This window comes from Pan paniscus, chromosome 20, assembly GCF_029289425.2.
Source record: "Pan paniscus chromosome 20, NHGRI_mPanPan1-v2.0_pri, whole genome shotgun sequence".
Classification (NCBI taxonomy): domain Eukaryota; kingdom Metazoa; phylum Chordata; class Mammalia; order Primates; family Hominidae; genus Pan; species Pan paniscus.
In genome coordinates, this window is record NC_073269.2 from 60,275,903 (window position 1) to 60,331,180 (window position 55,278).

The 55,278-nt window shown below is 49.2% G+C and overlaps 3 protein-coding genes, 1 non-coding gene and 1 pseudogene across 15 annotated transcripts; 1 reads left to right on the forward strand and 4 right to left on the reverse strand.

The window, feature by feature from the left end:
- Positions 1-2,068: 2,068 nt before the first annotated feature.
- LOC112437939 (U6 spliceosomal RNA) lies at positions 2,069-2,171 on the reverse strand. The gene has a single exon (XR_003026441.1). It is a non-coding gene; the product is annotated as a U6 spliceosomal RNA (small nuclear RNA).
- A 4,087-nt stretch (positions 2,172-6,258) lies between these two features.
- LOC117976941 (ATP-dependent zinc metalloprotease YME1L1-like) lies at positions 6,259-7,156 on the forward strand (annotated as a pseudogene).
- Positions 7,157-12,161: 5,005 nt separating this feature from the next.
- On the reverse strand, positions 12,162-19,793 carry LOC117977086 (leukocyte immunoglobulin-like receptor subfamily B member 1). Of its 8 annotated transcripts, none has more exons than XM_034946385.3 (16): positions 19,631-19,793; positions 19,130-19,211; positions 18,931-18,966; positions 18,458-18,742; positions 18,007-18,309; positions 17,474-17,770; positions 16,914-17,216; positions 16,231-16,281; positions 15,891-15,941; positions 15,509-15,547; positions 15,148-15,270; positions 14,721-14,796; positions 14,604-14,641; positions 14,291-14,343; positions 13,248-13,403; positions 12,162-13,168 (listed from the first exon to the last, which is right to left on the reverse strand). In XM_034946385.3, exons 1-16 carry the CDS (start codon positions 19,631-19,633, stop codon positions 13,022-13,024), a joined length of 2,043 nt encoding a protein of 680 aa, XP_034802276.3. In that variant the 5' UTR covers positions 19,634-19,793; the 3' UTR covers positions 12,162-13,021. The 8 variants fall into 8 exon arrangements, with proteins under 8 accessions (XP_034802276.3, XP_034802275.3, XP_034802281.3 ...); XM_034946384.3 differs by having other exon boundaries at positions 13,248-13,406; XM_034946390.3 differs by lacking the exon at positions 16,231-16,281 and having other exon boundaries at positions 15,891-15,938.
- Positions 19,794-22,159: 2,366 nt separating this feature from the next.
- LOC117974252 (leukocyte immunoglobulin-like receptor subfamily A member 2) lies at positions 22,160-30,933 on the reverse strand. 5 transcript variants are annotated; one of them, XM_034946439.3, is made up of 9 exons: positions 30,771-30,933; positions 30,271-30,352; positions 30,072-30,107; positions 29,599-29,883; positions 29,148-29,450; positions 28,616-28,912; positions 28,065-28,367; positions 25,074-25,124; positions 22,160-24,933 (listed from the first exon to the last, which is right to left on the reverse strand). In XM_034946439.3, the coding sequence occupies exons 1-9, from the start codon at positions 30,771-30,773 to the stop codon at positions 24,788-24,790; spliced, it is 1,506 nt and encodes a 501-aa protein (XP_034802330.3). In that variant the 5' UTR covers positions 30,774-30,933; the 3' UTR covers positions 22,160-24,787. The 5 variants fall into 5 exon arrangements, with proteins under 5 accessions (XP_034802330.3, XP_034802331.3, XP_034802332.3 ...); XM_034946440.3 differs by lacking the exon at positions 30,072-30,107; XM_034946441.3 differs by lacking the exon at positions 25,074-25,124.
- A 14,933-nt stretch (positions 30,934-45,866) lies between these two features.
- LOC100980151 (leukocyte immunoglobulin-like receptor subfamily A member 3) lies at positions 45,867-50,606 on the reverse strand. The gene is made up of 7 exons (XM_008955582.4): positions 50,459-50,606; positions 50,262-50,297; positions 49,785-50,072; positions 49,335-49,637; positions 48,802-49,098; positions 48,247-48,549; positions 45,867-46,342 (listed from the first exon to the last, which is right to left on the reverse strand). Exons 1-7 carry the CDS (start codon positions 50,490-50,492, stop codon positions 46,284-46,286), a joined length of 1,320 nt encoding a protein of 439 aa, XP_008953830.4. The 5' UTR covers positions 50,493-50,606; the 3' UTR covers positions 45,867-46,283.
- Between the last annotated feature and the right edge of the window lie 4,672 nt (positions 50,607-55,278).

Sequence of the window (55,278 nt, forward strand, 5' to 3'; positions counted from 1 at the left end):
GGCTGAGCTGTTGCTCTACACTACCCTGTCGTGCCAAGCTGCCTAGAGCCACTCGATCCACCTTTCCCAGTGGCAGATGCATCCTGACCCTCAGGGACCGAGCTGAAGTGGAAACGGTGCCGTGGGTGTTCACAAGAGTGATGGCCTGTGCCTGTGCTAGTGTGACACGCTGTGTATTAGGGTTCTCTAGAGGGACACAACTAACGGCGTATATATGTGTGTGTGTGTGTGTGTGTGTAAAATCGTATCTGGTGTATATATATACATATCAAAAATATATATGTATATGTGTGTGTATATATATGTGTGTGTATATATGTGTGTCTATATATGTGTGTGTATATATATGTGTGTGTATATATGTGTGTGTATATATATGTGTGTGTATATGTGTGTGTATATATATGTGTGTGTGTATATGTGTGTGTATATATGTTTGTGTGTGTATATATGTGTGTGTATATATGTGTGTATATATGTTTGTGTGTATATATATGTGTGTGTATATATATGTTTGTTTATATATGTGTGTGTATATATATGTGTGTATATATATATAAAATCATATCTGGGGTATATATATGTGTGTATATATACACATATCAAAAAATATATATGTATATATGTGTGTATATATATGTGTATGTATATATGTGTGTGTATATATGTGTGTGTGTATATATGTGTGTGTATATATGTGTGTGTATATATATGTGTGTGTGTATATATGTGTGTGTATATATGTGTGTGTGTATATATATGTGTGTGTATATGTGTGTATATATATGTTTGTGTGTGTATATATGTGTGTGTATATATGTGTGTATATATGTTTGTGTGTATATATATGTGTGTGTATATATATGTTTGTTTATATATGTGTGTGTATATATATGTGTGTATATATATATAAAATCATATCTGGGGTATATATATGTGTGTATATATACACATATCAAAAAATATATATGTATATATGTGTGTATATATATGTGTATGTATATATGTGTGTGTATATATGTGTGTGTGTATATATGTGTGTGTGTATATATGTTTGTGTGTATATATGTGTGTATATATGTGTGTGTGTATATATGTGTGTATATGTTTGTGTGTATATATGTGTGTATATATGTGTGTATATATGTGTATATATATGTGTATATATGTTTCTGTGTATATATATGTGTATATATGTTTGTGTGTATATATATGTGTGTATATATATAATCATATCTGGTGTATATATATATACACATATCAAAAAATATATGTGTGTGTACATATATGTGTGTATATATGTGTGTGTATATATGTGTGTGTATATATGTGTGTGTGTACATATATGTTTGTGTGTATATATATGTGTGTGTATATATGTGTGTATATATATACCCTACATATATATACCATACATATATATGTATATACACCATATCTATACGGGTGTTTATTAAGTATTAACACACTATTATACAAAAATTAGCCTGGTGTGTGTGTGTGTATATACATATATATATAAAATCGTATATGTGTGTATATATATGCATGTGTGTATATATATGTGTGTGTATATATGTGTGTATATATATACCATACATATATATGTATATACACCATATATGTGTGTGTGTGTATATATATATATATATATATACGAGTGTTTATTAAGTATTAACTCACACTATTATACAAAAATTAGCCCAGTGTGGTGGTGCACGCCCGTAGTCCCAGCTACTCAGGAGGCTGAGGCAGGAGAATCAGTTGAACCCGGCAGACGGAGGTTGCAGTGAGCCGAGATTGCGCCACTGCACTCCAGCCTGGTGACGGAGTGAGACTCCATCTCAAAAATTGGACTCTAGCCTGGGCAACAAGAGCAAAACTCTGCCTGTCTCAAAAAAAAAAAAAAAAGACATGATCCAGGCAACATCGATGGGGCATCACCAGGGTCTGTCCTGTCTGTTGCAGTCCACACTTTGCCCTGCTCATAGCCCCATGAACTTCATGTTCATGTCTTTTCACACTATAACTTCTTCCAGGTCTTTGCTGGACACATTAAAAAATATATATATATATATAATGCTTCATGAAATTTTTTAATATCCTTGTGCACCTGCCATGCTGATCTTCTCTGTATCATTCCGATTTTGGTATATGTGCTGCCAAAGCAACAACACGCTGGACACATTTATCTACAAATGAGGCAAACAAAGCATATGGGTGTGAATGGGGAAAAGTACAGTGTTCTCTGTTGTAATTGACCCCGAGGTCATCCTTTATATTTACCAGCTTTGCTGTCTATCACCCTCTCTAGGTTCTGCTTACCTTCTGCCAGAGTTCGCATGAGAAACTCTACTTGTCTCAACTATCGGCCCAATGAAATAAACATAAATTTCAACCTTGAGGCATCTGAGCACCTGATTATTGTGCCTGTTTCAGGCTTTCTTGTGGGAGTTGCCCATTGTGTTAGTTTTGTGGAGGCTGATATAACAAATTATCACAAAGTATTGAATAAAAAGAAGATAAACTTATTCTCTCAGAGTTCTGCAGGCCAGAAATAAAAAATCAAAATGTTCATATAATTTCTTCTTTCTAGAGGCTCTGAAGAAGAAACTTGTGTGCTTTTTCCTTCTTTCTTTCTTTTTTCTTGAAACGGAGTCTTGCTCTGTCCCCCAGGCTGGAGTGCAGCGGCGCGATCTCGGCTCACTGCAAGCTCCGCCTCCCGGGTTCATGCCATTCTCCTGCCTCAGCCTCCCCAGTAGCTGGGACTACAGGTGCCTGCCACCACACCCGGATAATTTTTTTGTATTTTTAGTAGAGACGGGGTTTCACCATGTTAGCCAGGATGGTCTCGATCTCCTGACCTCATGATCTGCCCGCCTCGGCCTCCCAAAGTGCTGGGATTACAGGCATGAGCCACCGCGCCCGGCCACTTTTGTGCCTTTTTCCTAGACTTTGGTCCTTGCTGGCATTTCTTGGCATTCCTTGGTTTACAGACTTCTCATTCTAATCTCTGCCTCCATCTTCACATGGCATCCTATTCTTCTCTGTGTGTCTTCTTCATGTCTTATAAAGATGTGAGCAATATTGGATTTAGATCCTGCCCGAAGCCAGCATGACCACATCTTAACTAGTTATACCTGCAAAGATCCTATTTCCAAATAAGTTCATATTCACAGCTACGGGAGGTTAGGATGTCAACATACCTTTTTGGAGACACAGTGCAAACCCCAACCCCAGTCATGGTTACCTCCAGCTATGGAGAATTCATCACTGCCACAGTGAATTATCTAAGCTGCCCAACCACCCTCTCTTCACCAAATCCTCCTCCTCATCGTTAAAGAAAATTACCCAGGCCAGTATAATATCTTTCTCCTTACCTGCTGATGTACTGTAATGAGGAAACCCAAGGAAAACCAGCTACATCATCATTTTAGGTACAGAGTAATTTTTGTGTTGTTCCCTGGTAGTGGTTTCTTACCAGGCAGATCTTCTAACCCAGGGTCACCTAAAAGTGCAGTCACAGGATGTGCACATCTCCCAAGTGTGTCATCTGTAAAGTTAGTGATAGATGCTGTTCATTAAACTCTCACTTTACTCCCAAGCCCATGCATTCTACCTGTCAAAAGACATACCATGATTTATTGTTTTATTTATTTTTTATTATTTTTTATTTTTTTGACGGAGTTTTGCCCTTGTTGCCCAGGCTGGAGTGCAATGGTGCAATCTCGGCTCACTGCAACCTCCGCCTCCCGGGTTCAGGCGATTCTCCTGCCTCAGCCTCCCAAGTAGCTGGGATTACAGGCGAGCAGCACCACGCCCGGCTAATTTTTGTATTTTTAATAGAGATGGCGTTTCACCATGTTGATCGGGCTGGTCTCGAACTCCTGAACTCAGGTGATCCACCTGCCCTGGCCTCCCAAAATGCTGGGATTACAGGCATGAGCCACCGCACCCGGCCCATTTATTGTCTTTATAGCTATATCTGTATGTATATCATCTACAGCTTTCTGTATGCTTATTTACAGCTACTGTAACAGAACCCCCAAACTGCAGAGTCTCATTCACAAACTGTTCAATACATCCAATTTCAAGAGGCCATTTCAATGTTCTTTCAGTCCCAGTAAAACCAAACCACTGCATGGTACATATCTCAGGTCATTCCCAGAATATCACGTGGCCATGTTCTCATTCCCTCCACGGATTTTGTGGGCATCTGGATTCCCATTCTGAGAATAAGTCATGGGTTATTTCGTTTAAACAAGTCAGACATTCTGAGTGCTCACAGACCCCTGCAAGGAGCTCCGTCAAACCCATTTTCAGCACAAGCATCCTTCAGACTAAGGAAGGTTTTCTGCCCCCTCGTGGGTGGAATGTGTTCCATGGCATCAAGTTACTACCAGGCATCACATCCAGACCTCTCTGCTGGTCACAGGTGAGACTTTCAGCTATAGTGGTGGCTACGTGGTCCTTGGTGAGAGGGAGTCACTGGTGTTGGGTTCATGCATGTCCTCCTTTCTTGCTCCATGGCTATCCCATTCATGGGCCCCTCCTGCTTGCATTGGGCCTGCTGACCCCACAGCTGGATGGACTCCACTGCATCAATTCTGTACTCCACCTGGTGCCTCCCCCAGCTGTGGACTGCTCTTGCTTGCTTCTCAGGGATAGGCTCATGGTGGGGAGTAGAAATTTCTCCTGTCCTCACCCAGCCTCAGTCTTGGACAATTTCTATATGAGTGGGCCTTGAGGGTGGGGCTTGCTCAGTGTTTGTGTCCTCCTTCCCCTTGGCAGCTGGATTGTACTTGGTAGCTTTGGTTGACTTGGGCAGGAATTTCCTGTCCCTTCCCTGACATCTGTATATCTGGGATTATGGTTTCAGGAATTTTCTGCAGTACTCCTAGGGATAGAGGGATTTTTAAATCTACCTTCTTATATCCACAATGGGTTTTTACCTGGGGCCTGAGATTGGCTGGTTTTGCCGAACCTCTCTCAATGACTTAAGTCTTTTTCTACACATGGGAGAAGTATCTGGGCAGGGGGTGAGATTTCAGGCCACACACTGTGGAAGGTAATCATGTCTGATCACAAATTTTGGGTCTCCACCTTACTTCCAATCTATGTTGTGAATGCCCAGTTGAGACCCACGGAAAAGAGCTCATGGGTGAGTGTGAAGTGCTTCTCTGCCTTAAGTTCCCAGAGATCCTTGCCTCTTGGAGGCCAGCAAACACTGACTCTTGAGGAATTCATGACAATATCATCTGATTCCTCCTTCCCAGCTTGTATGGCAGTCTCCCACCCTCATGTGTTCTGCCTTTGTAGAGCCTGTCATGGCATCCTACTCCTCCTTGGAATTCAGGTTACTCAGTTGCTCCCAGAGCTCGGATTTCTGATGGTCTCAGGTGAAATCTACATTATGGAGTTGATCTGAGTTTTACTCTTGGTTAGGATTGCAGAGAAGCTCTTTTTTTGGAGTGGGGGAGGGAGGGGGAGGGATGGAGTTTCGCTTTTGTTGCCCAGGCTGGAGTGCAATGGCGTGTTCTTGGCTCACTACAACCTCTGCCTCCTGGGTTCAAGTGATTCTCCTGCCTCAGCCTCCCCAGTAGCTGGGATTACAGGCATGTGCCACCATGCCCAGCTATTTTTTTGTATTTTTAGTAGAGAGAGGGTTTCACTATGTTTTCCAGGCTCGTCTCAAACTCCTGACCTCAGGCAATCCACCCACCTCAGCCTCCCAAAATGCTGGGATTACAGGTGTGAGCCACCGCACCCAGCTAGTGAAACTCTTTCCAGCTTCCCAAACCCTGGGCAGAAGCCGGGATATAAATTATTTATTTACTTACTTAGTTATGTGACATAACTCACACCATATGAAATGCACCATTTTTTAGTGTACAAATAAGTGGATTTTAGTGTCTTCACTATGCTGTGCAATCACCATCCCTACCTCATCCCACAGCATTTCCATTACCTCAGAAAGAACCCCTAAGTAGTCAGTGCTAATTCTTCCCTTCCCTCAGCCTTAAGAAATCACTAGTCTACTTTCAGTTTCTATGGCTTTGTCTATTCTGGATATTTCATGTGCATAAAATCACACCAAATATACGTCCTTTTGTAGCTATTGATGGAAAAGAAGTGGTTACCATGAAGGAACTGAAGTTTTCCAAAGACAAAATTATAATGTGGCCTGACAGAAGCAGCACAGAAATTGATAACAAAAACAAATCCATCACAACTTATCATGAATCTGGTCATGCCATTATGGCATATTACACAAAAGATGAAACGTCTATCAACAAAGCTACAATCATGCCACAGGGGCCAACATTTGGACCTGTGTCCCCATTACCTGATGATGACAGATGGAATGAAACCAGAGCCCAGCTGCTTGCACAAATGGACATTAGTATGGGAGCAAGAGTGGCAGAGGAGCTTATATTTGGAACTGACCATATTACAACAGGTGCTTCCAGTGATTTTGCTAATGCCACTAAAATGGCAAAGCAGATGGTTATCAAATTTGGAATTAGCGAAAAGCTTGGAGTTATGACCTACAGTGATACAGGGAAACTAAGTCCAGAAACTCAATCTGCTATTGAACATGAAATAAGAACCATTCTAAGGGACTCATATAAATGAGCAAAACTTATTCAAAATTCAAATAATTGTATGACACGGTTATAACAAAACACCATCCTACCCTATCCATAGTATTTATTTAGAAGAACAAATTTTCTCAGTCCTGTATCTATACAAATGAAAACTAGATATAGTATTGATGTTTAGCTCTGTTTCAGTCTAGGAATAAGTAATATTTACCAACGGACATGTGAACAGTTAATAACCATAATCAAGAAGTATTTTTAAAACATTTAGAATCTTAAATTTATATAGTAGAGATGGATAGGGTGATCCATGAAAGATGTTTAATTATATAATTATTACATTTCGCTAAAAATTTGTTGGTGATGTTGAATGGAAAATCAAGTCAAAAATAAAGAAGAATGATGCAAACCTTAAAAAAAAATGAGCAAAACGTATCTTGAAAAGTCATGCAGAGGAGCATAAGAATCTAGCAGAAGCTTTATTGACCTATGAGACTTTAGGTGCCAACGAGATTCAAATTGTTCTTGAGGGGAAAAAGCTGGAAGTGAGATGAGAACTCTCTTGATGTGGATGCTTTGCTGGTTTTATTGCAAGAATGTAAGTAGCATTGCAGTAGTCTCCTTTTGCAATGCTTTCTCCTCATTATTGACGTTGTGTAATTTAAGGGTGTGAAACATTTTGTCAATATTTTGTCACATTTACCCAATTTTGGTTATTCTCATTATGACACCCATTGCAAATCAGCATCCCGTGGCAAATATATTTTTAAAAATAAAGAACTATCAGGATTAAAGACAGCTCATTTGGGAAATGTCAATTAGTTATGAAGTTGAAAGTAACTAATGATTTTATGGTTGGTTACTCTACTAGAGGTGAATAAAACTTCAGCCTTTAGCCTTCTATATACATCAGTGGAAACTTAATTAAGATGCATTAATTATGTTCCAGATTGACCATCAATAAAATGTTTTTAAATCTAAATGTAGAGAATTGTAAGCATGCAGTTGCAACCCGAATTTAAATGACTATAACCTTTTGGCATGGTGTGGTGGCTCATGCCTCTAATCCCAGCACTTTGGGAGGCTGAGGCGAGTGGAAGGCTTGAGGCTAGGAGTTCGAGACCAGCCTGGCCTACACGGCGAAACCCTGTCTCTACTAAAATAAAAAAAAAATAGCCTCCTGTGGTGGTGCACAACTGTAATCCCAGCTACTCAGAAGGCTGAGGCACAAAAATTGCTTGAACTGGTTGCAGTGAGCCAAGATCTCACAGCTCCACTCTAGCCTGGGTGACAGAGTGAAACTTTGTCTCAGTAAATAAATAAATAAATAAATAAATAATTATAATCTTTTAAAAATAAAAAAAACCCCAACAAATATATGTCCTTTTTTGGTCATTATTCATGATTGCTAAATAGTGAAAACAACCCAAATGTCCATCAATTGGTGAATGCGTAAACCAAATGTGATATAGGCATAGAATGGAATATTCTTCAATCATGTAAAGGAACAGAGAGCAATTACATGCTATAGCGTGCATAGAGCATGAGAACATTTTGCTATGTGCCCTTGTTGTTGTTTTTAATGTGGTAAATTTATTTTTATTTATTGTTTTTTAAAAAATATTCAATAGCTTTTGGGGAACAGGTGGTGTTTGGCTACGTGGATAAGCTCTTTAGTGGTGATTTTTGAGATTTTGGTGCATTCATCACTCCAGCAGTGTACACTGCACCCAATGTGTAGTCTTTTATCCCTCATCCCCCTCCCATTGTTCCCTGTGAGTCCCCAGAGTCCATTATATCCTTCTTATGCCTTTGCATCCTCATAGCTTAGCTCCCACTTATGAGAACATACGATGTTTCGTTTTCCATTTCTGAATTACTTCACTTAGAATAGTGATCTCCAACTGCATCTAGGTTGCTGCGAATGCCATTATTTTGTCCCTTTTTATGGCTGAGTAGTATTCCGTGCTGTGTGTGTGTATATACACACATACACATACATGTTTTTCATATGTTTGTGGACCGTTCGTATATCTTCTTTTGAGAATTGTCACAAAGGGAATTGGATTTGGAGGGAACAATTTTATGGCTATTTTTCAGTATAATCGTCAGGTGAAGACAGTGTCTGTTCGGCCAGTGTTACTCTAATCCATTACCTGTAGCCAGGAATGGAGACGTTTATTACAGAGATAGGCACCAACCTGGAATGCTTTCCTCAAAGGTGATTAACTGTAGTGTGAACCCGAAATTTCACCGCAGTTTGGTCCTGATTTGGCACAAGATATGCTTTATCCACTGATGTGAAATGTCCAGGTGTTTTTTGTATGGTTTTGTTGCTGAAAGACACAATACCCTCTAATCTAAGGCATCCTCTCCAAATCCCACTGAACAATACCCTCTAATCTAAGGCATCCTCTCCAAATCCCACTGAACAATACCCTCTAATCTAAGGCGTCCTCTCCAAATCCCACTGAACAATACCCTCTAATCTAAGGCGTCCTCTCCAAATCCCACTGAACAATACCCTCTAATCTAAGGCGTCCTCTCCAAATCCCACTGAACAATACCCTCTAATCTAAGGCATCCTCTCCAATCCCACTGAACAATACCCTCTAATCTAAGGCGTCCTCTCCAAATCCCACTGAACAATACCCTCTAATCTAAGGCATCCTCTCCAAATCCAACTGAGGCACAGGAGCAACCCTAGGGAGGGGGTCACGGAGCTTCCTGAGAGAGATTCGCCTCCTGAACACTGGGCAGATCCTCCCCACCTTGGGATCTCTGTGAACCTCTGGGGTCTTCTATTCAATCAGGACCAAGTTGTGAGGCGGGATTCCTTCCAGGCTACAGTCTCCCCTCTCCCTCTTTCAATTTCATCAAGACAGATCAGAGGTTTGTGGGAGGGAGTCATGGCGTCTCCTCCCACAGCCCCTGGCTGTGCAGATGGACGAAGCCACAGTTCCTGGATGGAGTAAATCTACTGGGAGCCTGGGTTCTCCATCATGAGATTGTCCCGTCATCAGCCCCACAAGAAGGGGAACTGCCCTCTCCGGGAGCTTGACTTTCATTTCCCCAAGGCTGGGGCTGGGGAAGGCACCAGGCTCTCTTCAGATACTTCATACAGAAATGGTATCTCCCTGACCCTTTTCTGCAATTTGCCTCATCTGTCCTCATCTCATCAAGGGTCAGGACGTAGGAGCCGATAGACCCAGCACCTTTCTGAGTCTGTCCTGTCCAAGTGAGGGTGACTGGGGGCTTGTTCTTCTCAGAGCCTCCCCGTAGGGTCCCCTTCCCTCCTTCAGCCTGTCCATCAACACAGCATTGCGGGATCCTTACCATGGCATCCAGCCCTGGAGATGCTTCAGGAAAGCTGCAGGTCCATGCTGCAGGACAGGCTCAGATCAGCAGAGACGTATCTCACATCGGGCTGTGAAATTCAAGTTGAGCTGCAATTGGCAATGAGAAAAAAAGGAGAAATAAAGAAATGCTGACTCTTCTTTTGTCTTTGGAGTATGGGTTTTATTTCTTCCAGTTTCCTTCTTAGACTTCCCTTCTTTCTTTTCTTTCTATTTTTTTAATAGTGTTCAGGTCCCCCTCCCTTAAAAGTAACCTCTGAGTCATTCCTGCCTCCTCGGCGTCCCTCCCACCCCCAGCCCCGCTTCCTTGGGCATTCCCCTACATCTCAGTCTGCCTTCAAGGTTTTGGGAACAAGTACTTGTCTTCAGCTCTGATTTGGGGGTGGGATAGGGAGTTAATTTTTTCTGAATTGCTCACCTTCACCCCGTCTGCATGACTTTGGGCAGTAAGTCCCATCTCTGAGCCTCGGTTTCCTCATTTGGAACTTGTTGTCATGAACCCCCCTCCTGAGTGGTTTTGGGGACCAGTTGTGCCTGGGTCATGGGAGGGCCTCAGTCATCGTACATTTCCAGACCGGGTTAAGACTTGAGGGGTTGAAACATGAGTGGATCCTGGTGTTGGACTGCACAGTCACGGTGAGTAACTTATGTGCTCAACGGCCCACATCTGCTCCTAACATGGGGAAAACCTACTTATAATGTGTCTGAAATATGTAGCCACGGTCCTACGAAGAAAATGAGAAATGAGACTTCCTGTCATAGGCAGGAAACCTTAAGAAACAGAAGAGGTCAGAGCCGAGTGGCTGCTGGTGACTTGCAAAGTCTGGGGGTCACTAAGGGGGAGGTTTCTGCCTCTGTATGAGACAGAGGAGAACCCCAGGGCCCTCACAGACAGGGAGGGGTCGGGGTTTTGGATGAAAGTGAGAAGTTGTGGGTCCTTCTCCCCTGTGTTTGTGGATGGCACTGGGATATCTCTGCTCATTGACTCAGGTCCATGGTCAGCCCTGAGCCGCCTCCTCCATGTGTGTGAAACAGATTCACTGGAGCATTGTCACACACGGGCGTCTGTCCCACATGTGAGTCTGAGGCTCACACTGGACCCTCCCTGCTGGTTACAGCCCTGAGCAGACTCATGTGGCACTGGCAGGTGGAACCATCTCCCCTCTTCCAGGCTTAACTCCCAGCACAGCCCTGGTGGAAACCCTCTCTGGAAGATGAGGCATGTGGGGAGCATGTGTCCAAAACTGACAAGGAGGAGGAATTATCCTAATGATCAAAAGTGCTATGATGGGCCGGGCACCGTGGCTCATGCCTGCAGTCCCAGCACTTCGGGAGGTCAAGGCGGGCGGGTCACTTGGGCCCAGGAGTTCAAGACCAGCCTGGGCAACATGGCAAAACCTCATCTCTACAAGAAATACAAAAATTGGCTGGATGTGGTGTCATGAATAATGGCCTCCAGCTCATCCAGGTTGCTGCAAAACTCAATCCCTTGTACATCAGTTGCAAAAATTAAAAATATCTAAGAATATACCTAACCGAGGAGGTGAAAGATCTCTACAAGAAGAACAACAAAATGCTGCTGAAAGAAATCGTAGATGACACAGCAAAATAGAAATATATCCCATGCTCATGGATTGGCAGAATCAATATTGTGAAAATGATCACACTTCCCAAAGCAATATTTAGGTTCAATGCAATTCCCATCAAAATATCAACATCATTTTTTTTCACAGAATTAGAAAAAATCCTAAAATTCACATGGAACCAAAAAGAGGACGAATACCAAAGCAATCTTAAGCAAAAAGACAAATGTAAATTTAATAAACATATCCTAGGCTGAATTGTAGGGGGTTTGTTTTTGCTCACTTCAACCTCCACCTCCCGGGTTCATTCAAGTGATCCTCCTGCCTCTGCCTCCCAAGTAGCTGGGATTGCAGTGTGCGCCACCATGTCCAGCTAATTTTTGTATTTTTAGTAGAGATGGGGTTTTGCCTTGTTGGCCAGGCTGGTCTTGAACTCCCGGCCTCAAGTAATCTGCCGCCTCTGCCTCCCTAGATGTTGAGATTACAGGCGTGAGCCACCGCACCCGGGCACATTGCCTCTTTTTCTATTCTCAAGAAACATTTGTGATGCTCTGGGTGTGTTTGTGTGTTTCATTAGTGCGTCAATATTTGTAAGAAATCACCAGTGAAACTTCCTGAACTGGAGATGATACAATGGGAACATTTTTATTACAGTCAATGTTTTTCACACACACACACACACACACACATATATATATACACACACATACACACACATCTAAAATGAGTCAGATTCTCTGATTACTCTTACGTTCATTATGTAAACTCCAGTTTTGAATATTTCATCTATTTAATCTGCATTTTCTAGTATATTGGCATAGGTTTGCAGCCTGTTCTGGGGTTAGTTTGTGAAAATGTGTGTAGGATCTGCTGGGCTGTCTGCTGGCTCACTCCCATATGGAAATGCGTGCCTGCTCTTTCTTTCTCTTGCTCAATGTAGTTAGGATTTATGACTGTAATTAATATTTTCAAGAATGAGCTTCATTGGCTTTGTTGAATTTTCAAGTTTTGGTTTTTCCTCATTAGCAATTCTTCTTATTCCCTTTCTTACACCTTCATTTGGAATAATTGGTTATTCTTTTTCTAAATTCCTTATACGAAAGCCAACGTCATTCATTTCCTAGTTTTTTTTTTCTTTTCTACTTTTTTCATTTGTGGTTTGTAGTTTTTCAATTTCATGGTGTGATGTGTAATATTTATATTGTGATTCAGTTTAAAGGACATTCTTACGTCTGATTTTAGTTTTCTCAGTTAACTCATCGATTATTGAGAAGTCTGTTGCTTTAATTAAAAAATGTAGGGATATTAGTTATTTCGACCGCAGAAGCAAGTGAGGCCCAAAGTTCCCAGCGTCTCCTCATGGTCTTTGTTAGGGGTCCAGGCTGGCTGGGGTTCACTGGTGTCCACTGGGGGCAGCTCCCATGCCTTCAGCAGTCCTGAATCTCCTTCTACTGAGTGTGGAGTCTGCCTACCCTCCGGGCTAGTGGATGGCCAGGGTGGCGTAGATGCTGGGCTCAGCTGGAGAGGCCCCTTCCTGGGATGGAGGAGGCTCAGTTGCCTCCCGTCTGAGGGTCAAGCTGTGCAGCTGGGCGTAGGTCACATCCTGGGAGGCTTCAGATGCAGCAGCCTGCAGCGGGGGAGAGTGAGAGTGAAGGAACGTGGTGGGGGTGGGGGAGGCCTGGGGGTCTGGAGAGGAAAGGACTCACCTCAGTGTCCATCTGCCTGTCCTCTTCCGCCTGTCTGTCCTTTGTGTCCAGGAATTCTTCGGACAGTGGGGAGGGAGGAGAGGCCATTTCTCTCCTAGGTCTGGAGTGTTTCGCCTCGGCATACGTCACTGCCTGGGGGTCTTCATCACGTGGGCTCTGCTGGAGAGAGACAGTGGTGGGGGGTGTCCTTGAATCCCCCTGACCCCCTGGAGTCAATTTTCCCCACTGTTCCCGGGGTGATCCGATTACATCCCTTTCCTGATGGAATCTCAGGGATGCCCTAAGGCCGTGGAGGGTCTGGCCGCTCCCTCCCTGTGGTTCTGGCCTCTGCTCCTCACTCTGACCTTGCCCATTTGGCTGCAGCCTCACGGGCCTTCCTGCAAGAGCTCGCTGCTGCCTCGGGGCCTTTGCACGGCTGTTTCCTCTGCCTGCAGGGGCTCGTCCATTAGAGGATCGTGTGGCCCCCTCCGTCCAGGTTTCTCAGATGACAGCTGAGCAGACAGCCCTCCCCTTCCATTCAGACTGGCCCCACTGCCCCACACTCTCTGCCCTTTCCCTGGTTTATGTTCCTTACAGCACGTTGCACTCCTGGACACGGTGCATTTATTTGCATTTTGTCTCCCACCATGAGGTGAGCTCAGGAGGCGGGGGCGGCTTTCCTCCCTGCTGTGTCTGCAGCTCCCACGGGGAGCCCCATCCACAGTGAGCTCCCTGGGAACACTCGCTGGATGAATGAATGAAGGGGAGCCCAGGGGACCGGGGTGGTTCATTTATTCCTCATCCTCCTGAGGCCTGGGGAGCGCTCTAACAACCAGAGGGCCAAACAGAGGATGAGGAGCAGGAAGGGGACCCGGGAGGAGGCCCACGAGGTCCCAGGACAGCAGGAGAGAGTGAGGTCACAGCAGGCGGGAGGCAGCGTGCTGGACAAGGAGGGGTCCACCGTGACGATGCTGAGAGCCGGGGGAAGGAGGACAGAGAAGTCCTGCAGGATTAGATCTGGCACCAGGAGGCCTTTGGTGCCCGGGACGGGGGCAGGGTCTCACCTGAGTGTCCATCTCCACCCCGTCCTCAGGCTGTGTGTCCTTCACGGCAGCATCTGCTGGGGCAGAGCAAGGGGTTCGTCTCTTGGGAAGGTTCCCTGGGACCTCTGAGTCCTGCCAGCCCCTGCTCAGCTCCCAGATGGGGCCACTGAGATGCAGGGAGGGGCTGCAATGTCCCTGAGGTCCCACAGTGTGGGGTGAGATCATCTCACCCTGAGCCCCAAACCCTTTCCAGCCGGTGCCCCTTTCTCCATTGCTACGGAAACTTTGGGGCCCCCATCTCCCTCCTGGCTGGTCACCTCTTCCTCTCACTCACAGAGGTTTTCTTCCTGGGCATCGGCAGCTGGGCTGGACCTGGGGGAGGAACGGGAGCTTTAGGGGCAGTGAATGGGCCAGGGGCGGGTGGGAGTCTGGCGTCTTTGGGCAGAATTACCTCCTCTGCAGGCCTCTGTCTGTGGGCTCTGGCCCCACAGCCCCTGCAGGATGCTGGAAATCAGCCTTTCTCTGGGCTGGCGGAAGAAGGACAGAGCCTCAGCCCTGGGAACATTGGAGCCCCCTGCCCCGCACACACAGCTCGAAGGTAAGGAAGGAAACCTGAAAACACTCCTGCCTCCATGTTCCAAATACCTCATGAGATGGACAGAGCCCAAAGGACACTTTACATTTGTAGATGGGACTGAGCCCGGAGGACACTTTACATTTGTAGATGGGACTGACATTAAGTGCTTTCTCCATTCACCTGGTGAGAAATGCTGGAACAGTTTCTCAAAGCTGCATTTGCCCAGAGGTTTGGATTCTCTTTGGCTGTGCCCTGAGCCCACCCTCGGTCGGCCCTCAGGGTCCCCCCATTCCCTACTCACTCGATGTCCAGCGTTTGCCCTGACGTCGGTGTCGGAGGACGAGGAACAGGAGGAGGAGGAGGAGGAGCAGGAGGACGACGGCCACCAAGATGCCGATCACAACCCCCAGGTGCCTTCCCAGACCTTGAGCACGATGATGTCAGGGATGGGGGTGATGTCATTGAAATGAGCGCCTACTGTGTGCAGGTGACTGCTGGACCTTCTATTCACCACCTCCAACCCCCACAACAGTCGTGCAGCACAGAAACATCCACCCCACCCACTGTACAGATGAAAAACTGATGCTCAGAGAGGGGAATCGCCTGCCCTGGGCCCCCAGCCAGGAAGTGGCAGAGCTGGGAAGGGAACCCGGGAGTCTGACCTGCAGCCCTTGTTCCTGCACCAGAGCCGAGTCCTGGAGCTGCAGGGAAAGAGCCTGACTGTCTTGAACCATGACTCTGCTCCCCTCCCCTGCCCCAGGTCACCGTCTCTGCTGCAGGTGGGACAGGACAGGCCCCCGCGGAATCGGGTCTTGGAGGCTTCCCTGGGAGGCCTCCTCTCCCAGGAGGGCACAGCTGGGAGTGAGAGCTGAAAGGAACTTTCCCACCCGCAGGCCTCTCGCCTTTACACTTGGAGAAACTGAGGCCCAGGCAGGGGAGGGGCCTGTCCACATCGCCACCTCCAGAGAGGCCTGAACCTAGGACAGAACCCACCCCTGCCTCCCCTGGACCCCGCCCACCTCCCACTCAGAGCCCCTCACTCACCACTCTGGGGATCCGACCCGGTGGGGGTGAGGGGCTGGTCCTCAGGGCCTGCTGGGTCAGGATAGGGAGGTGAGGGCTGGGGCTGCCCTGCTCCCCATGTCAGCCCGGCTGCTCCTCCCACAGCCTGGGCCTCAACATCTCCCTCTGCCTCGACCCCCCGCCCCTCACCAGCCCAGCCTCAGAGCCCCAGGGAGCCTGTGGCCCCTCCTCTGGCTCTGCCCGGCTCCCTGGATGGAAGCTCATGCTTGAATCCCCGAAGGGAATGGGATCCTCCGGGAGACTCCAAGCTGCCCTGGGGGAGGCTGTGCTCCCTCCAAGCCCAGAGGCCTCAGGGACTCACCAGGTGTGGGGATGGGACCGGTGGGTGGGGTGCTGGGAACCATGGAGGGTCCTGGGTACAAGAATGACAGGAGGCTTGGCCGCGCGCGGTGGCTCACGCCTGTGATCCCAGCACTTTGGGAGGCCGAGGCGGGCGGATCACGAGGTCAGGAGTTCGAGACCATCCTGACTACCACGGTGAAACCCCCTCTCTACTAAAAATACAAAAATTAGCCGGGCATGGTGGCAGGCGCCTGTAGTCCCAGCTACTCGGGAGGCTGAAGTGGGAGAATGGCGTGAACCCCGGAGGCGGAGCTTGCAGTGAGCCGAGATCGTGCCACTGCACTCCAGCCTGGGCGACAGAGCGAGATTCCGTCTCAAAAAAAAAAAAAAAAAAAGAATGAGAGGTGGCTGAGGAGCTTGGGCTTCCCTGAAAAATCCCCCTCAAACCAAATTTCTCTACATGGGCCCTTGGCCTCCCCAGGTCCCTCCCTCCACCCACCTCTCCTGTTCATGATGCCGGTGATGCCGCTGAGTGTGGGCAGGCCTGGGAGGGCCTGTTGTCCTCCTTCCCTCTGAGGGTGAGTCCCCCTCTGGCTGAGCCCCGCTCAGACCCCCGCTCACTCCATCCCAGACCAGAGCTCTCCTGGGGCAGGGCCTGAGCTGAGCCTTTGAGCTCAGAGAGGACAGGGTCAGGGCCCCCACCTGAGACCACGAGCTCCAGGGGCTCACTGGGGTGAGTCAGCAGGTAGGGGTTGGAGCTGCGTGAGCCGTAGCACCTGTAGGTCCCCGCGTGGGCTGAGGTCACAGGACTCATGGGAAATTCAGCCTGGTACTGTTGAGCTCTGTAAGTGGAGCCTAGACGCAGCGGGGCATCAGCTGCTCCCTCCTTGGTCAGAAGGAAAGTGTGCATCCATCCCTGTGACTGACACAGCAGGGTCACGTTCTCTCCTGAGGCCACTGTGGGGCCCGGCTGCACCGAGAGGGAGGGTCTGGCATGGATCTGTCCTGGAGAGAAGAAGGTTGGGTGAGGGGCTGCCCCACCTTGTTCTGAGCTGAGACCTCCCCACCAGGCCTCTCCCTGGGACCCTCAGTCTCTCTGTCTCTGTTTTCTCTGAGTCTCCCTGTCCCCGCCCACCCCTGTCTCTGTCTGTCTCTCCCTCCTTTGAGACCCCCACCCCTCATCCTGGCCATCACCACCTGGGCTCCCCCAGCAGGGCCTGTGCAGAGCCTGGGTCCCTGACTGAACCCGCTGGGCTCCTCACCTGTGATCAGGATGTCCAGGGGGTCACTGGGGGCCGACCACTCAGAGGAGAGGTTGTGTGCACCGCAGCATCTGTACTGGCCCCCGTGGGAGCGGCTCACAGGGCCCAGGGTGAAGTTGGCCTGGGAGAGCCCAGCCTGGGGCTGCCGGCCAGGGAGCTGGAGGAAGTCACGTTCTCCCTCCTTATACAGAACAAATCTGTCGTAGCCAACATCAGAGCCACACTGGAGGGTCAGGATCTCTCCAGGGGCCACGACAGGACCTGGCTGCACTGAGAGTGATGGCTTCTTAGAAACACCTGGGAAAAGGTGGTCATGGTTTCCAGGAGCCGACTCTCAGGCTTCCCCACAAACCCTCCCTCTCCCCCGGGGCCTCACCACTGCTGATCTTCCTGTGTCTCTGGCCCCAGGAGCCCTGAGCCCTCTCGCCCCAACATCATCCCACCTGGAGCTACCCTGATACCCGTCTGCTCCCCACCTGCCTGGAGACTCAGGGAGACTCAGGGAACTCCAGGCAATGCTGTGAATTTCTCACCTGGGACCAGGAGCTCCAGGAGACCACTGGGTAGAGACCACACATAGGGAGAGCTCCAGTCATAACCATAGCACCTGTACGACCACCTGCGACTCGGGCTCACGGGGCCCACGGAGAAGATGGCCCAGGACCACCCAAGGGTATGGGACTGGGAGTTCACGCATTGTGGGTGTTCATCTTCTCCTTCCTTACACAGAGTGAAGCCACCAAATGCCAGGTGTGAGCCACACTGGAGGGTCACGTTCCCTCCTGAGGTCACCACAGGGCTGGGCAGGGCTGAGAGGGTGGGTTTGCTGTAGGCTCCTAGGAGAGAAGGAGGCACCGTGTTAAATGGGGCTCCCACCTCCCACATCATCCCCAGGGCTGGGCTGTGAGAGTGGAGATGCCCCTGAGAGCCGAACCCCTTCCTGAGGGCAGAGCCTGGGGCTGGGAGCCATGAGTGTCCTCTCACCTGTCACCACCAGCTCCAGGGGATCACTGGGCTCTGACCACTGAGAGCGGCTGTAATACTGACAGCGATACCGCCCTGCGTGTTCCCAGGTGATGGATGGGATGGGGAACTGGCCCTTCTTCACAAGCTGTGGTTGTATCCGTTTAATCCAGGATGCTGATTTTTTCTCCCTATATAGATGGTTCTCCTGGGCTTCAAGGCTCCCCTGACACCTGAGGGTCACGGGACTCCCCTGGGTGATCACAGAGTCTGGCTCAGCCCTGAGGGTGGGCTTGGGGAGGGTCCCTGGAAGGAAATCAAAGGTAGGATTCTAAGTCATTTCCCACCCAACAGTTCTCTGCTCTCAGCCCAGGACCCTCCAGATGCCCCCATCAGTCAGCCCAGAACTGCTATTCCCCATCCCCAGCTGCACAGGGGTGGCCACTGGTCCCCAGTGAGGAGGGGGGACCTGGGACAGCTGGGGACAGACTCACCTGCCTGCACGTGGGTCCTGGGGCCCAGACTCAGCCCTGGAAGAGAGTTCCCTGTGAGGGATTTGTCCCCTGAAGCCTGGGCAGGTCCTCCCCTCCCTGGGATCTTTGTGAGCCCCTGGAGTCTCCTTAGGGACCAGAGTTTGGCTGTGGGGTGAGGTCCCCGCTAGGTTAGAAGCTCCCCTCCCTCTTCAAATCTCACCGAGACAGATCAGGACCGTGAGGATGGGGGTCATGGCGTCTCCTCCCACTGCCTTGCCCTGTGCATGGATGAGCCCTCGGTGCTGGCAGGACAGAGACACACAGAGAGAAATAGCCTTCCCTCCTTCCCACCCTGTGTGGACACTCGGAGGCTGGGTCCTTCTTCTCATGGTGTGTTGTCATCTGCAGCCACACAGGAAGCAGAACTACCCTCCCAGGAGCCTAGCTCTCATTGTTTTAGGGCTGAGGTTGGGGCAGGCACCAGGCCCTCTGCAGACATTTCAGACTGTAATGGGGTCTTTCCTGACCCCCAGCCACTGTCTGTCTGGTTTCTCCTTGTCTCACTGAAAGCCGGGATGTAGCAGCAAATAGAACTTGTGCTTCCGGGGTCTGCCCTTCCAGATGAGGGTAGTGGAGGCTTCCCCTTCCTTCTCACAGCCTCCCCCAAGGTCACCCTCCCTCCTTCAGCCCGTCCATCAGCTCAGCGCTGTGGGGTCCTTACCATGGCAGTCGTCCCTCCAGCCCTGGAGATGCTTCAGGGAAGACCCAGGTCCATGCTGCAGGCAGACTCAGATCAGCGGAGAAGCATCTCGCATCTGGCTGTGCCGTCCAGGCTGAGCTGCGTGTGGCAGTGAGCACAGAGGAGAAATGCAGGGAAATAGGGGAAGAAAAGTTGACTTCTTTCTTGACACTGGATTGTGGGTTTTCTTTCAACCAAATAGTCCCCTCTCAACTTCCCCTTTTTAAATGTTTTTGCTACAGCATCCACTCCCTCCCCCCGGGAACAAACCTCTGAGTCTTTCCTGCCTCCTCGGTGCCCCTTGCGTCCTTAGCCGTCCCTCTGCACCTCAATTCCTGGTCAACATTTTGGGAACAATGACTTATGTTTGAGCTTTGATTTGAGGAGTTAGGGAGGGAGTTGATATTTATTTGATGACTGGTTATCATCCACTGCCTACGTGACCTTGGTTTGTAATGTCCCATCTCTGAGCCTCAGTTTCTTCCTTTGCAGATTGATGTCACAAATCCCACTGGTCACAGTGGTTGTGGGGTCAGTGGTGCCTGGGACATTGGGAGGGGCTCATTTGTGCTTGATTTCCAGACCAGGGTAAGACCTGAGGCTTTGGGACGTGAGAGGATCTTGGTGTTGGACTCCACATTCTGTAGGTGATTGATGAGTCCACTCAAGATGTCACATCTGACCGTAATGGAGAAATATATGTGTAGCATTTCTGAAATACCCAGAGCATCAAGGTCATGAGCAGTAAAAGGGGTGTGGAATTTCCCAAGTGTAGATGGATCCACAGGAAAGAACAGAGGCCAGAGGTGAGATGCCACAGGGTCCCGGGACCATCAAGGGCTCATTAGGGTGGAGGTTTCCACCACTGAGTGGAGCCGGGAGAGGAATCTCAGGATCTGCAATAACAGTGAGAGGCTCAGGGCTCCAGACCAAGGTGGGAGGCTGCGTCCTCCAGCTACACCTGAGGCTGGAGTGGACCCCAAGCAGCCCAGGGGAATTCCCTCAAGGGAGTGCACCAAACCATCCAGACCTGCTGGAATTCCAATGAAAGAAGCACTAAACACCAGGGTGTTCATAGAGCATTTATTAGGGGGACTTCCATATAGTGGGACATCCTTGTCTCCTTGCCCAGTGTCTGTGGATCTCAAGGATGTGCTTCCACATAGCAGCATGTTCTTCAGATGGACAAGGAGACACTGGGTGTTCTACCCAAGGCTCTAACCTAAAATAAAAACAAAAATAAACCCCTAGAGAATATGATGTCTCAGTAGAGTTGTTTCTTGGGATACACAGGGAATTCGTTTCAGTATTCCCTACATGTACCAAAACCTGATGTACCAAAGCAGCTGATAGAGCTGCTTAGAAACAGAGTTCCCTGGTTCCAGAGGTTCAAAGCCAGAGTTGCTGTCAGTCCATTGCAGGAGGTGCCGTTGCTGGGCAAGTGTTCTCTCGAGAGCATCTTATCTGAATTCCTAACGTCCTGAAGAATATCTAGTGATACACCTTGTCAAAGCAGGAGATGGGTGAAGGACATGGAAAAGTTTCTTGTGGGGTTTTAAAAAAGTTTTTAAACTTAGAAACAGTCCTTATCTGAGACCTGGCAACACGAGCCTCCTCTCCTTCAGGTCTTTCTGGCCCAGGGTCTCAGTTTGACCAAAGTCATCTCATCCTTGCACATGTGAATTTCCTACTGGGTGTCTAGAGTGAAGGGATTGGGTTACAAAGTTTAACCTGAGAGTTTCAGGAATTTGGTTCAGGGCAAGGCTTGTTTCCACATCTTTAGCAAAAGAGTTAATTTTTCAGTGTTTTCTGGAAAAAACCTAAAGTACTTTATGAGTACCTGGGAATGCTCAAGACCTCAGCTTGGGTTCCAGCCTGCAGGTGGAAACATGCATCTGTCCAGCCCACAGAGCAGTCATGGCACTTTGTCTCTCTCTCAGAACAAAGAAAGAAATGGAGGAGACCGTTGGACCCTAGAGATACTGGCTCCCCCTCTTCTGTGTTTGTGGACAGACCCTGGGATAGCTCCACTCAGTGACCCGGGCCACACTCACCACTGAGCCACCTTCCCGGGTGGGCATGACACAGACTCGCTTTATCATTGCTGGACCGGGCATCTCTCACACATGTGTGTGAGGCTCACATGAGCCCTGCCATACTGGGCACAACACAGAGCTGATTCTAAGCTTGGGAGCGTGGACACTGCAGGGCACGAGTGGCCACAGCAATGCCCTTCCTCAGTTTCCATTCCTGAGTCGGTCCTGGGAGAAACCCTGAATGGAAGATCAATTGGGTAAGAGAAAAGTCACCCAAGAGGAATAAAAATCAAACCGTCTATTAGAGAAAAAACAGGCAATTCTAGAAATGAATTAGAAAGATATTTTGAGGTGAAAAATTGTAAATTATATTAACACATTTAGAAATAATTTCATCCAGAACAAGACACAGCTAAAATGATAAATATTATATTGGTGTAGAATGTTTATTAAAATTTTCAGAAGTCATCAGAGCAACTTTAGAAATGAAAAATGGAAAACATAATTAATGCACACAAGAAATAGAATGAGAAGGGTAAACAGCTATCTCTCTATGGATCACACTTTCAGAATGAAAGAAATAAGGATAATGTTAGTCAGTAAAACTTGCAAAGAAAACAGTTGACATTTTTACAGAAATGAACAAAGAACAACGTGCACAAATTTATAAATAAAATTAATATCTTGACCATGGTAGAATGAAAGGTATCTAGAATAAATAAAGAGTAATTTTAAAACTACTGGAGAAAGTGGAAATTATTCTCGAATGACAAGCACATTGGGACTGGATTTCCCGAGTAAAAAGTGGTGGAAAAAATGACCAGGGGCTCAAGTTGGGTGAATGGGAACAGCTGGCATGTGCCTCTCTCCTTAAGAGGAATCAAAATGGTGAGTAAATACCAAAACACCAGTGGATCTTCTCAGAGAGCACCCCGAGGCTCACCAGAGAACCATGGGGACATGGAAAGCACAGAGGATAAAAGCCCAGAGCCAGGAGAGCCTCCTAACAAGAGGAGGGGGTGAGCGAGTGAGAGGCCCCCTAACACAAAAAAGGGATGAGTGTGTTAGTCAAGGTTCTCTAGAGGGACAGAACTAATCTTAAGCCTTTTGATTTATGATACTGGGGAGGCTTTTTCCTCATTTAGGTCTTTTGTTATTTCTTTGAGCAGTATTTTTAAATTATCAGTGTATACGTATTGCATCTCTTTGGTTAGATGTATTTCTTTTCCTTTTTTTTTTTTTTTGAGACTGAGTCTCACTCTGTTGCCCAGGCTGGAGTGCAATGGCACGATCTCAGCTCACTGCAACCTCCGCCTCCCAGGTTCAAGCAATTCTCCTGCCTCAGCCTCCCGAGTAGCTGGGATTACAGGCATGCGCCACCACGCCCACCTAATTTTTGTATTTGGTTAAATGTATTTCTATAAGCATTTTTAAAAAAATAAATTGACTTGTTCCCTTAATGTACATGTTAAAATTCTGAGACCCATTAGCTATAAATGTGAACATAGTTGGAAATAGAGTCTTTGCAAATGCATTTAAGTTATGATCAAGGGATCATAACGAATTAGGATGAGTCCTAATCTGATCTGAGTGATATCATAATCTGAAGAAGAGAAGAGACACACACAGAAGAATGGGTGTGAAGACAGAGGCACCCAGGTAGACGTAAGCATTGAGAAGATGGAGGCAGAAATTGGCGCGATGCTGCCCCAAGCCAAGGAGTGCGTGGACTGGCAGAAATTAGGACGAGTCACTTAAGAATTCTTCCATCAGCCGGGCACAGTGCCTTACACCTGTAATCCCAGCACTTTGGGAGGCCAAGGGGGCAGATCACCTGAGATCAGGAGTTCAAGACCAGCCTGACTAACATGCTGAAACCCCGTCTCTAGTAAAAATAGAAAAGTTATCCGGGCATGGTGGTGCACACCTGTAGTCCAGTTACTTGGGAGGCAGAGGCAGGAGAATCGCTTGAACCCGGGACGCGGAAGTAGCAGTGAGCTGAGATCCTGCCATTGCACTCCAGCCTGGGTGACAATAGCAAAACTCTGTCCAAAAAAAAAAAAAAAAAAAAAAAAAAAAGAATTCTTCCATCGAAGCTGCATAGTTCTGTTAACATTTTTCTTACGTTGTACTTAGATTTTTAGGTGAGCCGTGTTATCTCTCACATCAGACATTAATAGGTTTGTCTTTTGTGGATATGCTAGGATAACAGTGTCAGAATTTCATTTGACCTGTGCCATAACACTGAAGCAGAAGTAATCATTGCATTGCCTCTGAAATAGAAAGGACTGTAGGTATATGGGTGAGCTCTCAGTGGGATGTGCCGCAGGTGCCGGGTGCTCATTAGTGAAGACAGTTCTGTCCCTTGCTTCCCAATCCTGCATTCAGTGAGAACTCATTGGCACCTTGATTTGGGCCATGAAAAAATATTTATGTCACAGAAATTGCTAGATACCACTAATTACGGCATTTTAAAGATGTCTTTTTCAGAAACAGCATAGCTGTGGTGTCACTTGAAATGCCAGTGTGATGATTCCAAGTGGTGATATTTCAGGAGAAATTACACAGATAGCATCTGAGAAAGAGTGAAGGGCTCACAAGGTGCAGAGAGGTTGTCAGGGCAGCAGGGTGGATTTATCTTTACCTGGTTGGAATCTGCTCTGTCATTGATTTAGTTGGTGGTTCAGGTTTGGATCTCTGAACTGAAGAGATGGGGACTCAGTAAGGGACATCAAGGAGTGTGACAATGAGGAATAAGGAAAACTGTGTCACATGCCATGGACCAGAGCACGCAGGTGTGTGGAGGTGTGGACCCAACGGTGCCATGTGGGATGGAGCCTTATGTCTGGGGATGGGAAAAGAAAGAGATCCAGTCAAGGAAAGTCAACATTCATAGATAAAAAAATGTATCACAGTTTAATGATCTTCTAGGAATCACCCCAGACAGTTTCCCTGCACTCAAATATGGATTCCTATCTCTAGAAATGACCAACAGACAGTCCAGATGACGTAGGTCCTAGATTGTCCTCCAGAGCCTCCTGGGATCATCAGATCTGTCCCTGGGGCTCCACCACGCTGAAGGGTGCATTGTCCTCTCTGCTGTTCACCTCCCGGCTGCATCTTGGAGGCTTCTCTGGCTGTGCTGAGCCTCAAATAGCAGAATCCCGAGGACCACCAGGACCAAGCCAGCCACACCCATGTGGATGAGATTCTCCACTGTGTAATCCTGGGGGTGTTGGCCTAGGGATGCTGGACAAAGAGGTCACAGAGGTCAGGGCAGATCAGAATCACCCCAGGACCCCTGTATGTCCACCCAGGGCACCCACCTCCCCTTTACAGGACCTGACCCTCTGTGCCAGTCCCATAACTGAGAGCATCTCCTCACTCACTAGTTGTGGAGTCTGTCTTGTTTTGTGATGGGCTGAGGGTCTCAGCTGCTTCTGAGAATCAAAACAGTGGAGAAGAGCCTTGAGCCCAGCCTCACTCCTGGGCTCTGCATTCTTCTTTTCCCCTGTGTCTCTTGACATGAGTTTTATGGAGTTCTTCAATAAACCCTTCCTCTGCTGTAGCAGGGTTCCCTCCAGTCTCCTCATTAAATTATTTCAGACTTCCTGTGTTCTACAAATCCAAACTCGGCTCCTGAGTCGTTTGGGAGAGTTTTCCTGCACGCCAGGAGCTCAGCATCTATAAGAAAAGTGGTCCCCAGTCTAGAAATGACTGAGACCTTGTGTGCTCTCTGTACAGCCTGGGACCTTATGTGCTCTCTGTGTGCTCTCTGAGCCCTACTGGGCTGCAGGGAGCAGGTGCAGGACCACAGAAGCCAATGCCCCTGGAGATGAGAGTTTCACGGATCCACCAGCTGAGGACCCAGGCTCCATGGAGGAGGTGTTGGACCTCAGGGGCTCTTGAATGTCAGGAACACAAAGGGGTGAAAGTCTGGGTCTGCCTCCCCTTCATGCCCTCAACCACTTCACCTGGGGTTTCATCTTCTGTTTAATCCCTAAGTAACGAATTCCTCATACAGGCAGTAACCCTTTGAATGCGACACAGGCGCACACATGCCCACACACACAGATATACGTATGCTAAATGGTGGTGCTATCCGAGCTTCATAAATCAATATTTCTGCTTTTACGAGGTGTGAATCTAGCTGAGAAAACCAATAACAAACATGTAAAGACCTGTCACGTCAAATATATTAAGCATATGGATGAATACACATAAAAATGTATTTAGAAGTACCTACACACTTTCATATGTAAGTATATAATTGTGCATAAACGTGTATATATGTAAAACTTTAGGTATATACTTAATACGAAGTTATATGCATATTAGTATTTGAGTGAGAAATATTGGCATGCAATTTAGAAATAAAGAAATCAAATTCTTGTTTTATAATTTATATAAATTTTACCAGAAATTAAAAGAGATCTACTGAAAAGTAATTAGAAAGTTAAAATGAGCATAAAATATTCTTATGAGTAAAATTTCAAAACACTTCTTAAATTCAGTGAGAAAATTTCCATTTTGAATGTCTAAAGGAGGAAGATTTGATATTAATGAGAAATTTGTTTCTACATTGAATGTATAAATTAAATCAAGACCCAATTAAAGGGGGAGTAACTTTAATGATTTTTAAATAATAAGTGCATACAACAAATAAAATTATAAATTTATATATTCAAATATTGTTTTAAACGTTTTAGAAAAAAAGGAACAATGGACACGTGCGTATAGAAAATGCAGAGCAGAAATGAGTTATGCACAAGACTCGCTGTGAATAATTGCCTGACTCGTCCAGGGAGCAAGTGCACGGCCCCTCCTTACTCTCAGGGGTTCCCTGAGCACAGAGGCCTCCAGGTGAGCACAGGAGGGGCGGTGTAAGCGGCACCCACAGCTGGAGTGCTTGTCTCTAAAGGAGCAGGTCTGGTGCGGACTCCAGCCTCATCACAGTCAGATCCCACCGAGGCCCGAGCAGCCTCCTCTCTGGTCCTAAGAGGACCCAGGGACCCCGCAGGTGCGGGTGAGGGGCTCCATCCTCAGGGGCTCTTGGAAATGAGAAATGAGAGCTGCCAACAGACTGTCCATCTGTCCTCTCTCCATCTCGCCTGCCTCTCTTCCTTCTCCATCAGCCCAGCATCTTCCCCGTGTCCAAGTCAGGCTGGACCCCAAATCCTGCTAACCCAGCCTGTTCTCCTTCCTCTACTCATTACACATCGTGCAGGACAAGATCGGGGTCTGGGGGTCCTGCAGAGCTGTGCCAGATGTTGCTTTTGGTAGAAAATTGGAGAGATTTTCTCTTGTACATGAGATAGGGGAGATTGTCAACCAGTGGGGTTTGTAAACTTTTGTTCTTTCCAAAATATTGTGGCTTTATCTTACTAAGCTGAGATTCCAGGAGGGATGAGTAACACTGCATGCACCTGCCCCCATCTCTGTTGGCTTTTTTTTTTAACCCTTACAGTTATTGCGACAATCCAGACAGGGCCAGAGAGGGCTGCAGGTGGGAGCAGGTCTAGGATGAGCCACATCCCAGATGCCCCAGAAGGTCAGAAATGAAGGGGCTTTGGGGCAGTCACATCCAGGCAGCTCCCCCTTATTCAGATGGGGAGTCCAGGGTGTGAGCGGAACTGGCTTTTTCAGAAGTTCCACCTCCCAAGGAGAGGCTGAACCATCACAGACCCAGCCCCACCTCCCCGGGCTCCTCCCACCTGACTCCTAGACCAAGCACCTGACTGTGAACTCCCCTGACCCTGGCTCCCCTATGAGAGGTGACGGCTCCTGGGAATCCTGCTTGGGGAGGGGGAAAGATCCCGCTGCTCCGCTCATCAATGCTGAACCTCAGACACCTCCCTCCCCTCTGAACACCACGGAGGGAACACCTGCCCCATCCCTGGAGCCCCAGGAAGCCATGCAGACCACACCTTTACTGTCCACCCTCCCCGCTGCTGCCCTGGAAATCAGACCCTGAATATTGGAGGTAGCATTGAGACGAGTCTAGAAACTTCTCTTGAGCTGGGAGTTTTTGTCACCCATGGGGTCAGGACTTAGGGGTTGGGACAGCCAGAGGCTCAGATTCTGAGGTGGAGACATCAGGAGGGGGGCTGGTGAGGCCTCCGTCTTCCACCCTCAGTCTAATCACATCTCTGAGGTTCACCCCCGTCTCCTCCCAGCCCTCCCTGCTCTTTACTGAGACTTCAGGGGTCGGAGCCAGGGGTGGGAGGTCCCTGCCTATTTCCACCCTCCCATGGGCTGGACCCTTCCCTGCGGACCCTCCCCCTTCACTCCCCTCATTCATTCTTGTCCCAGAGCTCTGCTTGGGGGCAGGGCCTGAGCTGAGCCTTTGAGCTCAGAGAGGACAGGGTCAGGGCCCTCACCTGAGACCATGAGACCCAGGGGGTCACTGGGGTGAGACAGCAGGTAGGGGTTGGAGCTGAGTGAGCCATAGCATCTGTAGGTCCCCACGTGGGCCGAGGTCACAGGACCCATGGGGAATTCAGCCTGGTTCTGCTGAGCTTGGTGCTGTGATCGCAGACGCAGTGGGGGATCGGCTGCCCCCTCCTTGGTCAGAAAGAAAGTGTGGAACTGCTCCCGTGACTGACACAGCAGGGTCACGTTCTCTCCTGAGGCCACCGTGGGGCCCGGCTGCACCAAGAGGGCGGGTCTGGCAGGGATCTGTCCTGGAGAGAAGAAGGATGGGTGAGGGGCTGCCCCACCTTGTTCTGAGCTGACACCTCCCCAGGCCTCTCTCTGGGACCCTCAGTCTCTGTCTCTGTTTCCTCTGAGTCTCCCCCTCCCCACCCACCCCTGTCTCTGTCTCTCCCTCCCTTGGGACCCCCAACCCTCATCCCGGCCATCACCACCAGGGCTCCCCCGGCAGTGCCTGTGCTGAGCCTGCGTCCCTGACTGAACCCGCTGGGCTCCTCACCTGCGATCAGGATGTCCAGGGGGTCACTGGGGGCCGACCACTCGGAGGAGAGGTTGTGTGCGCCGTAGCATCTGTACTGGCCCCCGTGGGAGCGGCTCACAGGGCCCAGGGTGAAGTTGGCCTGGGAGAGCCCAGCCTTGGACTGCTGGCCATGGAGCTGGCGGAGGTTGCGTTCCCCCTCCTTGTACAGAACAAATTTGTCGTAGCCGACATCAGAGCCACACTGGAGGGTCAGATTCTCCCCAGGGGCCACAATAGGACCCGGCTGCACTGAGAGTGATGGCTTCTTAGAAACACCTGGGAAAAGTGGTCATGGTTTCCAGGAGCCGACCCTCAGGCTTCCCCACAAATCCTCCTTCTCCCCCGGGACCTCACCACTGCTGATCTTCCTGTGTCTCTGGCCCCAGGAGCCCTGAACCCTCTCGCCCCAACATCATCCCACCTGGAACTGCCCTGAGACGCAGCTGCTCCCCATCTGCCTGGAGACTCAGGGAGACTCAGGGAACTCCAGGCAATGCTGTGAATTTCTCACCTGGGACCAGGAGCTCCAGGAGATCACTAGGTAGAGACCACACATAGGGAGAGCTCCAGTCATAACCATAGCACCTGTACGACCACCTGCGACTCGGGCTCACGGGGCCCACGGAGAAGATGGCCCAGGACCCCCCACGGATACGGGCCTGGGAGTTCAGGCATTGTGGGTGTTCGTCTTCTTCTTGCTTACACAGAGTGAAGCCACCAAATGCCAGGTGTGAGCCACACTGGAGGGTCACGTTCCCTCCTGAGGTCACCACAGGGCTGGGCAGGGCTGAGAGGGTAGGTTTGCTGTAGGCTCCTAGGAGAGAAGGAGGCACCGTGTTAAATGGGGCTCCCACCTCCCACATCATCCCCAGGGCTGGGCTGTGAGAGCGGAGATGCCCCTGAGAGCCGAACCCCTTCCTGAGGGCAGAGCCTGGGGCTGGGAGCCCTGAGTGTCCTCTCACCTGTCACCACCAGCTCCAGGGGATCACTGGGCTCTGACCACTGAGAGCGGCTGTAATACTGACAGCGATACCGCCCTGCGTGTTCCCAGGTGATGGATGGGATGGGGAACTGGCCCTTCTTCACAAGCTGTGGTTGTATCCGTTTAATCCAGGATGCTGATTTTTTCTCCCTATATAGATGGTTCTCCTGGGCTTCAAGGCTCCCCTGACACCTGAGGGTCACGGGACTCCCCTGGGTGATCACAGAGTCTGGCTCAGCCCTGAGGGTGGGCTTGGGGAGGGTCCCTGGAAGGAAATCAAAGGTAGGATTCTAAGTCATTTCCCACCCAACAGTTCTCAGCTCTCAGCCCAGGACCCTCCAGATGCCCCCATCAGTCAGCCCAGAACTGCTATTCCCCATCCCCAGCTGCACAGAGGTAGCCCCTTGTCTGCAGTGATGAGGAGGGACCTGGGACAGCTGGGGACAGACTCACCTGCCTGCACATGGGTCCTGGGGCCCAGGCTCAGCCCTGGAAGAGAGTTCCCTGTGAGGGATTTGTCCCCTGAAGCCTGGGCAGGTCCTCCCCTCCCTGGGATCTTTGTGAGCCCCTGGAGTCTCCTTAGGGACCAGAGTTTGGCTGTGGAGTGAGGTCCCTCCTAGGTTAGAAGCTCCCCTCTGTCTTCAAATCTCACCGAGACAGATCAGGACCGTGAGGATGGGGGTCATGGCGTCTCCTCCCACTGCCCTGCTCTGCGGATGGATAAGCCCTCGGTGCTGGCAGGACAGAGACACACAGAGAGAAATAGCCTCCCCTCCTTCCCACCCTGTGTGGACACTCGGAGGCTGGGTCCTTCTTCTCATGGTGTGTTGTCATCTGCAGCCACACAGGAAGCAGAACTACCCTCCCAGGAGCCTGACTCTCATTCTTTTAGGGCTGAGGTTAGGGCAGGCACCGGGCCCTCTGCAGACATTTCAGACTGTAATGGGGTCTTTCCTGACCCCCAGCCACTGTCTGTCTGGTTTCTCCTCGTCTCACTGAGAGCTGGGATGTAGCAGCAAATAGAACTGGTGCTTCCTGTGTCTGCCCTTCCAGATGAGGGTAACGGAGGCTTCCCCTTCCTTCTCACGGCCTCCCACATGGTCACCCTCCCTCCTTCAGCCGTCCATCAGCTCAGCGCTGTGGGGTCCTCACCATAGCAGTCGTCCCTCCAGCCCTGGAGATGCTTCAGGGAAGACCCAGGTCCATGCTGCAGGCAGACTCAGATCAGCGGAGAAGCATCTCGCATCTGGCTGTGCCGTCCAGGCTGAGCTGCGTGTGGCAGTGAGCACAGAGGAGAAATGCAGGGAAATAGGGGAAGAAAAGTTGACTTCTTTCTTGACACTGGATTGTGGGTTTTCTTTCAACCAAATAGTCCCCTCTCAACTTCCCCTTTTTAAATGTTTTTGCTACAGCATCCACTCCCTCCCCCCGGGAACAAACCTCTGAGTCTTTCCTGCCTCCTCGGTGCCCCTTGCGTCCTTAGCCGTCCCTCTGCACCTCAATTCCTGGTCAACATTTTGGGAACAATGACTTATGTTTGAGCTTTGATTTGAGGAGTTAGGGAGGGAGTTGATATTTATTTGATGACTGGTTATCATCCACTGCCTACGTGACCTTGGTTTGTAATGTCCCATCTCTGAGCCTCAGTTTCTTCCTTTGCAGATTGATGTCACAAATCCCACTGGTCACAGTGGTTGTGGGGTCAGTGGTGCCTGGGACATTGGGAGGGGCTCATTTGTGCTTGATTTCCAGACCAGGGTAAGACCTGAGGCTTTGGGACGTGAGAGGATCTTGGTGTTGGACTCCACATTCTGTAGGTGATTGATGAGTCCACTCAAGATGTCACATCTGACCGTGTTGGAGAAATGTATGTGTAGCATTTCTGAAATACCCAGAGCATCAAGGTCATGAGCAGTAAAAGGGGTGTGGAAGTTCCCAAGTGTAGATGGATCCACAGGAAAGAACAGAGGCCAGAGGTGAGATGCCACAGGGTCCCGGGACCATCAAGGGCTCATTAGGGTGGAGGTTTCCGCAAACTGAGTGGAGCCGGGAGAGGAACCCCGGGATCTGCAATGACAGTGAGGGGCTCAGGGCTCCAGACCAAGGTGGGAGGCTGCGTCCTCCAGCTACACCTGAGGCTGGAGTGGACCCCAAGCAGCCCAGGGGAATTCCCTCAAGGGAGTGCACCAAACCGTCCAGTGATAGAGCTGCTGGGATTCCAAAGAAAGAAGCACTAAACACCAGGGTGTTCATAGAGCATTTATTAGGGGGACCTCTGCACAGTGGGGCGTCCTTGTCTTCTTGCCCAGTGTCTCCTTGTGAATCTCAAGGATGTGCTTCCACATAGCAGCATGTTTTTCAGATGGACAAGGAGACACTGGGTATTCTATCCAAAGCTTTAACCTAAAATAAAAACAAAACCAAAAATAAACCCCTAGAGAATATGATCTCTCAGTACAGTTGTTTCTTGGGATACACAGGCAATTCGTTTCAGTACCCCTTACATGTACCAACACTTGCTTGTACTCCAGCCCTGACATTGTCTCTGCTGGGCCTGCATATAGGAAAAGTCTGCCGTTCATATACGCAAGTCTTGCTTCTCACAAATGCAATAGTTTTGATCCCCGTTTGTTTGGAAAAAGTGTGCATATAAGAGACCCCTGGAATTCAAGGCTGCATTGCTCCAGGGTTGCCTGGATTTTGAGTTTATTTGGGAGTGAGAAGCAAGGATTACAATATGGAGTGCATGGCAAGCCACAGTGTGTCCAGAGAGGGAAGTGTGATGTTGTGATATATGCTGGTTTTCACCCGCGGTTCCTGGCTCGTAACTCCCATAGCCCTTGTTACAGTCTTTTGTTATAACATTGGCTGTGCTGGGCCTCAGGGGAGGCCTCTGACCTCCTCCTGCCCTTACTTCACCTGACCCAAAGTAAGACTCGAATGTTCCCTGCCTTTCTGATAGTGGATCTTAAGACCCTCCCAGAAGACAGTCTCACCCTGTTCCTTGTGGGAGGAAATGCTGATGTCATGAAGCTTTCATAAAAGCCCCAGAGGACTGGGTTTCATGAGTTTCTGGATGGCTGAGCATGCGAAGGCTCCTGGAGGGCGACGCCCAGGGAGGGTATGGAAGCCCCGTGCCTCTTCCCCCATGCCTCCTCCTATGAGTTTCTTCATCTGTGTCCTCTGCAGTGTGCTTTGTATTCAACCAGGAAATGTCAGTGTTTCCCTGAGTTCTGTGAGCTGCTACAGCAAATTAATCAAACCCAAAGAGTTGGGCATGGGATCCCCAACTTGAAGCCAGTCAGTCAGAAGTTCTGGAGGTCTGGACTTGGGAATGGTGTGGGGGGGCAGTCTTGGGGAATGGGCCTTTAATATGTGGGATCCGGGACTGTCTCTGGGTAGACAGTGCCAGAGCTGACTTAGAGGACACCCAGCTGCTGTTCGCTACTGCGTCTGGGGAAAAAAACCCCATACATCTGGTCCTAGAAGTCTTTTTCTGTGTTGATGATTCCTGTGATGTGAGAGTAGAGGAAAAGCACCGTAGAGAGCGCTCTCTGTACATAGAGAGGTAAAGGAAGTTCTTATCAGCAACAAGGGAGAGCCTGACAGAGCTGCCTGGAAACAGAGTTCCCTGGTTCCACAGGTTCAAAGCCAGAGTTGCTGTCAGTCCATTGAAGGAGATGCTGTTGCTGGTCAATGGTTCTCTTGAGAGCATCTTATCTGAATTCCTGACGTCCTAAAGAATATCTAGTGATAAACCTTGTCAAAGCAGGAGGGGCTGAAGGACATGGAAGTTTCTTATGGGTTTTTTAAAAGTCCTTAGAAACAGTTCTTATCTGAGACGTGGAAGCATGGGCCTCCTCTCCTTCAGGCCTTCCTGGCCCTGTGGGGTCTGAGTTTGACCAAAGTCATCTCATCCTTGCACCTGTAACTTTCCTATTGGGAGTCTGCAGTGAAGGGATGGGGTTACGAAGTTTAACCTGAGAGTTTCAGGAATTTGGTTCAGGGGAGGGCTTGTTTCTACACTTTTAGCAAAAGGGTTAATTTTTCAGTGTTTTCTAGAAACAACCTAAAGTGCTTTATCAGTACTTGGGGATGCTGAAGACCTCAGCTTGGGTTCCAGCCTGCAGGTGGAAACATGCATCTGTCCAACCCACAGAACAGTCATGGCCCTTTGTCTCACTCTCAGAACAAGGAAAAAAGTGGAGGAAACTGTGGGACCTTAGAGACTGTGACTCCCCCTCTTCTGTGTTTGTGGACAGACCCTGGGATGACTCAGTGACCCCGGCCACACTTAGCACTGAGCCACCTTCCCGGGTGTGCATGACACAGATGCGCTTTATCATTGTTGGACCGGGCATCTCTGACCCTTGAGTGTGAGGCTCACATGGACCCCGCCATGCCGGGCATAACACAGAGGTGATTCTAAGCTTGGGAGCATGGACACCGCAGGGCAGGAGCGGCTACAGCAATGCCCTCATCAGCTTTCCTTCCTGAGTCAGCCCTGGGAGAAACCCTATATGGAAGATCAGGTGTGTGGGAGAAAAACCCACCCCAGAGGAATGAAAATCAAAGAGTCCATTAGAGAAAAAACAGGCAATTGTAGAAATGAATTAGGAAGCTATTGTAATGTGAAAATAGTAAATTATATTAACACATTTAGAAATAATTTCATCCAGAACAAGACACAGCTGAAATGATAAACATTGTATTGGTGTAGAATATTTATTAAATTTTTCATTAGTCATCGGAGAAAAACTAGAAATGAAAAAAATAGAAAAGATAATTAATGCACACAAGAAATGGAATGAGAAGAGGAAACAGATATCTCTCTTTGGATCACACCTTCAGAATGAAGGAAATAAGGAGTATGTTATTCAGTAAATACTTGCAAAGAAAATGGTTGACATTTTTATAGAAATGAAGAAAGAACATGAGTTTAACGTTCACAAATTCATAAATAACATCAATGTCTTAACTATGATAGAGTATAAGATACCTAGAATAGATACAAAGTAATTTTAAAACTACTGGAGAAAATGAAAATTATTCTCAAATGAAAGACAAGCACATTGGGACCGGATTTCCCAAGCGTAAAAAGTGACAAGAAAATGACTGGGGGTTGAGGTTGAAGTTGGCTGAGTGGAAAGAGCTGGAGTCTGCCTACTCACTAAGAGGACCCAAAATAGTGAGTAAATACCAACAGATCAAGTGGATCTTCCAAGAGGATGCTGGGGCTCACCTGAGAAGCAGGAAGACATGGAGAGAAGAGAAGAGAAAAGGTGGGAGCCAGGAGAGGCTCCTAACACGGGGAAGGGGTGAGTGAGTGAGAGGCTCTTAACACAGGGAAGGGGTGAGTGAGTGAGAGATTCCCTAACACGGGGAAGGGGTGAGTGAGTGAGAGGCTCCCAACACGGGGAAGGGGTGAGTGAGTGACAGGCTCCTAACACGGGGAAGGGGTGAGTGAGTGAGAGATTCCCTAACACGGGGAAGGGGTGAGTGAGTGACAGGCTCCTAACACGGGGAAGGGGTGAGTGAGTGAGAGATTCCCTAACACGGGGAAGGGGTGAGTGAGTGACAGGCTCCTAACATGGGGAAGGGGTGAGTGAATGAGAGCCTCCCTAACACAGGGAAGGGGTGAGTGAGTGACAGGCTCCTAACACGGGGAAGGGGTGAGTGAGTGAGAGATTCCCTAACACGGGGAAGGGGTGAGTGAGTGAGAGCCTCCCTAACACGGGGAAGGGGTGAGTGAGTGAGAGGTCCCTGGCATCTACTCCTCTGCCGTGGGCCCTTAGGATCCTGCCCACAGGAGAGCGCCTGTCCCCTCTGGGCCTCCAGAGGCCCACAGTTTGCTCCTGGAGACTGTACCAAGGCCCCGCTGGAGCCCACGTGGAATCCCACAGGCTTCTGATCCCTGAGCAGCCTGGGTCCAGCTGCCACTGCCTTAGCAGGGAGGGAGGAGGCCAGGCACCTCTGTGGGCCCCAGAATAAGTATGACAGCTGGGGCACAGGAGCAGCCAAGCTGAGCACCACACAGCTGCCCACCTCTGTTGCTTCCTGCTAAATGGGGCTTCCTTCCTGCTAATGGGGCTTACCAGCTGGAGGGCCTCAGTGCACCCGTCCTGCCCCCACCTGAACACCGTGGCTCTGGCTCGGTTCCTCTGAAAGCCCAATGCTCAGAGGCCCCTGACAAGCCCTTCGCAGTCACTGCCACCTCTGCCTCTGCCCCTGCTGCCCCAGGCCCAGGGAGGGTGTGGGGAGGCCTGGCACTTTCGCGTGTCCCCAGAGCAAAACCGAGTGACACTTCTTCAGGAGGGAAGTGTGAGCAGACCCTGTGCCCCACAGCTGCCAGTCTCCAGTGCCCCAGCCGAGGGTCCCTACCCTCCCTAGTGACAGGCCCACAGCACAGCCACCCTGCCCCCACCTGGACATTTCAGCTGCAGCCCCCAGCGCTTCTGAGAGCCCAGTCCCCACAGGTCTGTGATCTGCCGCAGGCTCTACCACCTGAGCCTTCTGCCTGCCCCGCCTGAGGGTTCTGCCGGTGACCTGGGGACCAGCCCATCCCTCCCCATCACAGCCAGCATCTGAACCCCGGAGCAGCCGAAACCCAGTCCAGCCCCTTCAGGACTCACACACGCTGTCCAGCCGGCCACCTAAGGGCCTGCGATCTGGGAACTACCTGCCCTTTCCTACCCTGCTGGCACCTGACCACTCACCCCAGGGCCTGAGGTCGGGCCCACCCAGCCAGCAACACCACCACAACTGACGTCCACTCTCCCATCCAGAGAGGCAGAAGCCCCACATCCCACCTACATGAAGCAGCTACCACGTCAGACAAGACAGCTGCTCAGGGTCTCCACTGGGCTGAGGGAGGAGGCTCTGCCTTGGAACCACGCCTGCAGAGAGTGGCAAGGCAGGTGTTTCCCACGGCCCTCAGCCACACTGTGGCCTGGGGAGAGACAACAGTGTGTGTCTGAACTGAGACTCATGAGCCCTGGAGCACGGGTGTGATAGGGAGACAGACAACGTTCCTCCCTATGGGACTGGAAACGGTGTAGCTCCTTCACCCCCCGCAGAGACCTCAGGGCATTTCACTAGGAGCTGCTCCAGCCCTGTCCATCAGGACTAGTGCCTGCACTCATCACTGGGATATCTGTGGGCAAGCTGGGGGTTCCAGCTCTGCCCAGGGGTGTTCCCTCGCCCCCGTGGAACAGGAAGCTCAGGGCACCTGACACTCCACGGTCCAGCCCTTCCCCTGAAACAACAGTCAGCACCTCACAGGAAACACACCAGGTCCATATCCACCTGCTTGTGCCGAGGGTGGCTCTTACCCTTAAGCACCAGCTCCTGGCCGCAATTTGAGCTACACAGCCTGACACAAACCCTGCTGCAGAAGCACCCAAAGCTATGGGAAAAGCCAAAAGACCCTTCCCAACATGCTCTACAGTCACCCTCCCTGCGGGGCCGGGGGAAAATGCGCAAAACAAATCCCATGCAAACGAAAATAAATTCGAAGAGAGTAAGTGGAGGCCTCTCCAGATGAGAAGGAATCAGTGTAAGGATTCTGACGCCGTGAAAAATCTGAATATTGTGACACCACCAAAGGATCGCACTAGCTCGCTAGCAATGGACGCTGAAAACAATGGAAACTGAGAAAAGACAGATAAAGAATGAGACTGACACAAAAACATTACAAAGAATCAATGAAAGAAAACGTTGATTTTTTGAAAGTATAAATAAAATTGAGAGATGGCTGACTACACTAACCAAAAAAAGGAGATTTAAATAAGCACAATCAGAAATGATAAAGTTGACATTACAACCAACACCACAGAGATACAAACGATCATCAGAGACTACTATGAACACCTTTATGCACATAAACTAGAAAACCTGGAGAAAATAGATGAATTCCTAGACACACACAACTTCCCAAGATTGCACAGGCAAAAAATAGAAACCCTAAACAGACCGATAACAACCAATGAAAAAGGATCAGTACTAAAAATCTTCCAGCAAAAAAGTCCAGGAACAGATGGATTCGCAGTTGAACTTAGCTGTATGTACGAAGAAGGGCTGGTACCAATCATACTGAAACTATTCCAAAAATCAAGGAAGTGGGATTCTTTGCTAGCTCATTCTACAAAATCAGTATCATCCTGATAGCAAAATCAGACAAGGATCCAACAGAAAAATAAAACTACAGGCCAAGAAATCTGAGGAACACAGATGCAAAAATCCTCAAGAAAATACTAGCAAACGGAATCTAGCAGTGTATCAAAAACATAATTCATCATGATCAAGTTGGCTTGATTCCAGGGAAGAAAGGATGGTTCAATATATGCAAGTCAATAAAAGGGACTCATGACATAAACTAAGAACAAAAAGCATATGATCATCTCAATAGATGCAGATAAAGCATTCAAGAAAGTCCAACATCGCTTCGTGATAAAATCCCTCAACAGGCTAGGCATGAAAGAAACATATCACAAAATACCAACACCCCCTGCGTGACAAACCCACAGCCAACATCAAATTGAATGGGGAGAAGTGAAAACATTTTCCCAGGAAAATGAGAATGGTATCCTCCCTAGCCCCTGGGGTGTCCTACTGGACCCGGGCCTATCTGTGGGGCAGGGTCCCTCTCATGCTAGAATCTCCCGTTCCCCTCGTCAAATCTCAGTGAAGTGGACCATGACCATGGGAGTGACAGTCATGGCGTCTCCTCCTACTGGCCCCAGCTGTGTGGGTGGATAAGAACATGGTGCCCACAGGACAGAGACATACAGGGTGTGGGCACAGAGAGGCAGGGCTGTCCTGTAGCAGGACGAGCCGCAGACAAAACTCCTCAGACACCGGATTAAAGAAGGAAGAGGTTTTTATTCAGCTGGGAGCGTGGGCAGACTCGCGTCTTAAGAGCCGAACTCCCTGAAAAAGAAATTCTTGGCCTTTTTAAAGGCTTATAACTTTAAGGGGTCCGCGTGAAAGGGTCGTGATACATCAAGCAAGCGTGGGAAACGTGACTGGGGGCTACATGCATCAGCTAACGGAACAGAAAGTTTTACAGTGCTTTTTTCATGCAGTGTCTGGAATTTACAGATAACACCAGTAGTTTAGGTCAGAGGTTGATGTTATTATTATTACTTTTTTTAACTCCTACGGCCGGGTGGTGGTGCCAAGGTTGTCTGGCTATTTATCTTACTTTTGTATTTTTCCAACTTTTTGCTTTTTCTCTCTTCCTGTTTTGTGAACTAGGCAAGGTGGGGGGAGGAGGGCAGCAGGAGTAGTAGTGGTCTCCTTCCTTACTCCCACTTACAGGATTTTCCCACCAGCATCTCCATGGGTGGTGAGCTGTCCCGGACCCCGCTGGCTCATGTTTTCCTAGGACTTGCCTTTCTCGAATGCTTTATCTGCATCGGTTGAGATGATCACATGCTTTTTGTTCTTAGTTTATGTCGTGAGTCATCTTTATTGACTTGCATATATTGAACCATCCTTTGAGACAGGCACCAGGCTTTCTGCTGATATTTCAGACACACATGGCATCTCTCCTGATCTCCTTTCACTGTCTGCCTGACATGTCGTCGTCTCATTGAGGGTCGGGACGTAGCTGCAAATGGACGTGGTGACTTCCTGAGTTGGTCCCTTCCAGGTGAAGGCAACAGAGGGTTCTTCCTTCCTCTCAGAGCCTCCTCATGGGGTCTCACTCTCTCCTTCAGGTCATGCATAAACACACCCTTTTGGGGAACCTACCATGGCCAGTCTTCTCACCAGTCCTGGGGAAGCTTCAGGGAAGATGCAAATTCAGGCTGCAGGGCAGACTCACATCAGCAGAGACTCATCTCTCATCTTGTTGTGCAGTTCCAGTTGAGCTTTATTGTGGCGATGAACAGAAAGGGGAAATAGACGGAGACAAGGGAAGGAATCATGACTCTTTTCCCAGAACTGGAGTGTGGGTTTTCTTCATGCAAAAACGTTCCCTTCACGAACTTCTCATTCACTCATCGCAACAGCATCCGCCCCCGTCTCCCTGGAAACAACATTGACCTGACTCTGCCTTCTTGGTGCCCCCGTCTTCTTTCAAACACTCCTGTTCCCATCCTGTGCTCCTGAGTTCAAGGTTCTGGGACAATACGTGGGGTTAGCACTCTGCTTTGAGGGGAAATCTTGTCTTTATTTAAATATTCATGTGTCACCCCCTGCCTGTGTGACCTTGGGCAGTAACCTCCCATTTCTGAGCCTCGGTTTCCTCATTTGGAGCCTGTCATGAACCCCATTTATCACAGGGGAGCTGGGTCATTGGAGCCTGGGGGCTGCAGGGGGCTCAGCCATGGGTAATTTCCAGAGCAGGTGAAGACAGGAGGGGTGGGGGCATGAGGGGATGCTGGCGCCCACCATCAAGGCCTGAGATTGATGTTTCCACTAAGGAGAGCACCTTTGTTCCTGCCCTTGAGAGATGCTTCTCATAATATTTCATCAACACCCCGGTTATCACACTCATGTCCAGAAAATGAGAAATGAAAGCTTGTCAGAAGGAGAAGCGCCTGCATTAAAGAGAAAATTAAAACTGACAGAGCATTTGTGTCTGGTGCCATTGGGGTCATCAGGGAGGAAGTAATTAAGTCACTAGTGTGCATACATTTAAGCATGAAATGCAAATCTTTTTTTTTTTTCCGAGACAGAGTCTCACTCTGTCACCCAGGCTGGAGTGCAGTGGCACAATCTCAGCTCACCGCAACCTCCACCTCCCGGGTTCAAATGATTCTCCTGCCTCAGCCTCCCGAGTAGCTGGCACTACAAGCATGCACCACCACACCCGGCTAATTTTTGTATTTTTAGTAAAGATGGGGCTTCACCATGTTGGCCAGGCTGGTCTCAAACTCCTGACCTCACCTGATCCGCCTGCCTCCGCCTCCCAAAGTGCTGGGATTACAGGGGTGGGCCACCGCGCCTGGCCAAAATGCAAATCTTGACCTCTCATGATAAACTGAAAAATAGGAGTAAATTAAAAAATACATATCCTAGACTGAATTATGTAATTTAAAATGCATTTTTGTGTTTTGTGATTTTCAACTCAACATGTCAATAGCATTGCTTCTCAGTGGGACTGGACTTCCCGATAGTAAAAAGAAAGGGCAGGAGATGCTAAAAGAGTATTCTCAGGGGACTAACTGCAAGTGAGGAATTCTATACTTACTCAGGTTAATACCTGAAAGGTAAAGGGGTCAGCAGGGGACCAGTTCCTAAACAGAAGAAGGCTCAGGGCAAGACGGACCCGTGAAGCTGTCTGGTTGGGCTTCCCCTTCGTGAGGGCTGAGGAGGGATTGGAGGGTGGATCTCTCAAATCATCAGAGGTGCTTTCTCTTCCAGGTGTTATACTTACCCTTTAACTAATACAGAAATGTTTTCATCTATTTTGATAGAGAGAGTGGGAGGAAAAAGAAGGCATTTTCTGAGCTGCAAGTTACTAGATATTACTGTTTTCATGCTCAGTGAAAGCAATTTTAAATGATATCATCCAGTTGGAAGATCAATGAATCCGGCCGGGCTCGGTGGCTCACGCCTGTAATCCCAGCACTTTGGGAGGCCGAGGAGGGCGGATCACGAGGTCAGGAGATCAAGACCATCCTGGCTAACACGGTGAAACCCCCGTCTCTACTAAAAATACAAAAAAAATAGCTGGGCGTGGTGGCGGGCGCCTATAGTCCCAGCTACTGGGGAGGCTGAGGCAGGAGAATGTTGTGAACCTGGGAGGCGGAGCTTGCAGTGAGCGCAGATTGTGCCACTGCACTCCAGCCTGGGCGACAGAGCAAGACTCCGTCTCAAAAAAAAAAAAAAGAATCAATGAATCCAAAACGTAGAATATGAGATGCCACAGCGATGTAAGTGAGAAACAGGCAAGTATTTGAAAATCACACACAGACATGCACACATGAATGCAACCACACACGGGCACACATGTATGAGTCAGTGTGCATGTACACATATGAGTACTCAGAGTTCAGCTACAGTGGAATTAGAACGTGTCTTCTCTAAAGGCAAGGACAAATGAATCCTCATTCGAAAATATATAATTGAATGAATACTTAACTAAATAGGTGAAGTTATTCCAAATTTTTCATTTTTTTAAATCCTGTATGTAAAAGAGTAATTCACCCACTGAAGGATAAGTTAAATAGCCCAGTACCCCAATCACACCTAGGCACGAAACACAATAGTACCATCTAAAATGAAATGATAATTTACAATCAGTAAGTGAAGAAAGGTATGCTAGTAAAATATCTATTGGAAATATTAATATTCAACAAAATGTAACATAATCCAAAAAGTTTTAGAAATAAAAACTAAAATTTTGTGTTTTAGTGAAGTTGTAAGGGCTGGGCATGAAGGGATTTGCAGGCTGAGCGGGGAGGATCACTTGAGCCCAGGAGTTCAAGACCAGCCAGGGCAAATAGTGAGACTCAGCTTTATTTATTTTTTTTAAAAAAGAAGGTATTAAAGATGACTGGGAAAAATCACTGTATGAAAAACCGAGGAAGAAGGAATCAGGGCTCCCGAATGGGGTGAAGACCCACACGCAGAATGTCTCCGAGCCCTGAGAGTGGAGCAGTGTGTTCAGGATCCTGAGCCTGTGGAACCAACATTCTCTGAGATGTGAGTCTATGGAATGTGTGCTATAAGACCTGCCTTTTGTTAGTATAATCCAGCAAAAGCCCATGGGCGAGGACCCAGTTTTATTTTAGGGAATGTGGGGACAGTATATTTTCTATTTGTGTTTATGCAAATTTCATATTGCTGATCAGTCATGCAGAAGGCGGAGGTCAGTGTGTTCACAGGATTCGTACCCGAGAGTCTGGAGACACATGTGGGGGTCCATGGGAAAGGCTGGTGGCCGGGTATGGTGGGAAGGTAATCAGCGACAGATACCAGAGTCTCCTGCTTGATCTTGCCGAAATCTGGCTCAAATGTTTGGCCTGGCACAACCAAACTAGAACTTGGAAGACGCTGTATAGGTAAAACATAATATTGTAATCATTCATATTCTGTTAAGGCTTTGAAAATGTCCTTAATAAGATTTCTTTATCCTGGAAGGTAGATGGCAAATGATAACATTTCTTTATTCTAGAGGGTAGATGGCAAACGATAAGATTTCTTTATTCTAGAGGTTAGATGGTGAATGATATGATTTCTTTATTCTAGAGGGTAGATGGTGAATGATAACATTTCTCTATTCTAGAGGGTAGATGGTGAATGATAAGATGTCTTTATTCTAGAGGGTAGCTGGCGAACGATAAGATTTCTTTACTCTAGAGGGTAGATGGTGAATGATAAGAATTCTTTATTCTAGAGAGTAGATTGTGAATATTTGGTCCCTCATGTTTCTCAGGATCCTCCCTCCAAACATTCTATCCTATACAGCAAAGCTTTACATCCTTCAAACACAACAGTGGTCTTGGACCTAGACATGTTGAACTCTTTAATGCTAGGACTCAAGTCCTCTTCCTGTTTGGGACAATTCAGAAAAGAATCAGCACCAGTCATTTTGCATACTTCTGTCTGACTGTCATAGGTGAGTAGAAAGAAACAGCTCAACTGCTTGTCAAGATTCATCGACCTGAGGTCTTGTCTGCAGCTGGATTTCTATCCTACTTCCGTGATTTTCCTTTTGTGGATCACCAACACACTGCAAATACCTATCATTGCTTTTGACGTGGTGTACTTTGGTTCTGCCTGGAAAGGCAGGAAGTCTCGAAGTGAGGAGCTCACAGGTCAAAGGAGATTGAAATGTTTTCAGACAGAATAGGCAAATCCGTAGAGACAGAAAGCACACTCGTGGTTAGCAGGTGCTGGAGGGAAGAGGGAATGGGGAGTGGCTGCTGAATGGGTGTAGGGTGATGACAATGTGTGGAACAGGATGGCAGTGATGGTTACACAGTGATCTGAGGAGAAGATACACAGGTAGCATCTGAGAAAGAGGGAAGGGCTTGTAGGGTTCAGAGAGGGTGTCAAGGCATCAGGGTGGATTTATCTTTTCCTGGTTGAAATCCGATACTCTCCCATTGATTTAGTTACTGAAGCGTGTTTGGAACTCTGAACTGAAGAGATGGAGGCTCAATAAAGCACACCAGGGAGTGTGGCAATGAGGAATAAAGAAGACTGTGTTAACACGCCACAGACCAGACCACACAGATGTGCAGAGGTGTGGACCCAACGCTGCCATGTGAGATGTAGCCTCATGTCTATCTGGGGGTGGGGAAAGAAGAGGATCCAACCAAGGGAAGTCAACATTAATAGAGAGGAAAGGTATCACATGTTAATGGTCCTCCATGGATCACCCTGGAAAATATCTCTGCAATCCAACACTGATTCCTCCTTCTAGAAATCATCGGCAGACAGTCCAGATAGCATTGGCCCTAAATTGTCTCCCGGAACCTCCTGGGATCACCATATCTATTCCCAAGTTTCCACCACTCTGAGAGATGCATTGTCCTCTCCGCTGTTCACCTCCTGGCTGCATCTTAGGGGCTTCTCTGGCTGTGCTGAGCCTCAAATAACAGAATCCTGAGGACCACCAGGATCAAGCCAGCCTTGCCCATTTGGATGAGATTCTCCACTGTGTAATCCTGGGGGTGTGAGGTTGGGGATGGTGGGCAAAGAGACCACAGAGGTCAGGGCAGATCAACATCACCCAGGACCTCTGGATGTCCACCCAGGGCACCCACCTCCCCTTCACAGGACCTGACCCTCTGTGCCAGCCCCATAACTGAAAGCATCTCCTCACGCACCAGTCTTGGGGTCTGAATTGTTTTGTGATGGGCTGAGGGTATCAGCTGCTCCTGAGAATCAAAGCAAAGGAGAAGTACCCTGAGCCAGCCTCTCCCCTGGCCTCGGCATTCTTATCTTCCCCTGTCTCCTGACATGAGTTCTAAGGAGTTCCTCAATAAACCCTTCCTCTGTAGCAGTGTTCGTTCCGTTCTTCTTAATGAATTATTTCAGCTTTCCTGCTTTCTACAAATCCAAATGTTGCTCTTGAGTCATTTGGGGGAGAGTTTTCCTGTAACCCGAGGGCTCAGGATCTGCAGGGAAAGTGGCCCCCGGTACAGAGGTCACTGAGCCCTGTGTGCTGTCTGTGCAGCCTGGGACACAGGAGCACATGAGCCAATTCCCCCGGAGATGAGAGTTTCACGGATCCACTAGCTGAGGACCCAGCCTCCCTGGATGAGGGGTTGGTCCTCAGGGGCTCCCGAATGTCAGAAGCACAAAGTGGTGAAAGTCTGGGGCTGCCTCCCCTTCACCTGGGTTTTCATTGTCCAATTAATCTAATTAACTAATTCTTCATATAATCAGGAAAACCTAGAATGATGTGATACCTTCCCCCCGGCCCCCACACAAAAATATCTTGTCTGCTAAATAGTGGTGCTATTAGAGGTTCATAAATCAGTATTTCTGCTTTTACAAAGTGTGAATCTAGGTGAATCTAGACCAGTAACAAACATGTAAACTCCTACCACATCAAATGTCTTATTTATTTATTTATTATTTTTATTATTTATTTATTTATTGAGGCAGAGTCTTGCTCTGTTGCTCAGGCTGGAGTGCAGTGGTGTGATCTCAGCTCACTGCAACCTTCGCCTCCCGGGTTCAAGCAATTCTCCTGCCCCAGCATCCCGAGTAGCTGGGATTACAGGTGCACGCCACCACGCCCGGCTACTTTTTTTGTATCTTTAGTAGAGATGGGGGTTTCACCATGTTGGCCAGGCTGGTCTCGAACTCCTGACCTCATGATCCTCCCACCTCGGCCTCCCAAAGTGCTGAGATTGTAGGCATGAGCCACTGCGCCCGGCCTATTTTTATTTTTATTGAGATGGAGTCTCACTCTGTCGCACAGGTTGGAGTGCAGTGGCACTATCTTGGTTCATTGCAACCTCTGCCGCCCGGGTTCAAGTGATTCTCGTGCTTCAGCCTCCCTAGTATCCGGGACTACAGGGCCGCGCCACCATGCCTGGCTAATTTTTTTTTGTATTTTTAGTAGAGATGGGCTTTTACCATTTTGGCCAGGCTGGTATCAAACTCCTGACCTCAGGTGATCTGCCCGCCTTGGCCCCCCAAAGTGCTGGGATTACAGGCATGAGTCACCACGCCTGGCCATCAAATATATTAAGAATATGGATATATTTATCAAATGAACTTGGAAATACTTACACACATATTCAAATGTAACTTACATAACCACACATAAATATGTATAGATGTAAAACTTTAGATATTTATTTAAGATGTAGTTACATACATATTGATATTTGAAGTGAGAAATATTGGCAAGCAATATAGAAATAAGTAAAATCTCCATTGTCTCATGGTTTGCATACATTTTATCAGGAAATTAGAGGAGATCCATAGAAAAGCAATTAGAATGGGGTAATTTGGTAGTGAGTTAGCATGAAATACAATGAATATACTCAAACAAGTAGCTTTCTCATGGATAATTATCTTTTATTTTTAAAATGTGAAAGAATAAAGTACTTCACATATACATTGTTAAAGATGTTGAATAATTCTTTAAGTTGGAATGAATATAATTCTTCAAATGTCCACCCAGGACACCCAGCTCCTCTTGACAGGACCTGACCCTCTGTGCCCAGCGTCATCACGGCGAGCATCTCCTCACTCACCAGCCTTGGAGTCGGACTTGTTTTGTGGTGGGCTGAGGGTCTCAGCTGCTCCTGAGAATCAAAACAGAGGAGAAGAGACATATTCAGAGGTAACTTATATGACAAATTCTATATAAGGCTATATAACCTCCCTGTCAAGGAGAGGTGGGGGTCTTGGGGAGACATTTACAAAATTATGTTCATCTAATTTAAAGAATTACTCAACACCTTTGACAACTTATAAGTGAAGTATTTGATTCCTTTATATTTTTTAAACAAGAGATAAGTACCCATGAGAAAGCTGCTGGTTTGAGTATATTCGTTGTATTTCGTATTAACTTATTACCAAATTGCCCTCTTCTGATTTAAATTTAAATTAACAATTTTAAAGCATCTCTTTTTCCTATAAAAGAGGTTTAGTTAGATGTTAGAATTATCCAGTGATTGAACAACATTGGACATGAACCCACCCAGGCCCAGGGCTGAGCTGCACTGTAGCTCCCGCTGACCTCCCCCGGGTTTCTCATGCCACAGAGAGCCCCCCGGTCAGTTTCCCTCGGGCCATTGTGCTTTAAAACATCCAAACACAGCCGGGCGCGGTGGCTCACGCCTGTAATCTCAGCACTTTGGGAGGCCGAGGCGGGCACATCACAAGGTCAGGAGATCGAGACCATCATGGTTAACACAGTGAAACCCTGTCTCTACTAAAAATATAAAAAATTAGCCGGGCGTGGTGGCGGGCGCCTGTAGTCCCAGGTACTCGGGAGGCTGAGGCAGGAGAATGGCGTGAACCCGGGAGACGGAGCTTGCAGTGAGCCGAGAACGCGCCACTGCACTCCAGCCTGGGTGACAGAGCGAGACTCCATCTCAAAAAAAAAAAAAAACAAACAAAAAAAGAAAGACAGGAGATTCTAAAACAGTGGGGCTTTGTAAACCTTTGTTGTTTCAAAATATTGTGGCTTTGTCTTACTAAGCTGAGGTTCCAGGAGGGATGAGTGAAACTGCATGCACCGGCTCCCATCTCTGTTGGCTTTTTAACCCTTACAAGTCTCAGTTATTTGGAGAATCAGGACAGGGCCAGAGATGGCTGGAGATGGGAGCAGGTCTAGGATTGAGCCACATCCCAGATGCCCCAGAAGGTCAGAAATGAAGGGGCTTTGGGGCGGTCACATCCAGGCAGCTCCCCCTTATTGAGATGGGGAGTCCAGGTGCAAGGGGAACGGTCTTTTTCAGGAGTTCCACCTCCCAAGGAGAGGCTGAGCCATCACAGACCCAGCCCCACCTCCCCGGGCTCCTCCCACCTGACTCCTAGACCAAGCACCTGACTGATCTCCCCTGACCCTGGCTCCCCCATGAGAGGTGACGGCTCCTGGGAATCCTGCTGAGGGAGGGGGAAAGACCCCGCTGCTCCACTCATCAATGCTGAACCTCAGACACCTCCCTCCCCTCTGAACACCACGGAGGGAACACCTGCCCCATCCCTGGAGCACCAGGAAGCCACGCAGACCACACCCTCCCCTCTGCTTCCCTGGAAATCAGACCCTGAATATTGGAGGTAGCATTGAGATGAGTCTAGAAAATTCTCTTGAGCTGGGAGTCGTTGTTTTTTTTTGTCACCCATGGGGTCAGGACTTAGAGGTTGCGACCCAGAGGCTCCGATTCTGAGGTGGAGACATCAGGAGGGGAGCGGGTGGGGCCTCCGTCTTCCACTCTCAGTCTAATCTCATCTCCTCTGAGGTTCACCCCCCCGCCCCGCCGTCTCCTCCCAGCCCTCCCTGCTCTTTACTCTACTGGGACTTCGGGGTGGGAGCCCAGGGAGGGAGATCCCCATCTATTTCTACCCTCTCATGGTCTGGACCGTCCCCTGCAGACCCTCCCCCTTCACTCCCCTCATTCATTATTGTCCCAGAGCTCTGCTGGGGGCAGGGCCTGAGCTGAGCCTTTGAGCTCAGAGAGGACAGGGTCAGGGCCCTCACCTGAGACCACGAGCTCCAGGGGGTCACTGGGGTGAGTCAGCAGGTAGGGGTTGGAGCTGAGTGAGCCGTAGCACCTGTAGGTCCCCGCGTGGGCCGAGGTCACAGGACTCATGGGGAATTCAGCCTGGTACTTATGAGATTGGCGCTTTGATTTTAGACGCAGCGGGGAATCAGCTGCCCCCTCCTTGGTCAGAAGGAAAGTGTGCATCCCTCCCTGTGACTGACACAGCAGGGTCACGTTCTCTCCTGAGGCCACTGTGGGGCCCGGCCGCACGGAGAGGAAGGGTCTGGCACGGATCTGTCCTGGAGAGAAGAAGGATGGGTGACGGGCTGCCCCACCTTGTTCTGAGCTGAGACCTTCCCAGGCCTCTCTCTGGGACCCTCAGTCTCTGGTTGCCTCTGTTTTCCCTGAGTCTCCCCCTCCCCACCCACCCCTGTCTCTGTCTCTCCCTCCCTTAGGACCCCCACACCTCATCCCGGCCATCACCACCTGGGCTCCCCCGGCAGGGCCTGTGCAGAGCCTGGGTCCCTGACTGAACCCGCTGGGCTCCTCACCTGCGATCAGGATGTCCAGGGGGTTGCTGGGGGCCGACCACTCGGAGGAGAGGTTGTGTGCACCGGAGCATCTGTACTGGCCCCCGTAGGAGCGGCTCACAGGGCCCAGGGTGAAGTTGGCCTGGGAGAGCCCAGCCTGGGGCTGCCGGCCAGGGCGCTGGAGGAAGTCGCGTCCCCACTCCTTGAACAGAACAAATCTGTCGTAGCCGACATCAGAGCCACACTGGAGGGTCAGCTTCTCCCCAGGGGCCACAACAGGACCCGGCTGCACTGAGAGTGATGGCTTCTTAGAAACACCTGGGAAAAGGTGCTCATGGTTTCCAGGAGCCGACCCTCAGGCTTCCCCACAAACCTTCCCTCTCCCCCGGGGCCTCACCACTGCTGATCTTCCTGTGTCTCTGGCCCCAGGAGCCCTGAGCCCTCTCGCCCCAACATCATCCCACCTGGAGCTGCCCTGAGACGCGGCTCCTCCCCACCTGCCTGGAGACTCAGGAAGACTCAGGGAATTCCAGGCAATGCTGTGAATTTCTCACCTGGGACCAGGAGCTCCAGGAGATCACTGGGTAGAGACCACACATAGGGAGCACGCGAGTCATAACCATAGCACCTGTACGACCACCTGCGACTCGGGCTCACGGGGCCCACGGAGAAGATGGCCCGGGATGACCCATGGGCATGGGAATGGGAGTTCAGGCATTGTGGGTGTTCATATTCTCCTTCCTTACACAGAATGAAGCCATCAAATGCCACCTGTGAGTCACACTGGAGGGTCACATTCCCTCCTGAGGTCACCACAGGGCTGGGCAGGGCTGAGAGGGTGGGTTTGCTGTAGGCTCCTAGGAGAGAAGGAGGCACCGTGTTGAATGGGGCTCAGACCTCCCGCGTCATCCCCAGGGCTGGGCTGTGAAAGGGAGACACCCCTGAGAGCCGACCCCCTTCCTGAGGGCAGAGCCTGGGGCTGGGATCCCTGAGTGTCAGCTCACCTGTCACCACCAGCTCCAGGGGGTCACTGCTCTCTGAGCGGCCTGCAGTGTGGCTGCCATAGATACAGCAATACCGCCCTGCATGTTCCCAGGTGATGGATGGGATGGGGAACTGGCCCTTCTTCACAAGCTCCTGTGGGATCCGTGTAATCCAGAGTGCTGTTTTCTTTTCTCTATATAGATGGTACTCCTGCGTCTCCAGGCTCCCCTGACACCTGAGGGTCACGGGACTCCCCTGGGTGATCACAGAGCCTGGCTCAGCCCAGAGGGTGGGCTTGGGGAGGGGCCCTGGAAGGAAATCAGAGTTCAGATTCTAAGTCATTTCCCACCCAACAGATCTTAGCTCTCAGCTGCAGGACCCTCCAGATACCCCCATCAGTCAGCCCAGAACTGCTATTCCCCATCCCCAGCTGCACAGGGGTGGCCCCTTGTCCCCGGTGAGGAGGAGGGACTTGGGACAGCTAGGGACAGACTCACCTGCCTGCACGTGGGTCCTGGGGTCCAGGCTCAGCCCTGGAAGAGAGTTCCCTATGAGGAATTTGCCCCTGAAGCCTGGGCAGGTCCTCCCCTCCCTGGGATCTTTGTGAGCCCCTGGGGTCTCCTTAGGGACCAGAGTTTGGCTGTGGGGTGAGGTCCCTCCTAGGTTAGAAGCTCCCTCCCTCTTCAAATCTCACCGAGACAGATCAGGACCGTGAGGATGGGGGTCATGGCGTCTCCTCCCACTGCACTGCTCTGTGGATGGATGAGCCCTCGGTGCTGGCAGGACAGAGGACACACAGGGTGTGGACACTTGGAGGCTGGGTCCTTCTTCTCATGGGGTTTTGTCATCTGCAGCCACACAGGAAGTGGAACTGCCCTCCCAGGACCCTGGCTGTCTTTCCTGTAGGGCTGAGGTGGGGGTGGGCCCAACTCCTCTACAGACATTTCAGACAGAAATGGGGTCTTTCCTGACCCCAGCCACTGTCTGTCTGCCTTGCCTTCATCTCACTAAGACCTGGGATGCAGCAGGAAAAAGAACCAATGCCTTCCTGAGTCAGCCCCTTTCCGGTGAGGGCGACCTCCTCCCTCTCACAGCCTCCCTCAAGGTCTCCCTCCCTCCCTCAGCCCATCCATCAGCTCAGCATTGTGGGGTCCTTACCATGGCAGTCGTCCCTCCAGCCCCGGAGATCCTTCAGGGAAGATGCAGGTCCATGCTGCAGGGTAGACTCAGATCAGCAGAGACGCACCTGACACCTGGCTGTGCAGCCCAGGCTGAGCTGCGTGTGGCAGTGAGAACAGAGGAGAAATGCAGGGAATAAAGAGAGGAAGTCATGACCCTCTTTGTGGCCCTGGACTATAGGTTTTCTTTCTAATCAACAGTAATCCCCCCCTTTTTTTTAAATTCCCCCCCCTTTTTTTTTGGCTACAGCGTCCACCCCTGACGTCCCTGGGAACAAACCTCTGAGTCTTTCCTGCCTCCTCAGTGCCCGTTGCATCCTTGGCCATCCCTCTGCACCTCAATCCCTGTTCAACGTTTTGGGAACAATGACTTATATTTGAGCTTTGATTTGGGGAGTGGGGGAGGAAGCTGATATTTATTCAAAGACTGGTTATCATTCACTGCCTACGTGACCTCGGGCGGTAATGAACCATCTCTGAGCCTCAGTTTCTTCCTTTGCAGCTTGTTGTCACAAATCCCACTGGTCACAGTGGTTGTGGGGTCAGTGGTTCCTGACACATGGGAGAGGCTCATCTGTGCTTCATTTCCAGACCAGGTCAGCACATGAAGTGTTCGGGATATGATAGGATCATAGCGTTGGATGATTGATGTGTTCTCTCAAGATCTCACATCTGAGATCCCTAATGGAGAAATGGACATGCAGTATTTCCGAAATATGCAGAACATCAATGTCATGAGCAGAAAAAGAGGCGTGGAAGTCCCCAAGTGTAGATGGATCCACATTAAATAACAGAGGCCAGAGGTGAGTCGCCACAGGTGCCTGGGACCGTCAAGGGGTCATTAGGGTGGAGGTTTCCACCAAAGGTGGCCCAAAGTGATTAGACTCAACATGCCAGATCTGCCTTGGTTTACTACAGAGAAAGAGATTCAAATGTTTAGGAAGGTTAAAATGTTAGAGAGGAGTTGTCATTCAAGACGGGCTCATCTAAATTGGAAGAGTCTAGAAGATCTTTCTTTTCTTTTCTTTTTTTTTTTTTTTGAGATGCAGTCTCACTCTGTTGCCCAGGCTGGAGTGCAGTGGCACCCTCCTCCTCCTCCTCCTCCTCCACACTCTCCTCCTCCTCCTTCTTCTCCTTCTCCTCCTTCTCCTTCTCCCTCTCCCTCTCCTTCTCCCTCTCCTTCTCCTTCTCCCTCTCCCTCTCCCTCTCCCTCTCCTTCTCCCTCTCCTTCTCCTTCTTGTTCTTCTATTTTTTGAGACAGAGTTTCATTCTTGTTGCCCAGGCTGGAGTGCAATGGCGTGATCTCGGTTCACTGCAACCTCCGCCTCCCTGGTTCAAGCAATTCTCCTATCTCAGCCTCCCAAGTAGCTGGGATTACAGGCACCCGCCATCATGCCAGGCTAATTTTTGTATTTTTAGTAGAGGTGGGGTTTCATCATGTTGACCAGGCTGGTCTCGAACTCCTAACCTCAAGTGATCCTCCTGCCTTGGCCTCCCAAAGTGCTGGGATTACATGCGTGAGCCACCATGCTTTCTTATCCAGCACTGCTAATAAAGACCACCAGAAACCATTTTCCTTGAGCAGGCACAGCCAGCAATATACATTCACTGTCCTACCTCAGGCACATACCAACTGTTTAGTTCTATCCCATAGTTTAGTTCTCACCATAATCATCATTATCATCTCCTTTCATAAAATGTTAGACTGAATCATTACATTGATAAAATTATGCTGGTTGGAATGCCCATCAATGACAGACTGGATAAAGATACTGTGGTACATATACACCATGGAATACTATGCAGCCATAAAAAGGAATGAGATCATGTCCTTTGCAGGGACATGGATGGAGCTGGAAGCCATTATCCTCAGCAAACAAACACAGGAACCGAAAACCAAACACTGCATGTTCTCATTCATAAGTGGGAGCTGAACAATGAGAACACATGGACACAGGAATGGAAACAACACACACTTGGGCCTACTGGGGGGAAGAAGGGAGGAAGAGCCTCAGGATAAATAACTAATGGGTGCGGGGTTTAATACCTAGGTGATGGGCTGATGGGTGCAACAAACCACCACAGCACACATTTGTTTACTTCTGTAACAAACCTGCAGGTCCTGCACATATATCCCAGAACATAAAATAAAATTAAATATCAAAAATAAAAATAAAATAAAGTTAAAAAAAGAAATTATGCTATTTGGACCAGGAAAGCAAGAAGTAGCACCTAGTCCAAATTTATTAGTAACACATTTGCATGACAGAGGGTGAGAAATAAATTCCACAAAAATATTGGAGCCTTCTGCCTCAACACAATTTCTGAGTCCACTGATATGGAAAATGTTGAGATATAACTTCTAAAGCAAAAGGTAAGTTGTTGCATCTGGCCCTTCCTACAACCAAAAGAACCATGATAACTAGTAAGCCTCTTGGGTTTTTTTTTTTTTTTTTCTGAGACAGAATTTTGCTTTTTTTGCCCAGGCTGGAGTGCAGTGGCACAATCTGGGCTCACTGCAACCGATTTCAAGCGATTCTCCTGCCTCAGCCTCTCTAGTAGCTGGGATTACAGGTGCCCACCCTCACGCCCAGCTAATTTTTGTATTTTTAGTAGAGACAAGGTTTCACCATGTTGGTCAGGCTGGTCTCGAACTCCTGACTGCATGATCCGCCCACCTCGGCCTCCCAAAGTGCTAGGATTACAGGCGTGAGCCACCGTGCCCGGCCCTACCTCTTGGATTTTGAAAGCAACATATTTCTCATGTGGGTGTGCTCCATTAGCCCATTTACTAAGTGACTCAAAAGGAGGCCGGGTGCAGTGGCTCATGCCTGTAATCCCAGCACTTTGGGAGGCCGAGGTGGGCGGATCATGAGGTCAGGAGCTCGAGACCAGTCTGACCAACATGGCAAAACTCCGTCTCTACTAAAAATACAAAAAATTAGCCAGGCATGGTAGCGGGCGCCTGTAATCCCAGCTACTCAGGAGGCTGAGGCAGGAGAACTGCTTGAACCTGGGAGGCAGAGGTTGCAGTGAGCCGAGATTGTCCCATTGCATTCCAGCCTGGGCAACACTGCGAGACTCCATCTCAAAAAAAAAAAAAAAAGTTTTCAGTGGGGTGTGGAATAGGGGAAGGCTCTGCAACAGATCCAGGTCCTGCACAAGCTCTTCTGCCACCTGGGCCATATGATCCAGTGGAACAGATGGTGCTTGAAGTGTCAGTGGCAGATCGAGATGCTGTTTGGAGGTTTTGACAAGCTCCTTCCTATAGGTGAATTGGGGCTTAGACACTTAGGATTGTGGAGCAAAATCCTATCATCATTCACAGATAGCTAGTCTCCTTTTGAAAAACACATATTTTTTTTTGCCGGGCACAGTGGCTCATGCCTGTAATCCCAGCACTTTGGGAGACCAAGGTGGGCAGATCACCTGAGGTCAGGAGTTCGAGACCAGCCCGGCCAACATGGTGAAACCCCTGTCTCCACTAAAAATAAAAAAATTAGCCGGGCATGGTGGCACCTGCCTGTAATCCCAGCTACTTGGGAGGCTGAGGCAGGAGAGTCACTTGAACCCAGGAGGCGGAGATTGCAGTGAGCCGAGATCATGCCACTGCACTCTAGCCTGTGCAAGAAGGGTGAGACTCCATCTCAAAAAAAAAGGAAAATAATATATTTTTTTCCATTATTGAGCCTTAGGAGAGACTGGATGCTTGGGCACAGGTCACCAAGGTACCATAAAATGTGAAGTGTGTGTTAGCCGATGCAAGCTGTATAATAAGATCATGTCCACTCAGGCCCTGAGAGTGTGAGCAATTTACACAAAGCAGGGGGCCAAATGCCCATGGTTCCTGTCCCTGCTACACAACCTTCTGCCTTCCAGCCTGCACCTATAATCTCATGGGGATTTCTCTATGCTCCGTTGACAGAGAAAGTGAAGACTCAAGCCTGGTTTGCAGAAGGTTCTGCACAATATGCAGGCGCCACCCAGAGGTTGAGAGCTTCAGCGCTTCTGCCCCTTTATGGGACATCCCTAAAAGACAGTAAAGTCAGGGCGCAAGTGACCCCCTTCCTGAGGACAGAGCCTGCGGCTGGACCCCTTGAGTGTCCTCTCACCTGTCACCACCAGCTCCAGGGGGGTCACTGTGCCCTGACCGACCTGTGGCACTTTGATAATAACAGTGACAGTTCTCTGCATTGTGCTCTGGCTTGTGTGAGATATGAGTCCCGGTCTTGTTCCCAGGCCCCAGTGGTTTCCCGAATGTTCTGTGACACTGAGCTTCCCTCTTTATCCAGCTGGTGCTCTTGGGGCTCCAGGGTACCCTGACACCAGGTGGTCA

Coding starts and splice junctions, on each gene's coding strand:
- LOC100980151 (XM_008955582.4), bottom strand. CDS start 50,492: ATGACCCCCATCCTCACGGTCCTGATCTGTCTCG. Junction 50,298..50,458: donor CACGGTCCTGATCTGTCTCG/GTGAGATTTGAA, acceptor ACTCTCTTCCAG/GGCTGAGCCTGGACCCCAGG. Junction 48,550..48,801: donor CCTGGACATCCTGATCGCAG/GTGAGGAGCCCA, acceptor TCTTCTCTCCAG/GACAGATCCGTGCCAGACCC.
- LOC117977086 (XM_034946384.3), bottom strand. Junction 18,967..19,129: donor CACGGTCCTGATCTGTCTCG/GTGAGATTTGAA, acceptor ACTCTCTTCCAG/GGCTGAGTCTGGGCCCCAGG. Junction 17,217..17,473: donor CCTGGACATCCTGATCACAG/GTGAGGAGCCCA, acceptor TCTTCTCTCCAG/GACAGATCCATGCCAGACCC.
- LOC117974252 (XM_034946439.3), bottom strand. Junction 28,368..28,615: donor CCTGGACATCCTGATCGCAG/GTGAGGAGCCCA, acceptor TCTTCTCTCCAG/GACAGATCCCTGCCAGACCC. Junction 25,125..28,064: donor CCTGGGTCTCATGGTCTCAG/GTGAGGGCCCTG, acceptor TTTGATTCTCAG/AAGCAGCTGAGACCCTCAGC.